The following is a 62,524-nucleotide window of genomic DNA, read 5'->3' as shown; positions in this document are numbered from 1 at the left end:
CGCCAATCGTTTTCACCGCCATGGGCGGCATGGGAAGAGAGACAAAATGTTTTTATAAGAGACTTAGTGAACTTCTGTCTGAAAAGCGTGACGAAAACCTGTCAGTCACAACGACTTGGGTAAGAAGAAAGGTGAACTTTGCACTATTGAGTTCGGTCCTCTTGTGCCTCCGCGGCAGCAGAACTCCATGGAACAAAGACCACCTCTCCTCTTCACTCACGAAAAGTTCGAGTGACTGTGAGGTTATTTGCGCTTTTTAATTCCTTTATTGAAAAATTTCTAAATTATTACTATTGACTACTTATGTTTGATATAATATCAAGATCCATACCGGGACTGGCTCCGGACTAGTATTTTTTTTTACATAAATTTTCTTTTATTTTTTAAACATCTTGGAAGTTATTTATGAGGTAAAATTTGTATATAATGCATAATATAATATTGCATAAATCAGAAAAAAAAAAAAAAAAAAAAAAAAAAAAAAAAAAATCAAAACAGTGTATGATATAACACGAATTACAATATTACTTGTGCAAATCAAAACAAACAAAATGGCAGACTGGTTATGATGATGATGAGCTGATTCATTGACTAGAAAAAGTGTTTTGTATGTCAAATTTTGTTTCTTGTCTTTTAAACTGAATACTAACTACTGTAATTTAGTCAGAAGTTCACTTCAGCAATGATTTCAATTCTTTTTCCAGAATCTTTAAAGAAATTTGCTTAAGTTTTCAAATGTACATTTGATATTTTTGTTCAAACTCTAATTTATTTTTGTCTGTCATTTTATTGATAACTACCTTTATTGTTTATAGGGCTTCTTGAGCTTTAAATACCATCATATGGTCGTAACTCGAGAAAGTCCTTCTTAACTTAGTAAAACAACCGGAAAAGTACAAAAAAGATTAATGTACGCATATGAAGTTGAATCCAAACGTGTTTGACTTTTTCTTTTGGTCTTCAAAATAATTTACCTCACTTAGAGTGTTTTTACGTCTTTTCAGTGTGGTAAATCTTTTTCAAAAACCTGAAAAAAGTTTGTTTACTCGTTAAACTTTACATGCACACGTTAAACTTTTTCATGCAGTTGTGATAGCCTAAATAACTTACGCTCCAGAGGTTTGGTGAAATAGCTCCAAATTCTGGCTTTCTAAGTTAGGAGAGACCTTCCCGAAGGCATTTAACGGTGGTTAGACTAGGTACACAGACAGTCATACCGAAACCCATAAAGGGAAAGTATATCGCTAGCTATAAACTCAAAAAGTCTAGCTTCCTGAAGGCACGAGACGTTCATTGTCTGCGCTGCGATCAGCTTGGAGAAAAGATTGCATCATGAAAAAGGACTATGTACTTGAAACAAAATTTAGGCGCATTTTAACTTTTCTCGACTGTACGTCTGAATGAACCACAATGGCATTCCTTTACTTTTCTTTTGACCAACAACAAAGAAGATTTTGCTTGAGAAGTGCAATCACAGTGTACGCTAGTGGAGCCCGGGCCTTAACTAGGATAAGTGAGTTTCTATTTCACCCAACTTAAGATGGCGCAGAACTTTTTGATAAATTTTATACCCAGTATCCTCTTGACTATTGTTTATTAGGCAAAGTAGCAATAGAGAAATGTTGAAATATAGCAGCCAATGAAAAAATAACAAGCTATTTCTGATTGGTTACCTTGTGGATTTATTCACTGCGTATGTCCATATATTTTGCCTACAATCTAAGATGTCTGCGACATTATTAGTAACTTTTTAAATATATTTTTGAGAGGCTTTTCCAGCTTTTCCTTAAATTTTATTAAGTTATCAAGGCTGCATGAATTCTTCAATATGTATTTTTTTATGGAATATAATTTTTTTTTTCAAGCAAACGCCTCAATCAATAAATCAATCAATCAATCAATCAATCAATCAATCAATCAATCAATCAATCAATCAATCAACCAATCAATCAATAATTAAATCAATCAATTATTGCTGATTATTTTTTAATGTTTAATCTTTAAAGCATTAAAGCTTTATAAGTGCATGACATGACCTTTATGTGGGGGCATTTAGTGAAAGCTATGACTAGTATAACAGCCATCTTTTTGATGGTTCAATATACGAGATTGATGAAACATGGCTTTTTCGTTTTGTGGACTAAGAAAAATAAGACAATTTTTGATTCTAGTCATTCTGTTTTTCGTATTTTTCATAGCAGTTTTCTACTTACATAGAGGTAAGTTCCAGGGTGTACTAGGTTTGCGAGGTGACGGGTATGTCCGAGCCAAATTCCGGGGGGGGGGGGTACTAGGGCAAGATGGGTTACGGGGATGCTCCGCTGGTCAGGGTACCTTTTTTGACCTCCACGAGTCCCAGGTAGGGTCGCAAAAACACCAAAATAGAAAAATCAGTCCCCCGTAGGGTGCCTATTTTTGGAAAATTTGGGGAAAAAGTAGAAAATTTGAGAAAATTTTGGAATTTCAGTCCCATTCAGGGTCACTTTTTTCGCAAAATTCGAGTCCCACGTAGGGTCCATTTTTCGAACGTCAGCGGAGCACCCCCGTCGGTCGACAAGGGTAGTCCCCCCCCGGGGCCAAATCGACCTTTTGATAAGCTTCTGCTCATCCCCTAGCGAAAAGAATTTCTCATAGATATATATAGTATATTCATAGAGGTCTGCAATTCAGACTAACCTTTTCAGAGACTGAGTTTCGCCGTATTTGTGATCCTTTGAGGGACTATTTTTCAAAATTACCAGATATGACCCTTTGAGGGTGTCGATTTCTTATATTTTGTAATTTTGGTTGGGACTCTTTAGAGCATCAATTGCTAATTCATCGTTTTTTGTAACCCTTAGAGAGACTTTTAGAGAGTTTAAGATAGGGGCCCTTATGGCTCGCACATACCTGACACCCATTTTGACCAACCTCCCAAAATATCCCGAGGGGGGGCGGACCTTGACGGCCGACGGGGACGTGCCGCTGGACTAGAGTTTTAAAAATTGGCCCTGTCAGATATGAATATTTGGTAAATTTGGGACCCTGTCAGAAATTCCATTCTGAAAACTGAAAAAAAGGAAAATCTTCTAATTTCCACCCTGAGAATTGTCAAAAAATTACCAAAAGTAGACCCTGTCAGTAACATATCTTGAAAATTAGTAAATTTGGGACCCTTAAAATAGGGACCCTGACCCCTAACCAGCGGCACGTCCCCGTACCCAATTTTGCCTAAGTGCTCCCACCCCTGCGGGAATTATCGTAAAAAATATTCAGTTGTGAGAATCTAGATCATTGGATCCCCCTGGACCCCCCTGGACTATGCTTCTGCTCATCCTCCAACGAAAATTATTTTTATGAAGTAAAACTATAGAGGTCTTCGAAACAGACTATCAACAATCATCATTGCCTCAAAACTTATGTTAATATTTTTTTCTTCAGAACGTCTTAAATGCCGAGCGAATCCACTGAAGAATATAGCTGTTGTACTTGTCTTCAATTCTCCATATTACGAAAACGTTCCAATCCTTCAAAAGATGTATGGTAACGTGTTCGGAAAGCTCGTATTTTGTGGAGAGCAACCACGCACAGGAGGTATAAATTACAGACCAGATATTGTACTGAATATTAATCAAGGGCATTTGGCTTACCATTGTGCTGCAAAACTCATTCAACTTTACCCAGGATTTTCAGGTACTTAAAATAGAAACATTTTTGCCTGATACTCATCCCTATATTTCCACTCATGTCTTAGGGCCCTTTCAAATTTAAAATCCATCGTCTTAGCCGATTTTCACCAAAAGTTAAGCTTATATTTCTGTAGAATTGTTCTTAAGAAAGAACGTGTAAAGTTTTAAATCTATACATTCTCTTCTTTTATAAGGGCCAGTAGATTTTTAATGAGGCTCGGCTGTTATTATTTTTTTGACACTTTGAGCCTCAAATTGTTCTTATCCTGTTCTTATTTATAGGGTGAAATTGAGGTATCTTAAGCTTAATACCAAATTTTTATTATTTTGACATCTAAATTGCTTAAATTGAGTAATTCCAGCATTGTTCTTAAATTGTTCTCATGTTTTGCGGATTTTGAGCCTCGTTGCTCTCTCGGAATGGTCCATTTGGCATACGAAAAAATATTTTTTTTCGGCGCCTCCGTCTATTATATTGCAATTCCTAAAGCAGACGGTTCTAAAGGGGGGGGTTCATGGTTTGCGGAGGAGCGGAATCGGTCCTTTTTTCGGACGGAGTGGCGGAATTTGGCGAAAATTTAGACGGAATTACGGAAATTGGGTTCTCTGACGGAGACGGAAAATTAGACAATTTTAGTGCGGAAAAACGGAATTTGGCAAAAACACTTGCGGAATTTCGGAATTAGCAAAAAATATTCGGGACCCCTTGAAATGGGCCTAAGTGTGAAGAAACCTAGGAGAAGATTACTATTTCCAACGAAAATATACTATTTTTTAATCCTTAAAATAAAATTGCAACTGAAGAGAACATAGCCCGTGTCACTAAGAAGGAATTGAAACCCTAACCCTGTCACTTCATGATCCTGAGAGAAACTGCTAATTTTTTTAATATATTTTTCGAAAGTTGAGATATTCAAGTTATAAGTTTATTATTCAACTTATAGCAAAAACAGAGCAATAGACTTGTCCCATTTTTAAAGATTTTAAATTTTCACATCTCGAATTTGAAATGGATTTCGGCCAAGAAATTTTGAAGTTTCTTACAGGACTACTATTAAGCGTTATTCTTATTTTTATTGATAGGTTATTTGTACGGCAACGATGATATGATCATCAATTGGTGGAATTTGGTTAATCGAGATCAAAACAAAATTTGGCAAGGTGCTCAAATTGTGGACTTCACTCAAACGTTACACGGAAAAATCAACACTGAATGGATTTGGTGGAATTCTTACATGGGACTTACAGCATGTCGGAAATTCTATCAAGAAATAATCGAGCTAAGTAAAACATCATTATCTTTTGACTCGATGTATCACGTGGCACTACATAATGGTAACGGCCACCCTCGTTGTGGAAAAGGGTGGTCCGATTTCTTTTACATTCCGGGTCGTTTTACGACGGCCTTTGTACAACTATCAGAAATTGCCTACAAACATAAGACTTTTCTTGAAATAGCAGTTAATAATATTTTACGCAGTCTCGATTACACACAGAACTTTGAACAGATAAACGGCGTGTATTTACCAGACCTTGGTGTTGAAAAAAATGATCCTATGCTGTTTTGGAGAAAATATTATACCCATCAACTGACTTTTATTCATCCCTTTAAATTCAAAGTCAAAGACACAATATTCAACATGGAAAGATTAGATGAGAAAGTGATAACTTATACGAAATATTTGAACAATAAGACGTATTGTTAGAATATTGCTAGAATATGAAGATCTCGGCTAATATATGATTAAATCATTAAACACCCCCATCCAGCTTTCATTCGAACAGAATTCAAGACGCAAGTTTATCTTTTATATAATTGCAGGTTACATGTTTTGAAAAATACAGGACAATGGAGACAAAAGCCTATTGTTCTTCATCTTGGTTCTTTTTGATACTCGAAGAGAGACACAAACGGTTGTTTGTGTATTTGGTGTTGAAATTTAAAAATGTTATATTACAAAATTATATTATAAATGTTATGTTACAAAATTGTTTGCAAAACGCTAGTACAAACCATCATAAAATCAACCAATCACCAAATAGCTTCTAAAGGTGGTCTTTTGTACTGTTTTATAGCTACAATGAGCTTCGGTTTTAGTCCTTTTCAGTAAGACGTTTAAGAAATTTTCCACCTGTTTCCAAGGTTACATAACAACAAATTTAACAAAAATAAAGTATAAAAACAGATTACAAAATTACCTTTTTTTATCGGTTTCATTAAGATGCCAACGTGAAAATATAAAAAAATCTCCCACAATTCAGGCACGAATTTATATTGAATAGTTTTTGAAAATAGAAGAAAATTATCGGCGTGTGGGTGTGTTCATGATTTTTTAACACCACCAAAGAAATTTCTATACTTTTTTTTGAACTGATGGAGGACCGGCACACACTGAAAAGAAAGATGGTTTTCTAACGACCGAAACTTGACATATTTTGCTTGTTTTAGCAAAATCGAGATAACTCGATTTGAGTTTTAGTACTTCCGAGAAAATATGACAAAAAAACTCGGTTTTAGTGCTTTTGAGAATATAAACAATTTGAGATTGAGAAATTCAATGAGAAATTTTCAACCTGTTTCCTAGAATGCATATAACAAGACAACTAAGTATCAAAACAAATGCTAAAATTAGCTTTGATTTATTAACATGCCTACGTGACCAAAATTTTCTCCGTTTTTTCATGCTTCCTTTTAGCCACGGAATGGTGAAAATCCATTTCATCCTGGATATTCTTAACTTTTTTGGGCCTTTTGGGAAAATCATCCTAAAATATTCTTACAGCATTCTTAGGTTAGGATCCCAATTCAGACTAGATTTAACAATTAGGACATACGTCTCAAGCATAAAATGGCATTTTTGTGAAAGGAATGAGCCTTACTTGAGGGTAACTGGCAAATTATAATTGAAAATGCTCTAAAAATGACATTCTTAGCACGAGTAGCCAAATTCTATGATGGTGATATTCTTACCATATTCTTAATTTTTTGACCATTTTCATCATGGACATTATTATAAAAGCGTATTCTTATAAAAAAAATATGGAAATGGCTTTCCTTAATTCGAAGTTACATAGTACTTCTAAGAAATGAAGAATTGTTTTTAAATCAATTTTCGCGGTGAATAGTTAAGGTTATTAATACACACTTGTAAACAGGATTTCTTAAAATTTTTAATCAAAAAGACTCTTAACTAGTTTTGATGGCCAAAATAAAAGCCGACAACGCGGACTAACTCATTTATCGAATTCTAAGAACTAGTGGGATACCTAACTGGCTGTTTATATTTGTAACAACAAAAATTAATTTAAATTAATAATGAAAACCTGTCACTTCAAATATTCTACCCGTGTCATGTCAAATCCTTTGAACCAGAAAAAAAAATCATACTTTTTTATCTTCGTTTTTCAATTTTTAAACAATTGTCAATCATTAGATAATTTTCTAAAATATCTTTCCAACAGCGTATAAAAAGTTAAAAAAAGTTTCCACATACCTTAAAGACTGACAGTTGGAAAAGAAATTGTAAAAAAGTCTCTCTAAGGCTAAGATATTTTTCAAAAATGAAAGAAAATGGAAGTTTCTGTCACTAAAAGTTTTGTCTCTCTTTGGGTCGGTTTTCGGAGGTCCCGATGTTCCTTATCCGCCGACCCTAGTACCCCCGGAGTATCATCAGGTTAAGCTTCAAATATTCCCAAGTTTGCAAAAAGCAAAATACTGTTTGCCATGCGTGACTTTGTTAAAAAAGCTCTCTTATCGTCTAAGATTGCTTTAAAATTGAATACAAGACGATGGTTTACACATGGTGCACTCAAAATTTAGAATGCAAATCGAAGCGGTAGACCGGGAAAAAAAGGATAGTTTTCCAGGCTAAAAGATATCGAAGGTTGCAATCATTCAAAGATAATGGATATAAAGAGACAAATTTCGCAGATCAAATAATATTTGGGACTTCAAGAACAAAATATAGTAAATATAGAAAATATAACTCAACTCAATGGCAAAAACCTTGGTCTGATTTCAAAATTTTCCGCATTGGGTTATTATGTAAGCATCAAGGAGTCGTTTTACATTTGTGTTAATGCAGTAAAAGTTTATATATTCGAGACTTGCATCAACAAACATTGTAAAGTCAAATGTGTCAGTTTTCTATCCCTCTACAGAAATGACCATCCCTATTGGGAAGGTATTCTAAAGGCCGAGGTAAACGATTCCAACATTCCATCCAACATGCCATTTCTCTCTGTTACATGGAATGTTGGAATCGTTTACTCAAATGCAAAAATCGGAAAGGAAGAAAAAGTCGAGGAAAAAGTTATGTTGGAAGAAGAAAAAAAGTCAGAAGCAGCCAACGAGCCCATTTCCCCGAAATATCTGTTTCCCTTTTCCAGGAGAGAGCTTTTTTTGAAAAATGGGAAAACAGATCCGATTTTCTTGGAGAGACCATTTTCTTAAAAATATCTGTTTCCCCGCTCCAGCTGATGACGTCATCAGAGAGAAACAGATCAATATTTCTAGGAGATGACATATAATAAATTGGGAAACAGATATCTGTTTCCAGAAAGATGATATTGCGTTGGAAACAGATTGAACTTTCGGTGGGAAAACAGATATCAGTCACAAAAAGCAAGGGAAACAGATGAAAATTTCCAGGAGAGGGAAACAGATATCCTATTTCTTATAAGCTTGGGAGAACAGATCAAAATTTTGATTCTGAAAACTGTGGAAACAGACCAAATTTTCTAGGGAAGATACTTTGAGATTAAAAGTTTAGGTTTTGAGGAGAAACAGATCTTAATTTCTAGGAATAAGATTTTTGAAACTTTTGACCAACATATCAAATTTTCCAGGAAGGCTATGCCTGGGAAACAGATGTTTAAAAAAAGGTCCTCGTTGGATGCTTTCGAAAAGTGTTGGATGGGAGTTTGATCGCCATCAAACATTTTGTCCAACAATTGCTTCTTCTTTTCGTGTTGGATCATGTTGGATTCGTTTACTCAGCTCACATCAAACATTTGAAAGGGAATGACGTCATTAGAAATAGAATCGAATGTTTTTTTGTCAAAAATTCGAAAAATCTCGTAAAAAATTTATAAAGATGGTAGAGAAGCTACTAGCTCGAATGTTTTTTTTTTTCGGAAAATAAACCAAGGGGGAGGGGCACTGAAATTAAGCGATCTATCGTAGAGGTGTGACCCTTTAAAGGTACGTTTTTCAGGCTTCCCAAAATGCACCGTAAGTGTGTAAAAAATTTGACCATTTTTTGCCTTGAAATAGATAAATAAATTTCAGGAAATTGCACCATAAGAGGCGATATTTCACCATTTCTAATCTGAAAAGAATGAATTAAAAAAAAAGAATGAATGAACACCCATGTTGGATGAAAATGATGTTGGACATTGTGACGAAACGATTTTAAGGAGATCCAACACCTTTCCAAAATTCATCCAACATTTGTCCAACATTTCAATTTCCATGTTGGATGAAATGTTGAAATCGTTCACCTCGGCCTTAATCCTGAAAAATGAATTTACCCCTGGGTTGAACTTGACTGAGCGTTAACTTGATTAACTAAAATTGCCTCAAAAATATCCTATTTGAAAGTAAAAGAAATGTACAAAAGATATACTATTGAACAAAAATTTTGTCTATTCCTCCTTTCTAAGGGAAGGGGGGTCCCTTCTTGGTATACCCAAAAAGAAGGAGTTTTTCTTTCTAGATAGCTCAACGACCGTAAGGGACCCTATTTCAGTATTTAAAAACTGCATGAACTTTTTCCCTATAAACATTATACCATTTTTTTGTGCTCAAACGAAACGTATTCATAAAAAGCGTATTGTGGAAAATTTAAGAAAATACCTAGAAAAATCCGCCATTTTGACGAAGTCATAGGTAAAAAATTGAATAACTTTATAATGAGCAAGGACGTACACCCTTATTCTTTATTAAGAATATATTTCATAAAAATATTCATGACTGGCGAACGTGCTAACCGCACAGGGCTAAACTTCAGTATTTCTTAATCATTCGTAAACCCAATTGTAAAATTGATAGGCTAAGTTCAATAAAAAAAGGCTCGTTTGGATGAAAAACTTGTCCCAAAAATCAAAATTTTCAAAATATGAAAAAAACACCCTCAGATATTCACCCAATGAACAAGTGGGCCAGATTTCATCCAATCAATTATGAACTCTCAAGCCTACCCAAAAAGATTCAGCCTCGTTATGGAGCTAAAACTCATAACCGCGCCCTTAGAAATGAAAAAAAAAACCACAGATATTCACCCAAGGGTTAAGTGTGCCAAATTTCAGCCATATCCGACCATTTTTGAAGTCTCCAGTCTGCCCCAAAGTTTTCGGACAGATATACATTCACACATTGTCAGATTCTAGCTCAACTGAAGTTGAGAATAAAATTTGTCGAAAAAATTAAGTATATGCTAAGAATATATCAATCCATCGTCCATCATAGAGTTTGGCAGGGAAACCTAAGGATGCAAATTTTAGAACCTTTTTAACTGTGAATTGCCAATTATTCCCCAGTAAGGCTCGAAAACTTTCGCAAAAGTGCCATTTTATGCTTTATATGTATTACCTGTTAAATTCAGGTTGAATTCGGATGGTTACCTAAGAATAGTTTAGGATGATTCTTCCTAAAGAGTTAAGAATATCCATGAAGAAATGGAGAAAAAAAACTATAAAAATCAAATTTCGGCCAAAAATAGACTCTAAGTCAAATGTAACCCTTATTTGCTTAAACGAAAATCCCTTTCCTAAAGTCCAATACACGTTTTTTTTTATAAGAACAAACTATATAAGAACATAAGGCTTCGAGGGCCGAAATGTTAAGAACATTTTAAGAACATTCTAAGGCTTTGGAGACTTAAAAACATGCATTTTCTTAAGAAATTACATCAAAATGCTCAAAAAATGCTGAAAATAAGAACATTTTAAGAACATTTTTAGGCTTCAAATCCAAAAAACTAAGAACATCCGGAGGCTTCAAAAATTTTTGACGTTCTTATAAAAAAAAAACGTGTATGAGAGTTAGAGACCTAGATAAGCTCAATCTTGCGGAAGAGATCTAATCAAGTACTGATGATTTAATTTGAAAAAATATGTAATGACCTATTAATCTAATTATATCGGACAGTATAATTAATGGATTCGCCGCCCTAAAGCAATCAGTGAGGCAAATGACAGAGTGTGTGTCACGCGACTTGAAAGCATGTTCGCGTGATTTTCCCTCATTTAGTCATCTTTGGTTTATAACTATAGGTTTTCACCATAACTTTAGGTCCCAGCAGTAACTTTAGAACGAAAGTTTTTAGTTATGGCATGTCTCAAAAACAAGAAAATCACCGTAAATTTTGAAGACCATTAGCCGGCAGAAAATGAGGAAACCAATGATTTACTACGAAGGATACCATAATGAAGTTTCCCTGTAGGGGTGTTACCTAATTATTCACACCCTTATTTTCGCAAAAAACCGCAAAAACTAAAAAGTGCTGACGTCGATGTTTTTGAGACATTCCATAACTAACCTGTGGATCTTGAAGTAGAATGAGGAGGTACCTAAAATGACATGGAATATAATACCAATCATAGTGATCTTTGACCAACATTGATATTAAGTATGTTTCCATTAAATAATTTTTGAGCTGCACGTGTTTATGTAGAATTTAGTTAAATGTCTTTGAAAGACTTTCGAAATACTTTGACATAACTTTAGATTATCGCGACATAACTTTAGATCCTTGCGACATAACTTTAGATCTAATCCATATACGAAAACCAGCTTTGAATAGAAAGTTATTCTTTTGAAATAAAAGCCCCCTTGGAACAGCAGTCGCAATGATGGAATTTTCTTTCGAACAAGCTAAATTTCCTCTCTATTCGTTGGTTAAATTGATTCTTCTACTCATTCGTCGCCTACCGTAGTACCTAAATTTGGATATTAATGGGCTAAATTCTTTTGAACCCCTTGTTTGCAGAAAGATCGAAAATAACCTTATAATGGAAGGCATTGAAAATTATGATTTTTTTGAATTAATCGGAAAGATTGCTTAATGCAGTGTCCCGTTGCTATGAAGGAAATAAAGGGATGGGGACTGAATGCTGAAAGACCAGAATAAAACAATAAGAAACGCTCAAGGAATTCTTGAAATTTATTCTATTTATGAAAGACATGACGAAATAGTATTCGAAGCCTTTGGAGTAGAAATTTCCACATCACTTTCAATATTTCTTTCAAGCATTTAAAAAATAGAAATGCATGGAATGTATCATCTTTATGGTATTAGACCAATTTTATTCGAAATTTGCCAATTATTTGCCATTTTTAGACAAACTTTTGGACATACTTCATTAAGCCAAGGGAAACCCAGGAATTTTTGCCCTTAAATGGTTCTGAATTGCAAATCCAGCCCAGTGCCGCACAAAGTTAAAGTAGTATCACGATAAATTTTGTCCGACTACGTGTTTTTGAAAAGCTACTGGCTTTTTTTAATTTGTGTTTAGTCGAAACGATTGAGTTTGAAGCCGGAAGGGAGAGATCTTCTTCCACCTTTCTCAGACAAGAAAAAGAGTTCAAGAAGAGCAATTGAGAAATGACGGATAGAATCTAGCACTGTCAACTACGATACTATTGGAAATCTTGCAAACAATTTTACTTTCAATCCGGTGTTTGTTTGAACGTGTTTAGGGAAGGAAATAAAGGACTCCATTTCCCATCCAACCCCTACAGGGCTTTAAACTCAATGGTCCAAATCTTAATGTTACTGAAGGGTTATCGCCAATTTACGATAAAAGTTAGTAGGAGACCGTATAATCAGTTCCAATCGTATTAAAGGTACACTCTTTTTTACCGACTGAAGTTTTCAGTTTAAAAATTAGAGCGTTGTTTCTATATGCTGGCACGAAAAGTGCACTTAAATTGGACCAGTTCGGTTTAAAAGAATCCAAACCCAATGAAAGATCTATCAGTCTAGAAAATTTGAAAAACTAGTTTACAAAAAGCTAAGTCGTCAGAAAATGAACCAAAAATATGGTCCTTATAACTTTTCGAATCGACTACCGGTGCTTTCTGGTGGATACACATTTTTTATAAGAACATTCAAAATTTTTGAAGCCTTTGGATGTTCTCAACTTTTTGAGTTTTTAAAGCCTAAAAGTGTTCTTAACATGTTCTTACTTTCACCATTTTTGAGCATCTTTATGCATGTTTCTAAGAAATTGGGTGTTTTAGAGTCTGCAAAGCCTTAAAATGTTCTTAACTTGTTCTTAACATTTTGACCATCGAAGCCTTATGCTCTTATATAGGTTGTTTTATAAAAAAATGTGTATAGGACCCGTAAGGACAGGGTAAAAGGGTAAAGTACCAAAGCAGAAAAAGATAATCATAGTTTTCAAAATAAAATCCATAAATTTTTATTTCTCTGTCAAAATAAATAAACAATAACTTACTCTAATAAAATACTATTGAACAATGCATTATAATAAAGTAGCTCTAATATGTACAATGGTTAAAAACACAACTTTAGTGTGGTGATGCCTAAGTAATAAAATTCTGATAAAAATATTCCGTAAAATTTTAATTTCTTCATACTTGTGTGTAATGAGTTTATAGTTGAAAATCTGTATTTCGTGAATTGTTGATTCTAGTCACCAGAATCGCTTCATCGAATATTCTGTGGTTAAGATACAATATCCAAGCCTCGCTCGGCTGGCTCGGTACTGGCTCTTCCCAGGGGAATATATTGTTAACAGCGTGAATCTGTAACAGTTTTTTTTATTACATTTTCAATCGAATCAAGCTTCGCACAAATTTCTTTCCCAATCTCCTAAACGTAAAATGAGCTCCAGTACAACACGTAGGATCAATTAGACAACAACTCGGGATTTTTATTAATCCGTTCGGACGACTTAACGAACCCGATTTTGCGGGTTTCCCTTCGGTAACGTTCACGATTATGAAAAGCAGAGCAATGCAGCATAAAATTCCAGTTAATTTCATCTTGGATGTTATAAAAAATGACGTACGAACTTCCTTGTTTAGAGTGATCTTTCCTTATCAGTGGAATGCGTTTATTTGATATGCAATCAGTGGGCTGAGCCTTTTATACTCTTCACAAACAAAAGCAATGCACTCGATTACTCTTTCCATTGTTCTGAGCTAATCGGTCTTATAAGCTACTTATTATGTGTGTTTACCCTTAGGCTTATTAATCATAACAACTTCATTAGTATTGCCTGAAAATAAATATAGTAGCTTGTAATCTGATGCGATCAAGGACTCCACATTGACAAAATATTTTCCTCTTTTCGTTATCGTTTTTCGGTACGTAAGCATCCGGCCGACATTCAAAAATATCGGTTCATTTTTCAAATGTCTTATATTATCATTAAAAATGCTTTTCTTTAAGTCTCGACGATTTCATCAAATGAACGAAAATGACCAAGTCGTAATGTCTCATTTGATTGCATCATCAGTAGAATTTAAAGAGGGTAATTACTGAAAGCCTTGGAGTCACTTTGCAGTGGTAAAAAATTTCACATGAAAAAATGAAAACCTTTGGGAGGTCGAATACTAGAAAACTAGTTTTTTTTCCAAATTACAACAAGAAGCCGAAGCGGCGTGAAGTCTAGGCCTACGTCATATCTTCCTTCGTTTCGAGCGTTAGCCTAAAAACCTGGGTTTGTCTCTTGTGTAGACTACTGAAAGACCCATCATCGACTGATTGTTACAAGGCGTCTAAATTAAACTTGAATTAACATAAAGCTGCTTCTTCAAAAACGTACATATAACATCACGGACAGCGACAAGCTAATGAAAGTCCCAATGCGGGAACAACAGTAATGTTCTACCCAGAGATCCGTAGGGAATCGATCAATATCGATTGTCGTCGATTATCAACCAATAGATGAATCTAGGGAAGAATCGTGAATCCAATGTCATCATAAAACTCCTTGGATATTAAAGTTACCGTTAGGAGGATCAAAAGGGGTGGATGTGTTTCTTAGGCACTTATGAATAAGCGGTAGACTTGATTTCTCCAAGAGTACGAGATTCAAAGCATGTTATTGCAAGCAATACTTTGAAGACGTCACTATGACCAATATGACAAAGCATGTTTGTCATTGTCGACTTCCTGTCTATTGTAACCGATCATGGGAAACGCCCTAACCTTCAACTGAGCTAACTTACAAGGTCATTAGAGATTGGCTGATTCTTTATCACAAAGTTTGTTTTTTCCAAGGATTAGAGCTTCTCTTAGAAATTTCACTTTTATCTAACTATGAATTCTAATGGAACAAAACACCCAAGAGGAAGGAAAAAAGCACACCAGGGTTCTCGTTCTCTTACAGATTGTAGTATACATTACATCTCAAAATATGCTTTCAATGCAATATCCATTCACTAGCAATGAATCTGTTGATAAGGCCAAACACTAGTCAAGGCATTTTTGTTTGCGTCAAGGATATCGGCTAGCCCAAGGCCCCCAACTGGAAAATAACGGAAGGAAGAGAAAAGAGCGGAAATCGTAGGAAGCGCTACATTAAAGCTCGCGAGAACTTCAAACATACGTGGCCTACAGCATGAGTCAGTTTTGGTAAATGCTGATTGACTTCTAGATATAACGGTTCTAGACCATTCCATCTTGACCTCGTAGGTGGTATGAGGAGAAACTTACATAACTGTAGAACCAGGTACGAGAGGAAGCTCAGATTAAGAAATTCGGCAAGGTTGAGATGAAAAAGTCAAGAATCATCATTTAATTAGTCTAACTTAGAATTGTAGTCAAAAGCTGAGTGCTGAAATTAGTATGCATTTTGTTCGACCGTACGTATGTGACAAGAAAAGGAAAGAACGAAGAAAAAACACTTAAGCAGTAACTTTCCTCGGTTCTAAGTCACGTTTGCATAAACTGAACGTGTTGATTATTCCTGGCAAAGAAAATGATTGGAACTAATTGGCAAAGGAAAGCGGAAAGTTGAAGTTGGAGAAAGATGGAGTTCCGAGTCCAAAAATGTTTTCCAGCCGCTAAAAACTTTAGACGCAAATCAACGTCATAACAACCTCTCAAATGTGAGAAAAGTTTTGGTCGAAAACAGATTAGAATTCAATTCGCAGGCAAAACACTTAAGCTTAAACCAGCGAAAGAATAAACAGTCGTCAATGAAACTCATTTTCGGAGACTGAGAATTAAAGTATTTTCAAAAAGCGGTTGAACACTGATTGACATTGAGAACGCGAAGGCCTTGCACGTCAATTATTTAATGAAAGTAACCCTGAGTGGTTTTCAAGTGCATTTTTTGAACAAATATGCATTTAAAAAGGGTAGACAACGTGAATTAAAGCACATATGTATCACTCGGTCAGGCCAGGTTTTACATACATACCTGAAGCATAAACTAGCCTTTTTGTGAAAGTTTTAAGCCTTACTGTCCCTGTCCTTGATGTTCTACAAAGGACATTTTTAGGTTATGTTACCAAATTAAATGATAATGATATTCTTAGAGTATTCTTAATTTTTGGCCAATTTTTCATCATGAAAATTCTAATAGAGTATATTCTTATAAAAAAAAGCGTGTACTTATGATGCTACGATATTTACCAAACAGTACAAATGAATGAACAGTTTTTTCAAGGTGGAAAAATGGATTTAAGACACATTATTAGTATCCCCTATGACTATAAAGAGGAAGAGATTAGGGTTTTAAATCTTACTTCATGTCAACTATGACCTTCTAAACAACTTGAAAACCCCTTGGTAACCAGATAACAAATATCAAAAGACCAAATAAAAATTGTGAAATAAAACCATGGCTCAAACACGTACATATGCAAAAGTTCATTGTTTATAAAGTCTCTTTTGAGTTTGACCTTGTTTCTTTACAGTTATAAAAAGGAAGGTTTGGCTCCTGTATGTACAATAAGGAATACTATTCAAAAGCATAATTCGCTGACGTAAATATGGAGTTCCCTAATCAACACACACCACGATTAAAACACCCCTGGAAGGATTTTTTCAGCCAGTGGGGGTAAAATGATAGACTGAAACTCGATGGGGATTAATGTTCCCATTTTTTTATGGCTGAGGATTCGAAACCGATTGTTTTTGAGTCAGAAAATTCAGTGGGGATGTAAAAAAAAACAAAATGTTATTGCAATGAGGATTTGTTTATTTTATTACTTTTTAGCGGGGACATTAATTTGAGTCCACTGGAGACGATATTCAGGCCAATTTTTACAGTGGGAGGGGGTCCCACTGGGTCTAAGAGAATGGGGGTGTATTATGATAAAAAAAAAAAAAATTTAAGTGAATGATATTGGACATTTGTATTAGCCACCAACTCTCTTTCTCCAAAGGGTGAGGAATCAAAATCACCTTCTTATCTGATTATCTCTATCACTCAATTCAGAAAATGACCAATAAGGTGTGGTGTGGCCGAAGCCTAGAGTCGAATCTCTAATATGGGATTTGAAGCCACGTATTTCCTACATTAGATGCGCAACCCGTGTGGTTCATATAAACGATGGATTGGAAATATTTATCTGTGTAGAATTTTAAAAGTGTAAAACGCAAAAACAAATAAAGTGTTAGATTCAATCCGTTAAGGCTTAATTTTCTCTTGCTTTGGAAAGAAAATGGCAGCAAGTACCTCTTATCGATCAGTAACAATTTTACCTTCGCAATGCCATGGCTATATATCTAAGTAACCCAGGAGGGTTTTTCTTTAAAATTCTAAATCGCCCCAGTGTGCTTCTGGAGAATGGTATGATGATGAAAGTTTAAGGGAAAGAATCTATTAACAAATTACAATTAGTTACATGATTAATTACTGCAAAGACTGACAGAGGGATTTCCAGTATCATATGAAAGCGTGACCATTTCTCCACATTCTACTATTCAATAATAGCTCGATTGTATATCCTCACTAATTAATTAAACTTGAAACGAAATTAGTGATCACAGCAATACCTTGCTATAAATAACACTTCACTAACAAACCGCCTTGGTTACCATGGCAACTTTTTGAATGATTTGCTATAAATACAACATATTGAAAGGTATATTGCTTTAAGCCCACACAAACAAACGGGCTGATGTTGTCAACAAGTGTAGTATCACCAAAACAAAATAAAGGGCTTGGTTTTGGGAGGTTGATTCCACCCAGCAAGTGATCAAATGTGAAATATTGAATTCAAAAGTGAGTCATTGACTTCAGACAGAAAAACATAGAATCTTTTCACTATATTCAAATAGGAAGTTGGAAGGAGCGCAATGGACCCTTTATTTTCGACCTGATGGAATCCGACAAAAGTTTGGACGGAATATCGGAAACTAGGTCCAGTTAGGGAGACGGGAAAATGGGCTGTTTTACGCCTAAAAAAGGAACTTTTTTTTAATGAAAGCCTTGAATTTCAAAAAAGAATTCACGAAATGGCGGCTTGATGCACTTATAAAAGGTTTCTGTAGGCAAAATCTCAAACCATCGCATTATTTTTCGCGAATCCCCTTTTTTCGTGACACTTGAATTTCAAGCTAGTTGTTTTTCTAAGTATTTTGTAAAATAAAAGTACTTTCGTTTCTCATACTGATCATAAGTAACTCGCTATCCGTACAAGGTGTGTTGTCCTCATGATGTTTTCAGAAAATGTTCAAGTATTAACCTATAAAGGGCTTAAAAATTAACAGTTTCTTAACCATTTTTAAAATCCGAAATTTGGGGCTTGCTAGCTCTTTAGTTTTAGGTCAAATTTAAGCCGCGTGTCGTGTGTTCTTTTGAAATAGTTACCATTAAACAGTAATCTGTTTTAATAAAACGGGAAATTCACTGCCAAGAAGACATACTCAAAACTTGGAGCCAAAATAAACAACGGATCAATGGTTAATCATAGTAACATAAAAAATTGTTTTGCCATTATATTACAATATCTTGAAAGAACACAAGTATATGTTTTCACAATACAAGCACACCGACCCCCTTTAAAGCAGAGCGTGGTGCTGGTAGAATGGACGTTACGAAACAAACGAAATATTAGTTTCTTAAATTTCTTTACGAAAGGCTACTCATCTAATTTACCCCGCGAAGCTTCAAAATATGTTATTGAAAATTGCAGAAACAAAAAAGAGAAAAACAGTCTTTCAAAAGCTCTCGTAAGATAATTCGATACGTTAACATCAATAAAAAAAATCCATCATTTCTGAAACTCTTCAGTACTTCAGTCTCCCATCCCACCGGACATCACACATTCAAACAAGATGCTCAAATAGCCTAATGTATTCTCTATTTTCAAATAGTCATGTTTGGTCTCTTCTCACTGAAGGATGGATAAAGAAACATGGTTGTAAGGGAAACCATAGAAAATAGTTTCGAAATTGGATTTCTTAAGGTTTTAACCGAGAACTTATCTTTACAATTCTTGATAACCGTCGCACAACTTATTCTTGAGATGTGAAAAAGGCCAAAAAACCGTATTTCTTAGTGTTACCGAAAAGAACAATGACACAATTTTGACTTGAACATATCAAGATATCAAGAATAACTTTAGAAAAAGACCACTTAACGTTACGTTAGTAAAACAAGCTGAGCTGAAAAGTCCAAAATCAAGAGGTATTTGAAAAATAAATAATCTCTTCACAATCTTTGCAAAGTGCCTCAACGGCTTTTTCCGCAAATTACTTAAGAATCGTGGGTTTTCAAAATATGGATAGAAACCCTTAGATGATAAGTCTTATGGATGTCAAAATGAAAATTCTATGACGAAATTCTTAACAAGCATACGACGTAATAGAATGTGAGATTTCTCTCGAAAGTGGAAGATAGCTCTTTTCGCCCCGAGAATAGAATAAAGAAGCCTTTGAAAAAAACATAAATCGGGACATTACTTTTGTGGCCAAAACACGAAATAGGAAAAACTTAATCAAAGTGTTGGTAACTATATGGAATTTTTGCCACAAAATCCCTGCAAAAATCTTTTCAAGTAGAAGTTTTCCATCACGCTTTTCCATCAGGAAAATCTCACTTGAAATCTCAAAGAAGACTTTCTCAACCTCAATGCAAGTCAAAATGTTTTTTTATGTGAGGCAAAAAGTATTTTCTATACAAAGCAAACTTTTCAACTAATGGACATTCTCAAATGCAGCAGATAGTCGAATAGTGAGGAATACTTTAGTCTTCTAGCATGCTAAACTGATATCGTGATAAAGTGATAAAGCGGGAATGAAATGAAAGACCGAAAGACAATTAACCTCAGCTTCAAAAGAAAATCAATTCCAAAAAACCTATTTTTGCTATGGGGTTATTTCTAGTAGTAAATTTGTATTGAGCTTTAAAATACTCAGAATATAAAGCAAATCCTGTATTTATTTTTCTTTGTAAATGCTTAGTCATCAAACTTTTGGAATATGCCTAAGGCCTTGTTTTTGCTAATACGATTACAACAGACTTTTCGAAAGTTCTTCAAGAACCCGTGACTGATTATAGCGAATTTACCACGTATTTTTCGAGTGTTTTCAAAAGTAAACTTTTAAATAACTTTCGTCTGAAACTTAGAGAGAGTCCTTATATTCAATCGAGTACCGCGAAATTTACGTTAAAGAAAGCCAAGAGAAACATTTGGATCACGAGTAGTGAGAAAATTAATGATCTAAAGAAATACAACGGAAATAAACCTAGGTTGTTGGCTCGCTATACTGCGAGATAGAGGTCTGCGATACAGATCAACATAAACCCTTAGTTAAACAAAATGGTATGCTGATTGGAGCTACAGTAGATTTAGAAGACTATTATTCGAATCTTTCTATAATGACAAACTCTTCTAAAATTCGGATCTCTATAAAATAAGAGAGCTGTACCTGATTATCATAAAGTTTGAAAAAGAAAAAGAAAAAGTAAGATTAAATGTACAACTTACAAAGTTACACTTTGGGCTCTCTTAGCCACTAAACTCAATTTAATATTGTATAATACACTTTTTTACAACCTCGTGGTATACCCCATGGCTTGGCAGCTCGCGTCTGTTAGGTCACAATGTCTGTCAGCGCCGCAGATTTCTTTTCCGTCAGCGGACACAGACCTGAATTAGCGGTCGCAGACCTGATTTAGCGGCCGAAGACCTGAATTAAAAACCGAAGACTTGATGTAGCGGTCGAATACCTTTTTTAACGGCAAAAGACCTGGAGAAAATAAATTGTGGAAATTTGTTATAAACGTTTTTTATAAATTCAATCAAGATTTAAAGGTATTAAGAATAACTTTAAAAAAGACCACTTAACGTTACGTTAGTAAAACAAGCTGAGCTGAAAAGTCCAAAATCAAGAGGTATTTGAAAAATAAATAATCTTTTCCAATCTTTGCAAAGTGCCTCAACAGCTTTTTCCACAAATTACTTAATAATCGTGGGTTTTCAAAATATGGATAGAAACCCTTAGATGATAAGTCTTATGGATGTTAAAGGAAAAGTGTATGACGAAATTTTAATAAACATACGACGTAATAAAATGTGGGAATTTCTCTCGAAAGTGGAAGGCTTGAGAATCGAATAACCTTTTGGAAAACATGAATCGGGCCAAATTACTTTTGTAGCCAAAACACGAAAGAGGAAAAACTTAATCAAAGTGTTGACAATAATATGGAATTTCTGCAACAAAAATTCCTGCATTAAATCTTTTCAAGTAGAAGTTTTTCATCACGCTTTTCCATCAGGAAAATCTCACTTATGAAACCCCATCAAGAAAGAAGACTTTCTCAACCTTTTGCGTTTTTTCTTAAGAGGCAAAAAGTATTTTCTACAAAGCAAGCTTTTCAACTGCTACTCTTGTGTACTTGATTGTAAGGGGAGGTGGTGGGATAAGCGGGGGATGGGTACTCCAGATAAAAAGCAACAAAATGGGGGGGGGGGGGGGGGGGGGGGGTCATAATTAAGTGCTATTGACCTGATTTTGCTAAAAATCCTTAGGAAAATGAGGGGGTCAATATAAAGTGATATGGGGGTGATTCTTTTCCAAAAATAGCAAAATGACCCCCCTCCAATACAATTAAGCACACAAGAGTAATGAACATTTTCAAATACGGAAAGTCAGATAGTATCGTACTTTAGTCTTCTAGCATGCTAGACTGAAATTGAACGGAAAATAACGGGACTGATAGTGAAAAGCAGGAGGAAAATTAACCTCAGTTTTTGGCCAATCTTTCAGAAGAAGATCACTTCCAAAAAACATACTTTAAAAAACTCAGAATATAAAACAATTCCGGCATTTCTTTGTAACTGCTTAATCATCAAGCTTTTGGAATATGCCTAAGGCATTGTTTTTGCTAATACGTTTACAACAGACTTTTCGAAAGTTCTTCAAGAACCCGTAACTGATTATAGCGAATTTACCACGTATTTTTCGAGTGTTTTCAAAAGTAAACTTTAAATAACTTTCGTCTGAAACTTAGAGAGAGTCCTTATATTCAAACGAGTACCGCGAAATTTGCGTTAAGTAAACAGAAACATTTGGATCATGAGTTGTGAGAAAATTAATGATCTAAAAAAATACAATGGAAATAAACCTAGGCCTCTGGCATCCACTAACAGATTCGTGCACCATATGGTACCTTGACTTTGTAGAGGTCTGCGATTCAGACCAATATAAACTCTTTATTAAAGATATTAAAAATATCTTTGTTTCAATAATTCGAACTAATTCCCAATTTACGTTAAGAACACCCTCTAAAAGTTTGAATCTCTATAAGTCGAATAAGTAAGTTTCCCCGTTTCGATTTCGAATTAGCGAAAGTGAGCTGTGTACCTGATTATCATAAAAGTACGAAATGAATTTGATGTAACTCAAAAAACCGACATATCCATTGTTCCGGTTACTGTTTAATATTTCTTGATACCGCAACAAATGATTATCATTATATACAAGAAAAAGCTTAAAGGTATGCGGAAAACTATTTCACTGGATAATTTTCTTGTTGTAATCGATTCTATTTGCAGCTGAGTAAATGTAGCATGATGACTCATAACTTGGACATGACGTTTATGTAAGTTTGACTTCATTTGTCTCGACTCGAAGTCAAAACTTTGAAAACAACCGGATTAAGCAAGTGCAAACCTCTACTTTGGCAAATATCCAAAATGATGTTATAGTCTTCTCAGGCTATATTTAAGCTTTGGTTACAATCTCCCTGGAGATACACTCCAGATAATATAATCATCTTAGACAAGCTGTTTCCGAAAACACTGGAAAATCAATATTACTGTTTACCGATACCATCGTATTAGCGCAAAAAAATCGATGTCAGATAATTTCCAAAGTAATAAAATTTTACAATAAAAAGTAAAACAATGTAAACTTACAGGCTGATCAGTCTTTCCATTTAAAATCGGATTTTGAGCCTTCCGTACTTTTTGCTTCTGCTTTATCAAGCAAAGCTGGATAGGGGTAATCCCAAAGTAAAAGTTTCTTCAATTCAGGGCTCAATCTCTCAATAACGTCATCGCTTATACTTCGCTTGATGTCCTCCATAGGGCGTACATATTTGGGTAAATATTGTAAGAGGATTCCAGTCCTTGTGTTATTACTTTTATTATCCATAGCACAATGTTGTAGAAGTCCAACGAACACCATAACATCTCCTGCTTTGCCAACACCTTGTTCCACATTCCGGTGAAACTCTTCCGTATCATGGGGCCATTCCGCTTTCAATTGAGTACCCGGACGAACCCCGGTAGCACCATTTTCTGCAGTAAAATCGTCCAGTAGTATTGTTGCTTGAAAATTCATGAAGAAAGGAATGTCTGGGTGTTTGGGACTTTGAGGCCAATGTCCTTTGTTGTAGTAATCCCAATATGGGTAATCGAGGTGTGGCTCCTGCCCAGCCCCTCCTGGAAATAACGTGTTGCTTGCAATCGAACCAAGTTGAGCATCATCACCGAGGATTTGACGCATGATTTTCAATATGATCGGATGTTGGACCATTTTCTCGTAGATTTGTCCTTTGTCTAACATGTTCCAAACACGAGCTTGTAACTTCGTTTGTTCATCCTCAGTTCCCTGAAAATGAAAAATATTTAAGAAATTTCTGATTTATCAAGTTGCCTTGTTTATTTAATGTATTCATTTAGAAATTAATCAAGAAATACACTTTTTAAAGGTAGTTCAAGTACTTTCAGTGACCCGTTTGAAATCTTTACAAGGAGGGACGCTATAGAACAGATTCTAATTACCTGAAAATGAGTAGCCTTGTTTCCTTGTGTCTTGATAAGATACTGAGTCAACTCACGCGCATGCGTTATATCTTTCTCAGAGAAGAGTTGAGGAAGCATTACGAAACCTTTTCCAGTGGTTATTTCTTTGATTATCTCCTCAATATCAATGTCGGGGTTTTCAAAATCATCCTTAATAACTTTGTAATGTAACCTGAAAACGACACATTAAAATAAATCACATAGGTACAATAAAGAAAATAGAAGTCAAAACATTAGAGAATTTAACTACGGTCCGTGGAAAAATCTCGAGTGAAATTGTCTTACTAAGCACATATTAGTAATTATTTAACATTTTTAATGGATATCGTGAAGTTGAAAAAATGAATTTTGACCTCATTAATTTTTTCACATGAAACTGTATGAAATGAATATACCTTGGATCAGTGTATTCACTGTAGGAGCCTTTGTTGGTGCACACATTTCCTTCAGATTGTGAATAACCAAACATCGTAATGACGACCAGCAAAACCAAAGGTAATTTTCTATTCATTTTCATTTTTGGTAAGAATTTTATTTTTTCCTACTGAAAGAAATGGAGCAAATTTTGAATGAAAAATAAGCATGAGCTAAAACCGTATTTATTTCCGAGAACTTTTTCAGTTAACATTCCCAGTTAAAAAGAAGACAGTACCGAGGCAGTAAAATATTTCTCATAATAAAACTTATATCAAGACAGTTGTTAAATGCCCTAAAAAGCTTTAAAAAGTTCGAGCATCTACACTGATTTATTCCAGTTTAAATTCTTTATAGCCAATATTTACCCTTGAAGAAAAGTGGAGTTTATTCGATGCATCCAGTTATTAGACGTAAATTAATGTGTATGTTTGAAATATTGAAATATAGGAATAATCTCTTCGAAATTTTAAATACTTATCATATATATGCTTCTTATAAATCTAAATCTGAATCGAAAAGATAATATCATACTACGGAACTATAACCATAACTAATGATAATTTCAAAAAATATAATATCTAAACCTTTAAGGTACCAAGAAAGACCAATTTACATTTGTCTCAAAATAAAAAACAGAATTCAAAAAAACTAATTGTCAATAAATTAAAATTCAAGGCACAAATTAAACGATTAAAGTCTATTTTTCTAGATTCAGATTGATAAATAACAGCTTCATCTCTGTCAACAAAATCAAAGCCAAACTGTCGAATTCATATCATCTTATCTCTGGTGAGTGACACAATAAAACCATAACATTCAATAATACCATTGCATCTCCGATTCACACGTGACAAGAATTTTCTATTTCTTAACTCCCAACTTGTATTGTTAAAATTGTATCGGCGTAGAATTTCCATTTTCGATATAAAATATTTATCCGTACATCTTCCTAGGCGCAATTCTAACTTGCCAGAAGGCGTTAGGGTGCTGCTTCTCAGGGGCGGGATGGCGTTATTTACATTTCATCAATCTCATCATCACTGAAGCCAAGATCTTCTTCAGGGAAATCTCCAACTTCACAATGAGATGGCCGAACAAAACCTCCGTATTTTTGTTGACACGTGAAATAACGTATACCTTTTACGCTGAGAAAAGAGCGAAATTAATTCATTAGGAATAAAAGAGTGATTTAGAATCATGGTGAAAAATTTCCCAATTCTTGAACTAAAAATACTCTCTTTGTAGATATTGTTCGATAGTAGCGTTTCCCTTTTACGCTGTGAGCAGAGGGAATAAATACTAGATTAAGAATAAAAGTTATTTATCCAAACAGTGATTTTAAAACATGTCCCGATTTTCCACTCCGAATTTGATATTAAGCAGATATTCGACAAGAAAAATCGGATATCGAAAATTATTCAGTCGAGCTTGATGATATTCGACGAAGCGAAGCTGAGTCGAATATCATTAAGCGAGACTGAATAATTTCGATATCCGATTTTTCACGTTGAATATATGGTTTATCGTTCACCAATTAGCAGAAAAGCATTTTAATTTCCCCTACTTCATTCAGTCTTTCTCCTGTTTCTCTCTTTGTATAACATTTTCGAACGTTTTACTATCTTATTAAGGATGTCAATTTCATTGTTTTTTTTTCTCTCTTTAATTAAAAAACGTTCGAATTTCCTTTCTTTCTCTTTTGTTAAAAAGAACTTTCTTTTATCTGTTTTTATATTTGTGACATTTAAATAATTATACCAAAAAACTATTTTCTTTATGCTCGCTGCTACAAAAGAGATATTTTACTATCGGATATCTAAAAATATTCGACAGTGCGTTTTGCTTAGAGGTGGACGATAATGATCGATATTGTTCGATAGAATTTACTTCAAAATATGAATCAAGGGATATTTTATGAAAAATCTTTTATTGAATACCTTCCATCATTTTTACCAAGAGGTTCATCGTACTTTACACCAATCCAATGTCCTGGCTTGAATTCCACTTCGCCTAAGGTAAGGAAACAAAAAAGTTACCCCGTCATATCATTTTCAAGAAATCGCCATATGTTATCCTTTTGTATTCAAAATCACAGTAGTCATGAGTTTAACCAAAGAAAGAAATCGAATCCGGGTCAAAGTCTTATCAGAGTTTTATCAGAGCTCGGGTTATTGTGTGCGAATGAATGAATGAATGAATGAATGAATGAATGAATAAATGAATCGGTATATGATTGGGAAACTTAAACGACTCACCAATAAACATTACACATCCTCTACGTTTTTGTTGTTTCGGCACTGACGTTTCGCATCGATCACCGATTTTGAAAGTTTTGGCGCGTTGTGTTTCTTTTTCTTCTTCTTCAAATTCACGTTTCTTGGCTTCGATGGCTTCTTCAGAAAAATTCCCTACTTTGTTCATGCGCATGAAGTTTCGTACGCTGTCTGAAAATGAAAGGGAAAGTAATAAATTCATTGGCTTCTTAATATAGGACGTCATAATTTGCTACTAATTATGCTTTCTAACCTTCTGAGAAGGTTGCAAATTATATTATGTACAGATCCATCGTGATATGAGCATCGATTGACAGAAAATCGAGTTGTGGAAAATTATGTCGAATTACAGTTAGTTTAAATGGGTATAGTGTGGAAATTACAAGTCCATGAAATGAAGTTCATTTTATACCTTTCTTGTTGTTATAATCATCTTCACTTATTTCATACTTTTCCACTTTGGATAAATCATCGAATTCTCCTTTCACTGACGAAGGGTTTGTATCAACTACCTAGAAAAGTGAAAAATATTGCGATGAAAGTCTATAAAATAGTGTTCAAAAAATATTTTCGAATTGACCAATGTTCAAGACTCTTTGTTCCCGGGAAACTACGAAAAACAAATGTTCATATGATCGAGTGGGATAAAACAGAAACAAGTGAACTGAGAAAGAGATTGAAGGGAATACGATTCTATTTGTCTTCTCTTCTGGCGAAAACAGAACGGATACTGAATGATGGAGACAAAAAGTCCTAAATTCCCCCACTTTTTATCTAATTTATTGTTGAAGCATAATAATCACACAAAAGTTTGGCTAAGTGAGACCACGAAAGCATTGAATAAGGCAAAATCAAATTGTTATTTAATGAAGTGAATATACAGTCGATCTCATGTTGTCTTCTTACCAGCCACCAGAAACGTTGGAAAACCAACGGATTCGACGTGACTCGAACTGACAACCATTCCATAAGCGGGTATTTGCTCTACCATTGAGCTACAGGTCCATGTGGAACCCGAGAACTCAATTGTGACTCGGCAGAGCTGGAAGTGAATTCTATAGATCACAGACATTAATATTTGCAAGCCCAAGACTTTCCGTTAGTGAAGTGTAGTAGTTTGTGGATTCCAACGTTGGAATGAAGTATTGGTCAGAAGACCACACCAGAGCGACTGCATTCACTTCATCGTAATACAAGGGGCATGATTAAATTGTGATATAAAAGCAATTTGACTAACGTGTACTCTCCATTGGTCCTCAGGTGAGTAAAATCCCAGCATTCGTTCATCATCCATGGTAGCCATCTTAACGTTGTCTTGGTTATACAGCTCCAATCTCATCCATTGTGATTGACAACCAGTGATCAACTCTAATTTACCCTGCCGAATAAGTAAGAAGGTGAAAGTCATACACGATCAGTAAACTTTCTTTATATTCAGTTTCCTGTAAAGACATTGAGAATCTTCGGACCCGTTTCGCAATTGAGTCTACACTCTGGTTACAGATATTGAAAACGAGAAAAATTCGTCGAATTAAATCGAGGTAGCTCTATTGATTCAAACCACAATTTGGGCTAGGGTCGAGTGTGGTCAAATAAACCGGTCTACGAAATCTACATTCGAGCAACTTCTAGCGCAAGGATTTAAATCGGTGGGTCAAAAATTAGACGAGGTATAAAAGAAAAACTTATATCAAATAAATTTTACTGTTTTTCAACGGAAACTTGGAAACTCACCTTAAACTCAGAGATGAGCAAATCTTTAGCAAATCTTTTCTCAGATCCATATTGTGATATTGTGCTACTTATATTCAGTAGTACGAAATCTGACATTTTTTCTCTTTTTTTTTGTATTTTCTATGAAACAAAGGAAAAAGGATATAACCTTCATCTAAATCTGCCTGGAATGTAGAGTTTCAAATGAAAATACCTAAGAAGTTTCCAAACACGAATCTGGCACTCTGTCTGTAACACGACAAACTTTCAGGGAATATAATATCTTTAAAGCCGTAAATGCTAAATATAAATCATATAAAAATTCAAAGAAGAATTTCAATCAAAATCAATAAAATATTAACGTTAAATCTTAAAAAAAAATTAACAAAAATCATTCATCGTCGTCGTCAGTAATAGTCACTTGCATTCCATCTTTCAAATCCAGCAATAGTTTGTCTAACGCCTCCCGCCCTTTGTGGCGTCGTTTCAGACCACGTGGTATACCACGGCAACACGAGATATCCAAGGTGTTCAAGTCAGCACAAGAATTCAAAATAGAGATTACGTCACCATTTGAAACATTAGTTTGACTAACATCAAGATGCTGAAATTTACGACAAGAATTCGGTTCCGATAGTAAAATCTTAATAACGTCCGATATATCGTTTTTAGTTTTCGAAATATCTAAAGCCCATAACGAACCAGACTATCTTTCACAAATAGCTTCAGTAATCTCCTCATTTAGAGGAACATCAGAAATATACAGCCTTTCCAATGAAGTAGCCGCGATATCCATATCAAGTTCGTAAACCGATTTCGCACCTCTGATATCAAGAGTTTTCAAACTGATAGCGCTTTTGAGAAACCCATTTAAAACCTCATCTGTTACCCAGCAGTTGAAATTCTGTGAAGCGAAACTGACTAAGGACAAATGGTCGAACCCAGGGCACGTTTTCAGCTCGTTATTATGACGTCGTACGACAATATTGACGTTTGCCAAATACAGTTCTTCCAGTAACGGACATTTCGTCTGGAACTCTTGAAGAGATAAACTCCTAAGACCGGTATTAGAACAATCAAGGATTTTCAATAACGGACAATTGTCAGTAATCAACTTGAAACAAGTATTTGAGAAAGGGATATTATTACTAAAATTCATACTGATAAGTCCTGCACCGCGTATTTGAAGAAATTTACTCCATATTTGATTATAACTGTTGACACGTAAATTAGAAACATTCAACTTTTGTAATTCAGTACAATTCTCAGCAATGTTTAACAAAGAAGAACTTGTTAACTTTGCAACGCTTTTCTGACACGACGACAGATCCAGTTTCTCAATCTTGGTGCAATTCTCAGACACGTGATCCAGACCCTCATCGGTCAACTCGCACCATCCACTCAGGCTAAGCGAGCGAACACAGACTAGTTGTATGGGACAGATTTTAGACAGGATTCGCGTGATTTTTCGTTCTTTGTGGCTGGGCCCAACAAATGAGAGATCGATATCAAACCAGGAGGCTTCATTGTTAACCACGTTTCGCCAGTGCTGGCAAACTTGTGAACATCGAAGAATGTAACGAACACCTTTCGATTCTGTTGCTGTGATGAAACGAAATATCATCGATAAGATTTCGATGGGAAGTTCTGCCCATTCAAGTGACGTTCCACCATTATTGAAAGTCTTGTTTTGAATGCTTGTGTCACCTATGATAAACATGATGTGAAAAGTATTTGTGAGGAGACAAAACCTTATGATAAAGAACGAAGGAAGATACAGTTCGTTGGGAGTAGTAGTGAAAAGGTTAATTCACAGTTAATCTGGGTTAAGCAAGTATATTAGCATGATTGAAAAAAGAGATGAGAGAAATTTTGCATTAAAGATATTATGTATAATTAAATAAAGAGTGGAATCTTTATCTAATCACTTAAAAGACACATAGGAAATAGGAACGAAATTTCTTAGGTATTTGTACAATACCCGTCTTAAAACTATGAAAATATACGAGTCTCAATCCCAGATAAGAAGAAAATGCCGCAGAGACCAAAAATACAGTTTCGTTTCGCAATTCAACTGAACAATTAAAATGTGGAAAAAAGATTCAAACTTTTGTTTATGCGGTTACTTTTCTTCTTCACAGTAGGTTTGGAGGATGGACGGCCGCCCTCTGGAACATAATCTTCGTCTTCCGAGTCATCGCTTCCACGGTCAGCTCCAAACAAAAGCTTCGATCGGTTCGATTTTTTACGAGTACCTGTATGAATAATAAAGACGTTTGTTTACAGTTTCTGCCTACATAGGTTTTAAAAAAATATGATATCATATGATACTGGTAAGTTTGCGGGTCATGATAAGATATTCGGTAAAAATGCAACAGAAAAGCAATCGTAAAAGGGGTTACGCACGGAGAACGAGTCTCGTGTTCGCAAAGCAAAAGGGATTCTATAGAGCCCACTGCACTAGTTCAAAGGAAAGCTGAAAGCAAAAGATATTTCAAAGCGATGTAAATTTGAATCAAACTTGTAGAGTCTTCATCTGGTTTGTTGTTGGTTGCTTTTGCTTTAGTTTTCTTTGTAGCAGAAGATGTTGACTTTTTCTTTACATCGCCTAAGTTAAAAACATGAAATCAATGTCAGTAAAAGAATATAATACACGAGGTACAACTTTGTTCGAGTTATTGAGCAAATTTTAAAAGGCATTGTTAACTGAAAAGACCATAACACTTATTAAAGTTAAGGAGACATTCGAGTTATTGAGGTTCGAGTTAAAGAGACTCCAAACGAACATAGATTTCCAGTAGCTTTGACAGCAACTTTCAAAGGAAAGCTCCCTTTTATATCTTTTAAACTTTTATTGAACATTCATGAAAGAGGTCAACAAGGGTCAACGTCGAATTGTTTATACGCTCACCTAACATACCATGACGCTCCACAGGAGAGCTGTACTTTCTCCCATTTTGGCGTGTCGCAAGTACACATTTTGTCCACAAAAATGCCAAATATGTATTAAATGCTAGATTTTGGATGGCTTTTGATTCATACCTAAGATTACCATAACAATATTTCAGGATGATTTTCCCCCAAAAGTTGAGAATATTCATGATGAATCGAAAAACACAATTCTTATAAAAAAAGCGTGTACCTTTTTTCTTCTTTGAATTTGAAGTTGACGGTTTCTCGTCGTCATCTGCATTTTTAATCTTTGCATTCGCTTTCTTTCTCTTGCCAGGTGTAAGTTTCTTTTTCTTTCTTTTCGCTGAAAAATAAATATTTGCAAAAAAATATTGATAAGCAAATCATTTGAAATGAAAATTAGAAAATTTTGTTGAAATAAGAACGATATATTCTACACAGGTCTTAATTTGTGTATGTAAATAAGGAAAAATTAGGTAAGTGATTTGAATATGAAAATAGATATAAAACGAGATTGCAACCTTTTGGCTTCTCTTCCTTCTCTTCACTATGATCACTCTCAATGGAATCACCGTCTTCATCCTCAGAAGTTGATATCACTTTCCTGGTCATCTTTCTCTTCCTTTTGTTTGTCTTGGCAGAGGGTTCCCCTGATGGAATATAGTCCTCGTCGTCTGTATCGGACGGCAATTGTCCGTTCAGGCCATACGTTGCTAGGTTACGATCGGCTATCGCAAGTGTGCGTTGATTGATGGCTGCATATACACTGTTCAACATGTTTTTTTATAATTTTTAATGAATCTTTTTGTTTTTATTCTGAATGAAAGAATAAAAACATTCGAAAAATTAGGAAGTACGCCTGCTTGAGCGGTCAGAGTGAAATGTTACAGATAGCGAAAAGGTTTATGGTCGTCTTGTCCGTTGCTAATATGTCTTTCTTGTTCGTTGCTAATATGTCTTTCTTGTTCTTCCTTAATAGAAAAAATCAGCCTCGAGTTTTAAAAGGGGATTGATTTATATCCTCAAATGAAAAGAGAGAAGTCATTCTAAAAATTGTCTAATCCTGGCATTTGTGTTCTATTAAGTACACATAAAAAACAATTTAATCAAATTCAATAACTTAAATTCGCTACCTTAATTCAAAAGAGGCCTAAGTCCATTTTGGTCATTTTGAGAAAATTGCAAATAAAGTTTTTCCTTTGTTCTGAAACCATTTTTGATGGTAAAGTTTTGAAGTAAATGTTTTCTGAAAGCCATAGCTTGAACTTGTTTTTTCAATAAAAAGGCATTCTTTTGGAAAGTAGATATTTTTGTACATACTAGGTGCAACTTAGTAAATCTTACAGAGTGGACTTAGGCCTTTTTTAATTAAACATGAATTTTGAAAAATGTATGAGGGTTAATTTCTGTCATTAAAAGTTCAAAACCTTCACATACGACACAACAAAATAAAGCCACTTACACCTAGATTCAAGATAAAGAGGAAAGACAATCTCAGTAAGATAAAGAAAAACTCAATTATCCTTTTTAGGATGCATGGACTTAGGCCCATTTGCAATTTAATTGGACCTACGCCTCTTTAAAACTTAAACAAACTTATTTTGGTGGACTTAGGCCCTTTATTGTAAAGAGATGATGGACTTAGGCCCTTCTATTGTAAAAAGATGATGGACTTTGGCCTCTTTTGAATTAAACATCACTTTTATCAGAGCTTCAGTATGAAGTTATGAACCGTCTTAACTTAACCCCTTTTGAATTAAGGTAGCGAATTGTATGTTAATGTTTTTAGAGGAATACCAAGGTGAACCGTTTTCAAAACATTTGTTTGCAAATGTGTAAATAGTGTATGCCGTGATAAGATAATACAATATTATAATAAAGATATATGATATGATTTAACATAATACATTAATACTATGGATATGTTGTGATTTAATATAATAAATTAAATGTCAATAATATATTACACTTCCTTTTGGTTAGCTGATTATCTGCAGGCATTTTCGGGCGAAACCCCCGTTGTTCTTAACAAAGAAAAGCCACCATTAATACACCTTTTCGACCGTATTCAGGTGCGTGTCACTTAATTATTTAATTATCCCCCTAAACTCGATTCAATCCTTTTTTTGACACATTTTTCTATGGTCTATAGGTGCGAAAATAGGACTGGACGGTTTTAGTGGGATAAAGCGGACAAAGAAATGCCCGTGCGGCAATTGGCGGCTACGGTCGAAAAGGTGTATCCTTGAGACACCATTAGAGTCGTGCTTTATTGGTTGTGCAACTCAAATAAGCTTGAACAAGTGAGCAACATCACAACCTAAGATGCAGTTGGCATTATTCCCCACACTGATGTATCTTTTGGTACCCAGTTCCCTTAACATGACATTGGTTGACCCGGGCGTTGCTACAATCACTTGCCAAATGCACCACAGAACCGAGTGAGAATCGAACCCTTTGTCTTCTGCATGGATTACTAAGGGTCTACAATTGGTATTGCTGACAATTAAAATGATATGGGTACGTATACAGGAAAAGTATAGAGCTTGGTAAGAATTGGCTTGGGATACCTGGGTAGTCTAATACTCACCTCTGATAAATCATACTTTGATCTTCCACACACAAAATATTATTAGAGATTAAAAATGTTCAGAATGAAGATTCCCTAGACTAGAAATGCTATCAAACTATCAGTAATATTTTTTCAGTAAGATGTTTTCGAATAGGTACAGCGAAAGTGTGCTAGCAATAAAACAAATAATTTATCTATAAATGCTATGTTAAAGATGATAAATATACAAAATATCTACAAAACAAAACAAATGATTTCAATAAAATAATCACAACAATGCACATAAAATTCCATTTACCAAAATAAATTCTTCTCTTAAATTAGCAAATAATACAAAAGAAAACCCCTAAAAAACCCTTATCATTGTAAGCCCCAATATATAGAGATATCTAAATACCCTAAAGAATAAATAAAATAAGACAAAATATAAAGAAGAAGATAAATCAGGTCTAATTTAAATTTCTGAAGTATCTCGACCAAAAACGTGTGCTTTAACCCAATCAAACCCAATAAGGCACTGCATTCTCCAACTAACAGCTTGGTTTAAGTAGGCACCTCTCCATAACCAAATGGTGGCAAAGTTGGTGAAAGTACCAATGATAGGGAGCTCCAACACAGCTGCTTCTCCCCCAACATAAGCAAAACTCCCCAAATGACTGTATTCGAAGGGTTTGCAAACCGAGAAATCTTCATTTTCAGTGATCTCAGAATGTGCCGAGAGAAGTTTTCCGAGATATTTGCCTTGTTGAGAAGCGACTTGGGCTGTAGCAGGGTAGGCTTTTAATTTGCTGTCAACATCCTTCAAGAAAAGAGTAAACTCTTCAAGACTTAATCGCTCATTATGGTCAGTATCCATCAAGCTGAATGTCCTGAAAAGCAAGAAGTGAGATTCTTTAGAACATCCAAGACTCATTTAGAAGATCTCTTTAAGCCATTTCACTCTGATAGCAACTTTCTGCAGGTTATTGCGTCTAGTCAAAGGAGAGCCGTTATGGTGGCCAAAATTCATTATAAATACATTGAGGTCAGCAGTTCAACGTTTTCAGATTAAAGACAATAAAATCAAAACAGGCTAAATTACAAGATCATACTTATCAACTGATTTTTGTAACTTGGTCAAATGTTGCGTCATTTCAGGATATTTCTTCTTTGCTGTCTCCAAAAATACTGAAAAGAAGAGGTGTTAGTACTTGACATTGCTTAACGTTAAAGAATTGTTTAAAAACCTTTGTCATAACAGGTTCTGCACACTGACCATTAAATATCCATGGACCAAGCTATATCCACCATCTTTGATTGGAGTTTTTTTTGGAATTGGTACCCGAGAAGAAACCATTGAAATTTTAAAAATTAACGTCATAACAGCGCTATCATAAAAAGTATTTGAGGGAAAGTAGATCCAGCGCTCTCGATGCATTTTCACCACTTTTGAGTAGTGTCGCGATTAGGGTACCAATTTTTTGGTCCAGGGATATATAAAGGTCAGTGGTTCTGCATTAAATCATTGAACAACAAAACCAAACAAAACCAAATAAGATAGATAAATGAGGGTATTGTTTGGGTAAGGCTAAACTGTATTGTACTTCTAGTGTTCTAGTACAGTACAAAATATTTCCCTCTAACCTGAGAATTCAGAGAGAGATAGCTGACCAGTCCCATCAAGATCAGCTTCTTTGAATAACTGTTCAACTTGATACATTAGCTTAGTAAACTCGACAGTAGAACAGTCTCCGATACCAAAAATATTATTGCTTCCTTTCAATTTCATGTAGCCATCTGTGACCAATGCATTTCTAATAAGAAACAGTATAACTAAAGATGTATGTCGCTTTTGTCAGATTCGAGGGTTTATAGTTATGCATCTTTGCTCAAAAAATCATAAAGAATGAAAGAGCCAATCTCGAGAAGAGCTAATACCTAAGTAATTGATAATGTGCTTATAAAAGAATATCGAATTTGGCCTATTTTCCTATAAAAACACGCCAAGCAACCAAAATTTCATGTCTAAACACACATATTTTGTAAAAGTAAGCCCTCCTGAGCAAAAAAAAACATCTATCTCATAAAAAAATTGAGTAATTTGACTAAGAACATTGATGTATGCTTATTAATAGTGATTCTTATAGATAAACATGCGTTTTTTGAGCCAACAAATTTTTTTTGCAAAAATCTGCTTAAGCCATCTTTTACTTACGATGGTACCCTACTTCCATGCAAAAAATCAGAAAAAATTAACGACCTAATTTTTCACGAAGTCCAAAAAACCCGTTTTTAGCCGTTTTTTGGCCCAAATTTGCCCAAAAAATTTTTTTTTTGAAAATCGGGCTCCGTCACATTCGAGGGTTTATAGTTATGCATCTTTGCGCAAAAAATCAGAAAAAACTAATGAGCCAATCATGAGGAAAGCTAATAACAAACGAACGAACGGACAAAGGTTAATTTATAGGACCTCCACCGGGGTAGGTCCAAAAAAGTTTGAGTAAAACAATGCTAGTATAAGTGGTATTTGATGACAGGATGGCTGTTTAAATAAAGACAGAGCAAATATAATTGTTTAACCTGTTGTTTTGAGCAGGCATTCTTTTGATCAGCGTCTTAGTTATGTCTCTAGGTGCAATACCAGCAGCCCAAACACATAAACCATACGGTAAAACTGTTATCTCTTTAGTCTTCTTGTTTTGGATTTTAATATTCTTTGGATCCATTCCAACTACATAAGAATTACCAATCGTGTTGATACCGTCTGATTTGAATTTCTGTTCAGTGAAATTGCTTATCTGAAAAGAAGTTGGTAAGACATTTTTGAAGAAACTTGAGCAGTATTAGATTAAACTGAATGAAAATGAAGTAATCTCTGACAATATAGGTTTTTGATAGATTAAATGACAGGTATGAGCAGTTTTCTTTAAAAAGTCCACTCAAAGGCTATTATATGAAAAATGATTTTGGGACCAAATGGCTATGACGTAATTGGAAAGCTAAAGACTTATGTATGTCAATGGTAAAAGCAAGGTTTTTTGTTTTAGACAATGGATTTCAAAAAGAAAATTAGCACATGTTTATAAAATTTTGGTAAATTATGCAGAATTTTGAGACAGAGAAGCATCTTTCTATACTTCAATGGGACGATATTCAGTCATGGACACAAGAACTTTAAATTGGTATGTTTACAAACCTGTTGGTCATACATACTCAATACTTTGTAATGGCTATTCACCAAAGTTATGCACATATTATCAATAACTTGTTGAGGATAAACATTTTTCAAATCATCAAGATAATCACGCAATTCTCCAGCAAATTCAACTCCTGAAAAAGTAGAAAAGTAGAATAGAATAGTAGAATTTAAGTAGAATAGAACAATGTAAGCTAGGAGGAAATCAGATGACTGTCTAAAATATTAAGTATAAAAGCGCTAATAGGAAAAAGTTGATTGGCAAGAACCACAACAAACCTGTAGGCCCACCACCAACGACAACAAAACTCAACATCCTTTTCATTTCTTCTTCACATTGACCTGGCAAAATGGCAGTTTCCAAAGAATCAACAATATGTTTGCGGACTTCTCGAGCTTGTTGAACATTTTTTAGTTTATGAGAATATTTCTTGATATCAGGATTGTTGTACGTGTTTGTTTTCGATCCAACAGCCACTACCAAAATGTCATAGTCAATCTTGAACTCAGGGCTGTCGCTTTGAATATCTAACAAAATGTAAATTTTGATCATGCTACGCTTCAAAGAGAAAAAAAACAGCCAATCAATTTACACAGCAATAACAATAACGTGGTCAAATCAATTAGATCAACAAAATCCAAAACAGGGTAGGCTTTATAATCTAAGGGTGTCTGCGAAGTGAAGGGAACTCAACAAATGAAAAAGATAAAGACATGAAACTCAACCTGATTTATCAGCACAAATAACTTGATTTTTCTCAGTATCAACATCAATGCAATGGGCTTCAAAATATTCATAATTTCCCTCCTTTTGTTTCTTCGATAAAATCTTTCTGATTGGTTCTGTAAGGCTACGTCCATCCACAGTGCCAACAGTAACAGATGGTAGCAAAGGTGTGAATAGAAAATAATTTGTGGGCGAAACTACTTTGATGTCATATAAATCAGGTTTTAGACTTTTGATGAGACTGACTGCACCCCAACCAGAGCCAAGTATCACAAGTTTTTTCTTTGGTTGAGATGCTTCCACGTCCACATTATGGTTAGAAATCAAATAAACAGATAAACCGCCTGTCAAAGTTCCTCCAAGTAATCCCAAAATATACTTCAAGCTGTATGTTAAATTTTGTTTAGTGTAACTTTGAAATCTGATAACAACTTCTTTTCTAGGGACTAGCTGTCTTCCCTTCTTGATCGGGGGTTGACGGCATAGCCTAGTTAATTGTCTGCTCCACATACTTCCTTTTGTATTTTCACATAGTTCTGAAAGAGAAAAACAGCAAAATTGATGAAAAAAAGAGGAAAAAATATGGATAAGATCAAACAAATGAAAACAGAAATGAATGCCTGGCAGGTTACATAAATAACTTTTCAATATATTATAACAAACTAATTAATAATTTTCTAACTAAATACGCTTTAAAAGAAATTTCTATGAACAATGTATAAAAATAATTTTGAATATTAAAAAATGCATTAATACTGTTATGAACAGAGAGAGAGGAAGTGTTTCTGATTGAAAGTTCGCAAGAGTTGATGATAAGGCAATAGACATGAAAGGTTAACTAACAGAGCATAGATATTAACCCAAACAGATTAAAAATATTTTCTTAGCATGTAAAAAAACTTGATTAAAATGTAATGTAGATCTAGCTGTTGACTGCTTAACTCTTAAAGATTTTAATATGATATACTTTTTAAATATAATTTTGTCAGATTATAGCTTGGTTTTTTATTCATTCGATTTTTTCCATTCTTTCAAACTCTAACTCTAAATGAGTTCAGAAAGTCTGGTGATTTAGCAATGACATGTTCAAATTCTCCAAAGGAAAGTTTATCATCCCCGTCTAGGTCTGCCTCTTTAAAGACGTTGCTGATAATTAGGTTTGTATCTTCATTGGATAAGCGGTCCTCATATCCACATAAGCGTTGAATAACACGTTCCAAATCACTCTGACAAATGTAGTCATCTTCATTGAAATCATAAACACGAAATGCATATTCTACTTTGACAGATTTTGGAGCATTTGGCGATAATACAGACATCATATCCAGGAAATCTTCAAAAGTCATATTCCCATCGTTGGTTGAAGAAAACACTTTGCATATCCTGTCTCGGAAAGGGTTTACTGCTAGCTCTGGTAATTTCAACAATGTTTTTTGAGGAAGCTTTGGATTCTTGTTCATTGGTGTAACAATATCAGGGTCAAGTTCCTCAAAACGTTTGTAGCAATGTAGGATCTCCTTTTGAGTGAAATATGTCAACTCTTGATATTCTTTTAATTCTTCCATTGTGAAAGCTGAGTGGCTTGATCCCATATTATCTAAATATTTTCGGTATTACTTTCAATGAAAATACATTGGTTTTCAGATAGATTAGAAAATGACATAGCAAGCCTCCTCCTCCTCCTTAGCACCTAGCAGAGGCTTTAAGAACTTTTTGATTATTTTGAATTTCCTATTTTTCCATTTCTTTTCCCGTAAAATTCCATTTAGGGGGGGCAGGTTAAATCCAAAAAAAAGAATGACATTGCGGCTTAGCAACTAAATTTAAAAGACATTCCTCCTGGAGTGTAAAATTATTTTTTCCAGAGAGACTGAAGTTTCCATGGCAACTGATAAATAATAACCTCATTGGTTGCTATAGCAACAAAATGTTATTTTGGGAATAATTATTTGGCACCAGCCGAAAGAGCACCGAATTTAAACTATTTTTTGTTACATAAAACATGTCTTGAGTGTTTTTCTGTCAAAGGTTATATATATAAGGCTTTGCAATTTGCTAATGACATTATCATAAGCCTTTCCAGGAAAACTTTTGACAAAGATCTATTAGTTCTATAAATGTTTTGTTTAAAAAAAGCATTCAGTAACTTATAATCCAGAGTGTGGATTTTCAACTGGAATCCAACTTATACAGCCCGCTGACAAACATCAATTTGCCAGATGAAACATATCTAAAAACATCACTCTGCAGCACTGTCATCATTTGATTTCTGTCTAGAATCTAGTAAACATCCAAATAACTTCCATCGAAAAATATCTGCTGTTAAAATGTTACCTTTTCAAAAAACAACATGCTAAAATCAGAAACTAGGCTGAGCTAAAAGAGCTGCCTACCTGGATATCTTGGAACACTTCACAACAGTGAACAAATTTTACTGTCAATTATTTTCTCAAGTATAAATAACAGAGCCTATTGCTTTACAATAGTGCCCCATACAGTCCCAGATCTTCTCTGGTATCTGTAATATTCAATTTCATAATGCCTTTATTTTCATTTCTGGAACATTTGTGACCTTCCACCTGATTTGCAGTACATGCTCATTACGACTCATCAGGTTATGGTTTATAATGATCCATGATATGGTTTATAATGATCCATGATATGGTTTATAATGATCCATGATATGGCTTATAATGATGCATGATATGGCTCATGATCTATAAAATATGACTCATGATTATTTTAGAATATTGCTTGTGATCTGTATTATATGGATCATAATATCGCTACCTTAATGCAAAAAGGGGCCTAAGTCCATGTAACCCCCAATTCAAAAGGGGCCTAGGTCCAGATACCCCCCCTCCCAATTCAAAAGCTGGGCTTAAGTCCATTTTTATGAATCTCTGGCTCACTGGCTTTCTTTTGATGTATGTGACATGAAGATTTGGAGGTTTCAAAGGCTAAAACTTTTAGGTTTACTAAAAACCACATTTAATTTTAAATGGGCCATCGCTGATCGATGTTAGGGTCTAAGTCCAAATCTAAAAAAATTGTTTATATTAAAAAAAAGCTTATAAGTCCAGAAAGAGGGCCCTTAGTCCAAATTTTGAATGATTTGAATGATTCTAGTTTAAAAGAAAAGGGTAAATAAGCTGTAAAGGATGCATTTATTAAATAATACTCATAAGCTAATAAAAGAATATTTTATGCAATGACAAAAATAACTTTTTTTCTGTATTTTTTACACTTAAACTGCTTTCAAAGTTATATCACATACAGGAGAACAAATTAAAAAATACAATTCTTTTATTCAAAAAGCACAAAAAAAATAGAGTGTACTAAATAAAAATTGTTATAAATGTATGGACGCAAAACCTGATGGGCAGAAATTTTGCCCAGGATTACTCTTACCACTTATCCCTGAATAATGAATAAAAATTGCTTCAATTTATGCAAATTGGAAAAAATTCCAAAATGACACATGGCATAATGTTGTTAAGATTCTTTGCCACGGAAAGTCATGTGACATTTTTTTCAACCAATAAGATTTAATAATTTCGAGGGTAAAACAAACACTATGGTTTAACTCACTAAAAGATTAGTTTAATGAAAACACATAATTAATGTTTAGTAAGTGGGTAAAGGCCACATTTTTGGTACACCTGTCCCTTCCGTTACGCTTTTGACTTTTACTGCTCGTCATATCTTGAAAACTAGCATTAAACTTGCAAAACTTCAATGATTATTGATCTGGGGTAGAAAGTGCCCTTACAATCAGCGTTTGGCCAGCAATAGGACAGTCTTTCCTCTTACAGACCCTGCAGAAGTCTAAATTTCACATTTTTCTACGAAAAATGCAAAAAAATAAGATTCAAAATTGTTTTTTCTTCACTGGAAAAATATTCACTTTCAATCTTTTTTCAGTCCACCTAATATTGATAGGAGCGAGTTTCACAATATTTGAGGAAACTTTTTTCACTGTTGCTCAGGTTTGCATTTTTCTCTAAACATGTTTTGCGCCTGATCTTGTCCCTTCGTTACGCAATTCATTTTCAAGAAAATCTTTTGTCAAATAGCTATAGTTTAGTTTAAAATTCTCACAAGTTACATTGGGATTACTCCAAATTCAATTTGCAAACATTATCCCTATTTTTGACATGTTTTTTCATTGACAGTCCTTCCCATTGGAAATGCGCCTTGGTTTTGTCCCTTCCGTTGCGCAAACATTAAATTGAACAGCATCTCAAGTCTTCGACTTAAAAACTTTTCCTTTTGGTTGACTACTACCCTCATTAGTCAGCCCAGGTGACTCTTCAAATCGGTTCGACGATTTTTTTCCTGCTGGTCATTAAGACTTTAATTTTTAATTCCGATTTCGCATTATTTTCGAGAAAGGATCGGAATACTTAGCCGCGAAAATAATTTTTTCTAGTAAGATAAAATAGGACGAGAAAAACAATAACATAAAAGACGCGTAAATGTCTAATTTAATAAGAAAAAAGAAAAAAGCTTATTTTGCGTCATATTCAAAAGGTAAAAAGATACTTTTGCATTGTAAATAAAGAGCCTAATTATAGGGAAATGAGTATTAATTTCTTTGAATAATGGTATACTACTTGTATAAATTCTTCTATTTGGGTCTTTTATTTTATTGTCATGACAAGACACCCGTCGCTCGAGTGTTTTTTATAATCTGATATCTCTGATATAAACTAGACATGTTGAGCTGTGCGTCCAATTTTGGACTCACATTTTAAAAGTTGACAAGCGAGGACTCACAAACTGAATAAACGAGTAAACGACTGGACAATAAAAAATCGCGCTTTTTTCTGAGGCAGTTTGAAAAGAGAAACTAAGACAAGCTTTCATTGGCTAATTCATCAACTGTCATTTTGAGGAGCGAAATTCAAATTCAATACAGCAATGGTATTAATTGTTTCACCGACTTCTGCTTTGGACGGATCCCCACGTTTTTCGTCTGAACGTTCAGCAAATAAATGCCTTCGCTTTCAGATTTTACAAACAATCTCTTAGTCTTTAAGCCTTCGCCTTTTGGGCTGACTTTCCAGCGCAGCTGGTTTATTAGACTTCTTACTTGCAGGTACATTTAAACTTTATATTAACAATGTGGTGGGAGTTATCTCCTTGGAAAATTTGATGTCCCCTCCGTTATGGATGTCCCTTCCGTTACGCCTTTTTTTAAAAGGGAGTGTTACAGGGACTTGGATGTTCATTATAGTGTTTCTTTCTTCAAAGCCAAGATATCTGAAGTTATTGCATTGTTGAAAGACCTATTGTAGACTGTTATCACATTTGCTACACTACAATGACTTCTTTTTATCACTTAACCCTTAGGCTCTATAGGAAGCGTTTTCGCGTTGACAATTAGGAGTTCTTCGAAGTTGTTTTGACCATAAAAAATCTTTACCAGGGGTCTCATTAACCCTTAGCCAAAATACCAAGTCCCTAAGCTTGGGTCTCAGCTCCCTAGGATTTGATTTAAAGGGGATTAAACCCAATGCTTTTTGAAAGAGTATAGAATTACCTTTCCAATGGTTGGTACCAAAACGAGTGTCTGAATCAAAAGCTACAAGCTTTTACGCCATTTTGAAGTTTCAAATTTCAAAAAAAAATCATTGAAATTTTTCAACATTTTCAAAACTACTGCGCGCTCAAAGGGTTAACCAAAGATTTTTGATTTTTTTTGAAGACTCCAAACTGCTCAAAATACCTGAAAATGACAATTAGGAGTTATTCGAAGTTGTTTGAACATAAAAATCTTTACCAGGGGTCTCATTAACCCTTAGGGCCATAGGACGTGTTTTCGCGTCCTGAAACAGCCAAAATACCAAGTCCCAAAGCTTGGGTCTCTGAGTCCTAGGACTTGATTTAAAGGGGAATAAACCCAATGCTTTTTGAAAGAGTATAGAACTACCTTTCCAATGGTTGGTACCAAAACGAGTGTCTGAATCAAAAGCTACAAGCTTTTACGCCATTTTGAAGTTTCAAATTCAAAAAAAATCATTGAAATTTTTTCAACATTTTCAAAACTACTGCGCGCTCAAAGGGTTTAACCAAAAATTTTTGATTTTTTTTGAAGACTCCAAACTGCTCAAAATGCTTGAAAATGACAATTAGGAGTTATTCGAAGTTGTTTTGACCATAACAAATTTTACCAGGGGTCTCATTAACCCTTAGGCTCCACAGGACGCATTTTCGCGTCTTCTTTTTTGAATGCTCAGGCAATTACTTTTTTATTTTCTGGTTTACAGACATTCAATTCAAAGATGATCTTTTGGACCGGAGGATGGAAAAAATAGAAATAAAATTCCTCTTTTCAAACTTTAATGTCAGTTAGGGAAACCATCCAGGATCCTGCCATTCTATGAGCCAGCAAAAACTAAATGACACTTGTAAACTTAAGTTTCTTACTATTTTCCATCAAAAACAACCAAAAACATTGCTACTTCCCAAAGCTGGAGACCAAAACAAATTATCTTCCAAGATTATGGCGCCCTTTTGGATCTATTGTTATGGCCTTCTAAAATGGTGAAAAGAGTTGCGGAAAGATGGGGGCACCCGCTAGCTTCGAGGGTGGTAACCAGTGGCGTTGTGGCAGGGGGGCCCTGGGGGGCCATGGCCCCCCAGCGGAGCTTTTTTGAAGGGGCTCAGAAGAGCAAGGGGCGCCAAAGAGATTTTTTTAAACGCCCCAATCTTAAAAATCATACTTTATGCGCCTTGTATTGCCCCCCAGGACCAATGTTACTGAGATAGTTTTACTTGTAATTTTTTTTGCTCGCTTCGCTCGCAGTTAACTTAATTGGGAACTTCTTTGCAATCTAGCTAAAATTTACAAGTTTTTTTGTGTACAATAGAGCATTATTAAATGAAAATCTAACTCCACCCCAAGACCAATTTGCTGACAACAACATTGAAATCATAAAGCATAAATTTTTTCGCTCGCATAACACATGGTTTCTTTAAGTTTCTTTTCATTCTAGCAAGTGTCAAATTTGTCTATTTTTATTTTGTAATTTATGGTATCTTTGCAGTCGATTTTCAAAATTTTCTAGTCGGCCCCAACCTTGGCGGGGCCTGTTTTTCCCTTTTCCATTCATCAAAGATATATGTACTCTTCTCCACTAAATACTAGTAAAAGTTTAGGAACTGGTGGGTGGGGGCACCACTTTGGGAAATTGGGGAGGGGCGCCATTTAAAAAAATTGACCTTGGCCCCTCCAGAAAAATTTTCCCACAACGTCACTGGTGGTAACGCCAAAACGCCCAATATGATCTTCCAACAAAAGGCGAGTTAGTTACCAGTTCCAATAGAGCATTATTAAATGAAAATCTAACTCCGCCCCAAGACCAATTTGCTGACAACAACATTGAAATCATAAAGCATAAATTTTTTCGCTCGCATAACACATGGTTTCTTTAAGTTTCTTTTCATTCTAGCAAGTGTCAAATTTGTCTATTTTTATTTTGTAATTTATGGTATCTTTGCAGTCGATTTTCAAAATTTTCTAGTCGGCCCCAACCTTGGCGGGGCCTGTTTGGCGAGTTAGTTACCGCGCGAGTTACGTCATACACTCCACCGCAGTGCACAACGAACGGTGTTTCAGTGAATATCAATAATTATAAGAATATCTTATGTGCTTAAATTCAGTAAACTTTGAGTGCTTCATTGAAGATTAAGAAGATAAGAAAATAAAAAATGCGCTGGATAATTTTCATTGTAACGGTTTGGTCAATCATTGCTGAAAGTTTGAAAAGGTTTTTCCGACGCAAAAAAAAATTTCAGCCAATTAAAATTAAAAGCTTATATTTACTATGTTTGCTACATCGTCTAGGCTAAAAAAGTGCAAAAAGACACGAACGTCATTTTTTAATGACTGTTGTTATGAATTTTTAGATCGCGGTCGCGTACAGGAACTCGCCAAATGAAATGAATGTTGGAGAAAATTAAAAAATATGTTTTGAGAAAACTTACATACATTAAAGAACTTTTTTAGTAGGGAAATTGTGTCTAAGTTATTAAAGACCTGGACACTGACCCTTTTACTTGCCCTTCTTGCTTTTATAAAATGTAATTTTCTATAAAGTTTCATTTTCATGGCTGTTCAGTACAAGGTCGGAAGAGCATAAATAAATAAAATATTTGTAAAATCCAATTTTATTTTTATTTTATTTTTGCAAAAAAAACGTCGGCGCTTCCGTAAACCAGAAAATAAAAAAGTAATTGCCTCAATATAAAATTTTAAAGAAAAACTGAAATGCAAGTCACATTTTCGGTTTCAGGGGTCACCTACAGTGGGTCACCTAAATTTTAGGGATCATCTAAAACTTGGGATGAGGCTTGGATGGCCCAAAACAGAGCTATTTTCAATCAGAAAATTTGTCCCTTCCGTTACGCTTATTCTATACCTAATATTTACAATTTTTAGGAGTATTTGTAATTTTATATAGTTAGTTCTGGTTAGTTCTATCATTTTAGGTTAAAAGATCATTAGTTACCAGATCAAATATCCTCAATTAGCATCTCATAACGTGCCTGGCCTCTTGGAACAACAACCACTTGCTCCCCGCAGATAGGGGAAAGAGCCATTGAACTGTATATAAAGAAACGTTGAACTGTATATATAAAAAGAAACCGAACACTATCTACAGTGACCATGACCTCTCCAGGAAGGGGAGATTAGTTTATATTCTTCTTTCTTTTCATTTAGATCTAATGTATTACAAACAATATATTTAGATGTGGCCTTAGTTGACTTAGTTGACGTTGACAAACGTGCTTGGCTTCAAAAATTCGAAACATTAATATCGTACGTTCACACCATCTGGTCTGATCCAATCGTGATTACAGGTAATACAAATATCGATCTCTTGAAAGGGAACTACAACGTTGCTGACGAATATAAAGATACCCTCGATCGTCTCGGTTTACGTCAACAAGTGAAGAAGCCAACCCGGAAGGGAAAAACCTGCATTGACCATATCATTACCTCATTCTCAAAAGTCATCCACGATGATGTTATCCCATGCGACGAAATGAGCGATCATGATGCTGCCTTCGTCATATGTAATCTACGCAAACCACGGTTTGAACCCAGATATAAATTTATTCGAAATGAGAAAAACTTTGATTTAGCAGCATTTAAAACAGATATCAGACAAATACCGTTCAATCTTGTCTACGCTTTTGATACCGCTGAAGAAAAACTAGACATATTTAACAAACTTTTTACCGATTGTCTAGACCGACAGGCACCCCTCATCAGGCAGAAATTAACGTGCCCACCAGCTCCGTGGTTAAAAGATCTCAACATCAGCGAGAAGCAAAAGGAAAGAGACTATTTACGAACCAAATGTCATTCCCCGCAGTCCGAGCAAAAAGATTGGGATCTGTTTCGTAAAATCCGAAACGAATTAAAAACTCTTATTCGAGTAACAAAAATCCAGTTTTTACCGACGCGCACTATCCTCCAAAAGACCGAAAGAAGTATGGTCAACCATCTATCGCATCCTGAAACCATCACCACAAAAGATATCCGCTGACCCCGACACACTCAATGTCCACTTCAACACAACAGCCGAGAGACTTCTTAACTCAAAACCTAAATCAGAGCAAATGCTACATCAACTCATCAACGAATTACCTGAACAAGACAATCCATTCGACATAAACGAAGTTTCCTACGCTGACGTTCGTAAAGCCTTATGTAATCTACGAAACGACTGCTCAACCGGCCATGACCAGATACCGTCGAAATATATTAAACTCGCCATCGATGAAATCTGTCCCATTTGCCATATTATCAACTCTTCCATTCGACAATCCGTCTTTCCTAGCCAGTGGAAGATCTCGAAAATCAGCCCTATTCCTAAAATTGAGTCACCCGCTGATCCGAGTGACTACCGTCCAATCTCCATATTACCGATCCTTTCAAAAGTATACGAGAGACTGATTATGACACAAATGACAAACTATCTAGAAAGTGAAGAACTACTATCAAAACATCAATCTGGTTTTCGAAAGGGTCACTGCACAATAACAACCTGCATCAAAATCAAAAACGACATCCTGAAAGCGATGAATCGAGGCGAAATCACTCTTGCAGTTCTCGCTGACTTTTCAAAAGCATTTGATACAGTTGATTTTGAAACTCTTATCAAAAAACTTCACACACTACGATTCTCAAAAAAGTCACTCTATGTTATCTCCAACTATCTGAGCAATCGACTTCAGTACGTACAGATCAACGACAAGAAGTCATCCATTCTCACAGTTACTAATGGCGTCCCCCAAGGAAGCATACTTGGACCCATTCTCTTCAACATTTACGTGTACGACATGGCAACCAAAACCACCGCAAAATGTGTTCAATACGCTGATGACACGACTATATATCGCCACACCAAGCCAAAGGAGCTTGAAAATTGTTTCACTGAAATGAACTCTGATATTAGCGTAATTGAGAAATGGTCACTTGATTCGAACTTGATATTTAACGCCAGAAAAACTAAATCGATGCTCTTTGCCACATCTCAAATGGCAAGGAGGCATAATTTTGCATTCGAAATCAAGTCAAATAACGAAAATGTGATTGAGCGTGTTCCCTTATTCAAGCTGTTAGGAATCATCTTCACCAAAAACCTAACATGGAATGAACATGTCAAAAAAATCGTCACTAAAGCATATGGCACGCTGAAGAGTCTATCCCTCATCAAACGATATTTACCATACCGTGTACGACGCCAACTGGCAGAATCTCTTGTATTGAGTAAAATAGACTATGGTAATACCGTAATTCACAACGCACCGCAATATCTATTCAACCAATTACAACGAGTCCAAAATGCCACAGCTAGCTTCGTCCGGAAGAGCTACTCACGCAAGTCTGACGTAATAGATATGAAATGGCTACCTGTCAAAGAACGGACCGAATACAGTTTGGCTAAACTTGCGTGGAAATCAGTGAATATGAATGACTGGCCTAAATTCCTCCCTATGGAGAAATATGTGCAAGCCAAGACTCGAACGGATGTAATTGGTGGAACTAAATTGCGTGAAACCTGTAATGTTAGTGGTTCCTTTGAATCTGAAGCTTCTACAATTTTTAATGAACTACCTGTTAACTGTCGTGACTCAGAAACTTACAAAGCCTTTTGTCAAGAAACAAAAAAATATTTTTTCGACAAAGCCCTAGCTAGGAGCTTGCAGTAGTACCTCTTCTACCAACTGTAGTCCCTACATCGCTACTCGCTATTTCCTAGCTGGTGCTTTCTATGTTATATTATTTCTTAGACCTAGTTTTAGTCTATTTCTCGATTTGATTCACGCGCCATTTTAGTTTTAATTTAATTTTGACTTTAATTCTTCCAACAGGGCTCGAAATAACGGTCGGACATCGGACATTGTCCGACCCAATTGCTTAAATGTCCGACCCAAATCGATTCTAGTCGGACATCATGTCCGACCCATTTACTTTCGGTGCCTTCGAAAATTTGTCAGATGCGTTGTGAAATTTCCAAAAGAAATTATAATTTACAAAAAATTAGTAACTTCTTTATTTACACACAAAAACTCTCAAAGTTGCGATCAGTGTTAGATATTCATTTTGTGTGATGCTCTTTCTCAACAAATGAAATCAAGCTTCAAGTAAAAATCAAAGGCTTCTGACCATTAATTGCCATTTGTTTAGCTTCTTCGTGATCAATGTGAAATTCTATCAGAAGCTTGTATTAGACTTGAAGTATATAGATTTGGAAGTAAGTGCAGTCTGTCAGGTGTATTTTCATTCAAGTAAAGATTACTCATAATTGTTAATAGAAAAATGCAGTAAGATGAAAAAAGTCGGTAAACTCAAAACTGAATTACCATTTAATAGGATAACACCTTGTAAAAGAAAATTGTTTAGAAAGAAAATTGTTTAGAAAGAAAATTGAAAGACGAATGTCCAACCATACATAAAAATCAATCGGACATGTCCGACCCATTTTACTTTAAAAGCCTTAGGACATGTCCGACCCAAATCAATTTTTGATCGGACAATGTGTCCGACCACCTAAATATCGTTATTTCGAGCCCTGTTCCAATATCGCTACTCGTAGCCTTGGTTCCCTAGTCTCCATTCTGATCTTTAGATTTAGCCCATCTGTTCTTAGGTTTACTTAGTTTGTATTTTCTTCAGTGCATATGACTTTATTATATTTCTAGTTCTATGAAGTTTTTTTTTTTTTTTTGGTGTTTAATTATTTTCAATTAATTTAATTTAGATAGTTGATAGCTCACTTGTTTATGTCAAAATACTGGTCGTGTTTTGCAAGGTCCAGTACACTTTTACACAGCCTTCGAAGTTGCAATCTATGCAAGTTTTGCTCATTCTATCTTACGTTCTGTCGTGATTCTATCTCACTGAGTTCTTAATTCTATTTTGTCGCTTAGTTTACCTCTAGCCACCAATAGTACTTGAACCTTAGCCTAGTCTAGCTTAACATTATGTTAGTATTTTTTTTTTTATATATTCGTTAATTTTTTATAATAGCACACATTGCGATGGCCTCAGCTAGCATACTCAGATACTCGGATTTGTTTAGGTTTTAGTCTAGCTCTATCACTATTCACATTTTACCCCTAATACTTCTTAATCCTAATCATTTTATTCATCATACTAGCCCACCGCTTCGTCACTATCTGCTTGTCCGCATACGGCCCCAATTTTTCTTCAGTATACTACCAGGTTATTTTTCAATTTTTTTTCTAGACATTGCACATATATTATATACAGAATTTTCAGGTGAAGAGCCAAATGTAAATTTTGGAAATGCCAGAAATATATCATTATTATTATTATTATTATTAACTAATTCGTTTCCTTCAATCACCTTTCTACACAAGTCATTACAAAAAGAATTTGATAAAAGTCTGCAGGCAAAATTAAGATATATATCTGTATTTTTTTTATTGGATTTTGAAATCGGAAAACCATCAAAAAGTGAATATTTCGGTGCCATTTTATATGCCATTTGTGGGCTAAATTTTCAACCTCAAATGTCTAAAAAGGTGCTATTTTAGCAGAAACAAGATCTCAATATCTCCAGAACGGCTTACATCATTAGGAGGTGTATGACCCCTCATTTTTTTTCTTTTTTGAAGCTCTACAAGATGAACTAGGTTTGATTGCCACCAGAATAGTTTCAATTTGACCCTGGAATGGCTAACCGGACATCCGAATTCCTTAAGTCCGGTGCGTGCGGTGTAGAGATTGTCAGGTGGTAAAAGAAATTCTAATTTTACACCAGACTTTCGCATGTCCGGTGTTCGTTAAGTCCGGTGCGTCGGCAGGGTCCTTCTATAAGATGAACAAAAATACCAGCCGAAGGAGAAATAAATGAAAATAACAATCGCAAAAACAATTTTTTGATGTGAAAATATTTTGCTTCTCTCAAAAAAGACAGTTTAGGAAAAATTACCCAGGAAAATTACGAGCATAGTACGTACTTCTCCTCAAGGACCCCGGCCCCCTCCCCCTCGTACGCTTTCGTACGTGGTCCCTAATATATAATGGACTTTAACTGGTACTGCTGGAAGAGCCCATTGCCATTGTGAACTTTGAACATGCTTAAAATCGAGGTACTTCCACTAACTTAAATAGCTACTTTTAGTTAACAGATTAATGTAAAAATACAATTCAGAAATAATAAATACTGGTTGATTAAATAGATAGGTGTTGTAATAAATAATAGAGCAAACAGACAATCAATGAGGAGAATAAAAAGCCAAACATTGACTTATGGACTTTCACTGTTAGCGCGCCCTTTTTATTTTTATTTTATTTTTATTCCGACACCGATTGAGAACTAGAGAGCGCCCGTTGCCTAACGCCCACCGCCCGATGGAACACGATATTTTGAGCGTCCTGATTGGTCAGAACATCGGTAAAATTCTGCAGAAAATTATGATGTCTCTCATAAAAACATTCTTTTCTCTCACGCTGCCAAAGTGAACAGTACTTGCTTTCTTACTTTAATTTTGGTTTTTACAATATCTTGCCATAAGCATGAGTAAACCACTTTCTGAGTCTGAGGTCAACCTTCTAGAGCAAAGTTTGGGCTGGAAAGATGAGTGGTTGGATGATCACGAGAAGATTGTAAGTCTGAGTGATGAACGTGTTCCCATGTTTACCATTCAGATATTATTTCTTCTTAGGAAAATCTTACCCTCCACCACTGCTTTGTTTAAGATTCTTTGTCTCCTGGTTCCCCAACAAGGTTTCTGTCTACCTACTGATGCGAGAGCGTTAGCACGAAAAATGAAAAAGCTCAATACAGAAAGGACATCTTTGTTGAAGAGCAAAGGTGGCAAGGAAAAGTTGGAGGTAATTCATAGTGGTTCTTTCTTTGAATGGCTCAAAAAACATAAAGCCCCAACTGTTTCAAGTACTTGCCCATCAAAAACAAGCGAGCAACTCCAAAGAGAGGAGGACTTTCAAAATCAAAAACAAAAATTGGAGCTTCTTTTAGAGGAGGAAAAGTCCAAATCCAGACGTTTAGGTGACCTCATAAAAGAAGAAAAGTCAACCTCTGAATTGTCAGCTAAGACAATTGACAATTTGAAGGGTGACAAAGTTCACCTGAACAAGGTTATTGGTGGTTTAAAATCTTCGATTGCAAAATATCAATCTGTAATTGCTGCACAAAAGCTCAACTCAGCACAACAGTCTTTCAAGGGCTGTAATCATGACACTGGCCTTGGATTTATCACCATCACACGCTTTTGTGAAGGGGAGCCCCGAATATTTGAGGGAATTAAATACACTAAGGATCTTGCATCCATGACTTTCAAATCAAATAATCAGCCAGCAATTTTTACTGCTATTTCAAGCAAGCACTCTAACTCCACATTATGTGATAAACAATTGAACAACCGTGTTTCTTTTTTGTTTAAGTTGCTTTGTCTGTTGTCTGGTTGTGCGCCTAATGTTTTTTTAGGTAGAGAATGTGATGTGCAGGAGTTAAGTGTTCTTTTTGCTAAGTTTTTGAAGAAGTATGGCAATCTTTTTTTTTCAGATTTTGTTCTCCCAAGTGATTTTTTCCCAAAGTTGTCCCCTGCTCAGGCAGTTGATGTTAAGTCTCTTCTCCGGTTGTCAATGGATGCCTTTCGTAAGCTTAGAATTGTGTTGAAGAAGTGTCTTGGTTTTAACATCTTTCCATCTGAGGGTAAAATGCGAGACATGCAATCCCAACTTTTAACTTATTTAAAGAAAGCTGATGTTAATGTCTCTACCCAGACACTAGTGAAAGTTGGTCAAGAAAAAAAGCATGGGAACGTATATGTCCTCAGGTGTAGAGACCTTTCTGGGTATATGGAAAATGTTTTAAAGGAATATAAACTGAAAGCTGGGTTTGGACCAGATGATGCTCAAAAGAGAGTTGATCTGCTTTTCTCTGGTGACAAGGGAGGAGGGCTGGTTAAGTTTTATTTTGAGGTAATCTGTGGCCAAACAAAGCTTTCTGTTTATGATGTCCATGTCTTCAGCATGTATGAAGGGTCTGATTGTTATGAGAATTTGCATACTGTTTTTGAACCTTTTCAGGTCGAAATTCGAAGGATTCAGGAAGATGATTTCAGGCTAGATGGGCATCCTGTGAAGGTGTTACTAGGGGGAGACTTTCACTTTTTAGATGCAGTCCTTGGTCATCAAGGCTCATCTGCTACTTTCCCCAGTAGTAAGTGGGATGTTAGTCTGAGTCATCTCAGAGAGCATGGGTCACGCCCACACACACCGGAAAACTGTGTTGACATCCAATTTAGAAATGTTGATGATGTAAATGCCAATTATAGTGCAAATCTGGCTTTAAATGGTCAAAGTTGTGAGTTGAGAAAGACTGGGAAGTTCCATTGTTGTTTTTTTGGTCCAATGATTTTTCCGATTAAAACTCTTGAAAATGTTGTTCCGCCTGTTTTGCACATTATGTTGGGAATAGTGTTGAAATTGTTCAATCTTTTATTAGATCGTAGTCGTGACTTAGATAGCTCAAAAGTAGGTAGCCCAGCCCACATAGAGAATATGCGACAGAAAGAAAAGGCTGAGGAAGAGGCTCGCGTTACAATGGAAGCACTTGATAAAAAGAGACGTGAGTTGGGCAAAGAATTAGTTGACCTGTACAGTTGGAGAGAGCGTTTTGATGCGGTTCTTGCTGGCAACATTAAGGAACTCCATTCTATTGCAAAAGCTTTTGATAATTCTTGCAGCACCAAGAATCCAAAGTTTGAGAAATGTACAGGAATCAAGTGCTTCCTTTCTTGTTATGATAGTGATGTTTTTTGGGTTGCGTGTGACGTGTGTAAGTGTTGGAAACACTGTATGTGCGAGCTGATTCCATCTTCAGAACAAGCTTACTATTCCAATGAAGTAGATTCTAAATACACTTGCTTGACCTGTAGAGGCAAAGATGTTGATGACATCAGTGATTTATTCAAAGATGTCATCAATAAAATTGTCTGCAGACAGGAAAGCGCAGAGGCTTCATTTCAAAGGTCAAGTCATACCTTAGCTATGCTTGAGGAAGAAACTGTCAAAACCATGGGTCCCATTGAAATTGACCTTCATCGGCGGCTAAATGAGATAAACGTTGATCGTCAAGCTTTCCATGGTGAGGTCTTTGTCGGGAATCACTGCAAAATTGTACTTGCCAAACACAAGTACCTTTGTGAGTGTCTCGATGGAGATAAAGTGGGGACACAGATTGAAGCAGTCCTTGAAATCTTTGCTAAACTCGTTCCTCTTATTTTCACCAAAAAAGATCTTGATGAGGAAGAGATCACTGAATTAACAAATCTTTGTAATGAGTATGGTCGTGTCTTTCCTAAAAGTTTTCCTGCCGAAAATCTCACAGTCAAAATGCATTCGTTGATTTTTAGTGTGCCACGTTTCGTTTCTATTCATAAAACTATCGGCAGGTATAGTGAAGAGGAAGGGGAAAGCTTACACAATCTGATTAACCAAGAATTGAGGCGTGTCTGTAGTATAAGGTGTAAACCTCTTAAGCTGAAACTGGTTTTGGAAGGCGCAGCCTTACGTGCAAAGGCTGACAGAACTCTACTAAAGCCTATTTCCCGGAAGTGTCAATCCTGTCATAAGGGTTTTTATTTGCAAGGGGTTTGCCAATCATGTAATGCAAAAAGATAGTAAATTGTAATTTGATCATTTTTTCATTTTGTTTCAGGCTACTCCTTACGGAACATGTTGCTGTCAATGAATGTAAGATCTTTTAAACCACGTACAGTTGACATGGTGCTATTTTCATCAATTCTTGTTATCGTACCAAAGGTGATGCAGGAGATATAATGGAATATGATAAAGCGATTGTGCAATAGCTATTTTTCTGTCATGGGACTCTGTTTAAAGGTGAGATTAATATTTTTGTTTAAAACACGAGTACTTTGTATACAACACATGTAACATACATATAACCAGATATAACATCAAAAGGCACAGAATGCGAAAGCACGTGGTAAGTACGTGGATATATTTTGACCTTTAAAAATTTTGATATTTTTGACAACAACAAGTTTTTTTCAAACATTTTCTTTCGTACTTTACAGTAATTATGTGAACATGGTCTTAGAGCTGACCTGTGTCAATGACCTGTGAACCTCCGTTTCGAACTAGCCGTTTGTGTAGTGATGTAATATCTTTTATCAGATTTTCATTCTGATTCTATAATTGAATTTTTTTTGCATTGCTTTCACTTTTCTTTACCAAAATCTTCAAATTGGAGAAAAATTAATGTTTGAAACTGTTCGACTTTGAATGAACTTTAAAAGAAAAATTTAATGATAACAACTCTTGTTTTTGAACAATTTTCATGCTGAATCCAAAATTTCAAACCAATATAGCTAAAAGGTGTCAAAATTAATATTTTCAAAGAAGATTACTGAGCTAAAAACCCTCAATGAGTCAAAGTTTCCAATTATTACGTTCAAAACAAATATTTTTTATATATACTTTTATCAGACACGCCATATTTTAGAAAGGCAAGGCAGCGTCCGTTGGTGGCCAAAAAGGGCACTTTTCCAGTGTTTTTCCACTAAAAAGGCTCTTTTTACCAATATTTTAATAGCTTCAAGAGGGGCAGCGTCCGACAAGCGGACGCTTAAAGGGCATGAAAAATGGCCTGTCAGATTTTCATTCTGATTCTATAATTGAATTTTTTTTTGCATTGCTTTCACTTTTTTTTACCAAAATCTTCAAATTGGAGAAAAATTAATGTTTGAAATTGTTTGACTTTGAATGAACTTTAAAAGAAAAATTTAATGATAACAACGCTTGTTTTTGAACAATTTTCATGCTGAATCCAAAATTTCAAACCAATATAGCTAAAAGGTTTCAAAATTAATATTTTCAAAGAAGATTACTGAGCTAAAAACCCTCAATGAGTCAAAGTTTCCAATTATTACGTTCAAAACAAATATAAAATTTTCAGCAGTTTGTTAGGCAGTGTTGGATATTTTGGTTGATTTTCTATTTTTTATCGTTTTTACTATTATTTTCTAGTTTTTGCTATTCATTTGTTTGTTTACTCAAACATTAAAAAGACTCAAAGCACTAAAAACAACAGACAATATGAAAAAGCGTGTAAGAATATTACTAGTTGGTTAACCTGAGATAAATACATTTTGATAAGGATAACACTTGGGAATAGTCACTTGGATTGTTATGTACTTCTATTTTGGAACAGTACAACATTATGTATTAAATTGGGAATAGTCACTTGGATTATTATGTACTTCTATTTTGGAACGGTACAACATTATGTATTAAATCGGGAATAGTCACTTGGATTGTTATGTACTTCTATTTTGGAACGGTACAACATTATGTATTAAATTGGGAACAGTCACTTGGATTGTTATGTACTTCTATTTTGGAACGGTACAACAATATGTATTAAATTGGGAATAGTCACTTGGATTGTTATGTACTTCTATTTTGGAACAGTACAACATTATGTATCAAATTGGGAATAGTCACTTGGATTGTTATGTACTTCTATTTTGGAACAGTACAACATTATGTATTAAATTGGGAATAGTCACTTGGATTGTTATGTACTTCTATTTTGGAACGGTACAACATTATATATTAAATTGGGAAAAGTCACTTGGATTGTTATGTACTTCAATTTTGGAAGGGTACAACATTATGTATTAAATTGGGAGAAGTCACTTGGATTGTTATGTACTTCTATTTTGGAACAGTACAACATTATGTATTAAATTGGGAAAAGTCACTTGGATTGTTATGTACTTCTATTTTGGAACGGTACAACATAATGTATTAAATTGGGAATAGTCACTTGGATTGTTATGTACTTCTATTTTGGAATTATACAACATTATGTATTAAATTTGGAAGAGACTTGGATTGTTACGTACTTCTATTTTGGAATTGTTACTGGTAATCTTGAATCAATAATCATATTGTCGTCACCTTCAGTCTTATTTAAAAAGAAACGAATGGCTTTGAACTTTTTCATCGAAACATCCAACATTCGATACTGTTTTACACACTAGTAATTCAGTAATTATATCGTTATCGTTTCATGCGACCTTACCATGGGCTGTATTTGTTCATTGCAAGCATTGTCATCGTTATTCGATTATATTCATCCATTTTCGTTATGGATTTGAGACGTACTTTTACAACACATTAAAATATCAATTTGTATCGATTGCGATTTTAACGACATCTAAGAATCCGCTGTGACTGCTTCCACGTACATTTCCCAGCTCAAAAATGTGGTTTGGTTATATGACTTTTATGGAAACGAAAATACTTGAAAATAGTTTTTATTATCTTGAAAGCCGGAAATTTGCCGGATATGAAAAAAGCCAAATTTGCACACATTAGTTGTAGTTTTGTACATTATAATCATTTTTTTTGAAATAGTTATCGAAATTTTGGAATTACAAATTACGTATGTTTGGAAATATCATTTTTAATTTCACAATACTGTATAAAGACTCGAGTTTCTGATTTTTCCAATATACCTAATAATACGTTTACTGATTTTCGGCAAGGATCAAATGAAAACTTTTTCTCTACTGGAGAAATGATACTTAATAGTTATCGCACAATCCAGAGTATAGTAGAATAAGGAATATATTCTTGAGTTCTAATTCTTCGTCATATCTTCCGGACCTTTAAGGGTATTTAGAGGTAAAATTTCCACCCCTCCCCCGTCCATTTGACAACTGACAAATAAAGAAATTACTCAAACTCTTCCCCTGCGTATTATCAGAGGTGTCAGCTTTTTTATGCTTACTGATAGCGCCAGATAACACATTCGAACCTGAAATTTTCGAAAAATAGAGAGAAAAAATCAACGCCACTTTTTATATTTTTGGTCCGGATAACGCTAGTCTGAATCTCATACCTTTCGATATATTTATCTGTTATTCCGCTGGCGTATTGGCTACCGCCCACATTAAAGCTCTAAAGGAGCGCACTTATCTGGTACCAGATGTGGAAATATGCTACGACACGCTCTGCTCTGAAGGTCGGGCATATTTTAACCATATAGAACATATAGAAATCAGCAAAATACGAAAATTTGCAATAAAGTGCAGACGTCAGCAAAACTGACGTCAGCATTTTTTGGTTTTTGCGGTTTTTCGCAAAATTGGCAAAACCTAAATGGGCTCTTCCAGAAAAAATCCGTTCAAGGGGGGGTGGAGGATGAATTGTCCAGGGGTATTGAAAAAATACCAAAAAATTGCAATGTCCAGGGGGTAAATTCCAATGTCCAGGGGTAATTTTTTGTGTCCACGGGGTTAATTTGATGTTTGTCCAGGGGTATAACCCGTGTCCAGGGGGTTAAAAATCAAAATGTCCAGGGGTAATTCATGAAAAAAATAATATATCCTCCACCCCCCATGAACGGATTTTTTCTGGAAGAGCCCAATTTAAGTAACACCGATTTTCATGTTCTACATCGTAATGTGCTTCTTTAAAGGTATGATTTATTATGCTAGGAGGGGTGATGATGGGTCCGAAGAATTAACGAAAATTTGGACACCCATTAATTTACCCGAGTATTTTGACCTTTTTTAAGGTTTTTAAAAGTCCATTTTCCAAACCCCGGTAATTTGATTTGAAAAATCTTTCCATCCCCTCCCCGTTTATTTGGCACCGAAGAGTACCTTGTTAAGGGAACTTATTTTGGCGAATAGTGAATTTTTTTTAATTTTGGCGAATGACAGCGTAAAATTTTGCCTTATTTTTGAGCAATTTTGATGAATTTCAGAGGGGTTATACCTTATAAATAACCACAAATAGGCCCATAAATTTTGATCTAGAGAAGTTGGGACTTTGGTGTAATAAACTTTTTTGCTCAGTTTGAAGAGCTCTATCATGTGATTTAGGTCTTTTTTTAATTTGAAGACACCAACAAAAATCATGAATTTCCAGGCCTTGCTATTTTGCCTGGAAACGCAAAAAATCGCCAATTACTCGTTACTTGCACGATAATATCGCGGAAACTTTTTGATTTTGGAATCTACATATACTAACTCGTGAGTTTCCACCAAAAAAAGTTAGTTCTAAGATGTGTGTCACGAAAATTGTTTTCTAGCATAGACTTTGTCAGAAAAAAAATAAAACATTACCCCCGGAAAAAGATTTATGGAAGTTCAAATCGCTTTTAAATGTCGCTTTTAAATATCTTGGCGGTTTCACAAAAACTGAAAAGGATCTAAACACCCGCCTTGGTCAAGCTTGGGGTGCACTCAACGCATTAACTAGTGTGTGGAAAGCTGATATCGACAAGAAAATCAAAACCAAAGTCTTTAAACAGACTTAGAACTTTATTAAACGTTCCGCCTAACATTCGAATATCCAACAAACGTCTGTGCGACAAGCTCCAACCGATTTCAAACATTGTTCGCAAACGCAGACTACATATTTTTTATAAGCATATGAAGGCTAAGCATAACATGATCATATATGTCATCCTAGAATATTTTTCAAGTGGTCATTTTTATCTTTTTAAAAAGGTTTGGTAGAGGCCACGTAAAAAAAAGACATTCCACGGCTATCTATATTCCACTGCTCCCAATATCTGAGCAAATTTCTACAAGATTTTTGAAATTTCATTAAAAACTTGGCTCGGGGTGAATCATAAGCATGATTCTTAAGCATATAAAGCATAAACTATGCCTGGATGCTTTGAAGACTTTTAAGCATACATGAGCCCGACCAAGGGGCATACACTTGGTTATGAAAAAAAAAACATGTAGCTCTCGCTGCGTCGCTGGCCGCGCCATGTTGCACGTCGCAATGAACCCGCCTCTCAGCTGCTGTTGTGGTCGCCGCCAGATTCCAAGAAGAAAAAAAGTTGGAAGACCATCCACTACCCTAAAATCAATCATCATGGAGGATACAGGATTGAAGAAAAACGAGGTGCTTACCATCTGGCAAGACCGTGATGCATGGAAGAAATTCGTCATAGCTTCACCTTCTCGCTGAGTAGGATGAAGTTATGTATGTATGTAAATCGCTAGCGAAAATCGACAAAAAACGCTGTTTTGGCTCTGAAAGGCCATGGGCGGCCGCCAATACGCCAAGCTAGGAAGCTAGTCTAAGCGCGCGTTTTGTGAAAATCGAAAAGTTTCGAAGCATTCAGTTCAGGCACTCAGCACTCAGGACTTCAGAAATTTGCCAACCTGCCAGACAACCATAAACCTGACAACCACAAGAAGACAGAGCAGTCTGAAGACCTCATCCACAATCACAAGAGAAAGATACTGAACCTTGGATATGGTAAATATTTTATCGTTCCTTAAATAGTCATGGTTTTAATGAGCAAACAAAACACTCTAGATCTTTAGACAGTTAGAGCTATCTAATGTTAAATTCCAGACGATACGAATCAATAAATATATGATTAATTGAAGTAATCGATAATGCTAATGATCAATTAACAATTTAATTTATAGTACCAAAATTTTCAAAAACTTGTGAGTATTCAATCATTTTCTTAAAACAATTCGAAGACTTGATTATTCTGAATAATTCCTGATTATTATGCCAGTGTGGCGTGGAAATGATGCAAAGTCTACGCTTAATTGTTATTTGTTTGAACTGAGGTCTACGCCAAAAAAAGGTCCGCCTGTAGGGGGTTTGGGATACTGTAGCTTCCCCCAATGAGTCCAGAGCCCTGATGGTGGGGGTTCAGGGGCGAAGCTCAGTTAGGAACATTTGGCGAGTTCCTGTACGCGGCCGCAATCAAAAAAATCATAACCACACTCATAAAAAAATTGTGTTTGTGTCTTTTTTTACCGTTTTTTGCCTAGATGATATAGCAAACATAGTAAGTATAAGCAGACTGTGCCTTTAATTGGCTGTAAAAAAATTATGCGTCGGTAAAAATTTCCTCAACTTTCAACAATGATAAAACACACCTATTTAAAAAAAATTAACCAGCGCATTTTTCATCTTTCTACTTCTTCATCTTCCATGAAGCTCTCAAAGTTAAATAGAATTAAGCACATAAGATATTCTTATAATTGTGAAATGTTGTACGCGCTTTCGCTACGGTGGAGTGCATGACGTAACTCGCGCGGCAACAAACTCGCCTTCTGTTGGCTGGTCATATTGGGCGTTTTGGCGTTACCACCCTCGAAGCAGTGGGCGCCTTCGTCATTCCGCAACTCTGTCCACCATTTTAAATGAGTTAACAATAGATCCAAAAGGGCGCCCTCATCAAGAAAGATCATTTGCTTTGGTCTCCGGCTTTGGGAAGCAGTAATGTTTTCGATTGTTTTCGATGGAAAATGGTAAGAAACTTAAGTTTACGAGTGTCATTCAGTTTTTGCTGGCTGATAGAATGGCAGGATCCTGGATGGTTTCCCTAACTGAAGCTTACTTCAGTGTAGACCTAAAGCTCTAAAACAGCATCTAATAACATGAAAACCAGAATATGATTCTTCAATGGGAATCAAAACTATAAAGTACTCTTGTAATTTCAAGTAATCTTGACATTATTATAGTCATTTTATTAGACAGTGCGTCACAAACAGCCATATAAACAAAACTCAACATTCTCACAATAAGTTGTCTTTTTGATTTCCCAAACATTCGTCTCAAGCGTTCTCTTCCACAATAATTTATGTATAAATTGCAATTGCGGTCAGTCCACAGTCGGCTTCAACATATACACGTGTTTTTATTTACGTGACCGAAGTGCCTACTAAAACAATCCGGGGGTAAATAGCGAAGCAACACAGCAGATTATTTGTAAGTATCTTTTGGCATTGACAATCAAATACAATATATTATACTATATTTCCTTATTCAAAAATCAAAATTCATTTTTCATTCGCGAAAAAAAAAATAAAAGAATAATGAATTAATCTTACATACTAAGACGCCCCGTCTTTACCTCATTAATTTCCAATCTCGGAACGTGCAAAACGCCCGTCCGCCCATTCCACCCAATCAGCTTAAATTCACTTTAATTATCCTTTGACATGGAAAAATAGTATTTAAAAATATGAATTTATAATAATTACAAAAAACAAAAAGTTTGATACTTCATTAGTGAAATATTCAATAAATTCCTGGTTTCAATTTTCAGTGGGCGTTCTTCTAGGGCTCGTTATCGCGCAATTTTTGCGTCACACAAAAACTTTTTCGGGCCGCTCATAATATTACATTGCCAAATTTGGTTCTCCATTGTCGAGTCAGGATCGATGGTGACCGTCACCTAAGCATAAAAAAGAAAGGATTTCGTCAGTTTTATGCATATATT

General features: G+C 35.2%; 7 protein-coding genes across 9 annotated transcripts in view; 2 read left to right on the top strand and 5 right to left on the bottom strand.

Annotated features, from left to right (window-relative positions):
• The first annotated feature begins 2,075 nt into the window (after positions 1-2,075).
• On the top strand, positions 2,076-5,425 carry LOC136809866 (uncharacterized). The gene is made up of 3 exons (XM_067066424.1): positions 2,076-2,219; positions 3,421-3,672; positions 4,752-5,425. The coding sequence occupies exons 1-3, from the start codon at positions 2,120-2,122 to the stop codon at positions 5,372-5,374; spliced, it is 975 nt and encodes a 324-aa protein (XP_066922525.1). The 5' UTR covers positions 2,076-2,119; the 3' UTR covers positions 5,375-5,425.
• A 17,494-nt stretch (positions 5,426-22,919) lies between these two features.
• LOC136809865 (uncharacterized protein Mb3657-like) lies at positions 22,920-24,457 on the bottom strand. Its single transcript, XM_067066423.1, has 3 exons — positions 24,309-24,457; positions 23,893-24,085; positions 22,920-23,719 (listed from the first exon to the last, which is right to left on the bottom strand). The coding sequence occupies exons 1-3, from the start codon at positions 24,428-24,430 to the stop codon at positions 23,030-23,032; spliced, it is 1,005 nt and encodes a 334-aa protein (XP_066922524.1). The 5' UTR covers positions 24,431-24,457; the 3' UTR covers positions 22,920-23,029.
• A 296-nt stretch (positions 24,458-24,753) lies between these two features.
• Positions 24,754-28,476, bottom strand: LOC136809864 (tubulin-folding cofactor B-like). The gene is made up of 6 exons (XM_067066422.1): positions 28,338-28,476; positions 27,841-27,981; positions 27,016-27,115; positions 26,586-26,774; positions 26,268-26,340; positions 24,754-25,475 (listed from the first exon to the last, which is right to left on the bottom strand). Exons 1-6 carry the CDS (start codon positions 28,431-28,433, stop codon positions 25,346-25,348), a joined length of 729 nt encoding a protein of 242 aa, XP_066922523.1. The 5' UTR covers positions 28,434-28,476; the 3' UTR covers positions 24,754-25,345.
• Positions 28,477-28,581: 105 nt separating this feature from the next.
• Positions 28,582-32,047, bottom strand: LOC136809863 (F-box/LRR-repeat protein 20-like). Of its 2 annotated transcripts, none has more exons than XM_067066421.1 (5): positions 31,751-32,047; positions 31,459-31,572; positions 30,838-30,924; positions 30,443-30,571; positions 28,582-30,023 (listed from the first exon to the last, which is right to left on the bottom strand). In XM_067066421.1, the coding sequence occupies exons 1-5, from the start codon at positions 32,004-32,006 to the stop codon at positions 29,023-29,025; spliced, it is 1,587 nt and encodes a 528-aa protein (XP_066922522.1). In that variant the 5' UTR covers positions 32,007-32,047; the 3' UTR covers positions 28,582-29,022. The 2 variants fall into 2 exon arrangements, with proteins under 2 accessions (XP_066922522.1, XP_066922521.1); XM_067066420.1 differs by having other exon boundaries at positions 30,425-30,571; positions 31,751-32,041.
• A 2,044-nt stretch (positions 32,048-34,091) lies between these two features.
• On the bottom strand, positions 34,092-38,239 carry LOC136809862 (uncharacterized). 2 transcript variants are annotated; one of them, XM_067066419.1, is made up of 7 exons: positions 37,703-38,239; positions 37,256-37,453; positions 36,977-37,110; positions 36,361-36,578; positions 35,425-35,594; positions 34,893-34,968; positions 34,092-34,670 (listed from the first exon to the last, which is right to left on the bottom strand). In XM_067066419.1, exons 1-7 carry the CDS (start codon positions 38,211-38,213, stop codon positions 34,256-34,258), a joined length of 1,722 nt encoding a protein of 573 aa, XP_066922520.1. In that variant the 5' UTR covers positions 38,214-38,239; the 3' UTR covers positions 34,092-34,255. The 2 variants fall into 2 exon arrangements, with proteins under 2 accessions (XP_066922520.1, XP_066922519.1); XM_067066418.1 differs by having other exon boundaries at positions 34,177-34,670; positions 37,256-37,504.
• Positions 38,240-38,320: 81 nt separating this feature from the next.
• LOC136809861 (calcium and integrin-binding family member 2-like) lies at positions 38,321-39,773 on the bottom strand. Its single transcript, XM_067066416.1, has one exon. The coding sequence runs from the start codon at positions 39,293-39,295 to the stop codon at positions 38,735-38,737; it is 561 nt and encodes a 186-aa protein (XP_066922517.1). The 5' UTR covers positions 39,296-39,773; the 3' UTR covers positions 38,321-38,734.
• A 20,590-nt stretch (positions 39,774-60,363) lies between these two features.
• Positions 60,364-62,524, top strand: part of LOC136809860 (enhancer of rudimentary homolog) — a 15,324-nt gene continuing 13,163 nt past the window's right edge. Inside the window, exon 1 of the mRNA XM_067066415.1 lies at positions 60,364-60,534. Coding sequence (XP_066922516.1) covers positions 60,532-60,534 — 3 coding nt within the window. The 5' untranslated portion in view covers positions 60,364-60,531. The remainder of the gene's footprint in view (positions 60,535-62,524) is intronic.

This window comes from Clytia hemisphaerica, unplaced genomic scaffold (assembly GCF_902728285.1).
Source record: "Clytia hemisphaerica strain Z4C2 unplaced genomic scaffold, Clytia hemisphaerica genome assembly, whole genome shotgun sequence".
In the NCBI taxonomy this organism is placed as follows: Eukaryota; Metazoa; Cnidaria; class Hydrozoa; order Leptothecata; family Clytiidae; genus Clytia; species Clytia hemisphaerica.
Note: the sequence above shows the minus strand (reverse complement) of the source record. Positions and strands in the feature narration are given on the sequence as shown.

Bases quoted from the DNA above. Each gene is read 5' to 3' on its own strand.
- LOC136809866 (XM_067066424.1), top strand. From the start codon at position 2,120: ATGGCTTTTTCGTTTTGTGGACTAAGAAAAATAAGACAATTTTTGATT. The intron at 2,220-3,420 runs GTAAGTTCCAGG...TTTTTTCTTCAG, and splicing joins AGTTTTCTACTTACATAGAG to AACGTCTTAAATGCCGAGCG. The intron at 3,673-4,751 runs GTACTTAAAATA...TTTTATTGATAG, and splicing joins ACTTTACCCAGGATTTTCAG to GTTATTTGTACGGCAACGAT.
- LOC136809865 (XM_067066423.1), bottom strand. From the start codon at position 24,430: ATGAAAATGAATAGAAAATTACCTTTGGTTTTGCTGGTCGTCATTACG. The intron at 24,086-24,308 runs GTATATTCATTT...TGTCGTTTTCAG, and splicing joins AGTGAATACACTGATCCAAG to GTTACATTACAAAGTTATTA. The intron at 23,720-23,892 runs GTAATTAGAATC...TTTCATTTTCAG, and splicing joins ACAAGGCTACTCATTTTCAG to GGAACTGAGGATGAACAAAC.
- LOC136809864 (XM_067066422.1), bottom strand. From the start codon at position 28,433: ATGTCAGATTTCGTACTACTGAATATAAGTAGCACAATATCACAATAT. The intron at 26,775-27,015 runs GTATAAAATGAA...TTTCATTTTCAG, and splicing joins TGATTATAACAACAAGAAAG to ACAGCGTACGAAACTTCATG. The intron at 26,341-26,585 runs GTGAGTCGTTTA...TCCTTACCTTAG, and splicing joins AGGATGTGTAATGTTTATTG to GCGAAGTGGAATTCAAGCCA.
- LOC136809863 (XM_067066420.1), bottom strand. From the start codon at position 32,006: ATGTTGAACAGTGTATATGCAGCCATCAATCAACGCACACTTGCGATA. The intron at 30,572-30,837 runs GTTTGATTCAAA...TTATTCATACAG, and splicing joins ACCAGATGAAGACTCTACAA to GTACTCGTAAAAAATCGAAC. The intron at 30,024-30,424 runs GTTTGAATCTTT...TGTTTATCATAG, and splicing joins AAGTAACCGCATAAACAAAA to GTGACACAAGCATTCAAAAC.
- LOC136809862 (XM_067066418.1), bottom strand. From the start codon at position 38,213: ATGTGGAGCAGACAATTAACTAGGCTATGCCGTCAACCCCCGATCAAG. The intron at 35,595-36,360 runs GTTAAACAATTA...GTTTCTTATTAG, and splicing joins ATGCCTGCTCAAAACAACAG to AAATGCATTGGTCACAGATG. The intron at 34,671-34,892 runs GTATGATCTTGT...CTTGCTTTTCAG, and splicing joins TTACAAAAATCAGTTGATAA to GACATTCAGCTTGATGGATA.
- LOC136809861 (XM_067066416.1), bottom strand. From the start codon at position 39,295: ATGGGATCAAGCCACTCAGCTTTCACAATGGAAGAATTAAAAGAATAT.